This window comes from Henckelia pumila, chromosome 3, assembly GCF_033568475.1.
Source record: "Henckelia pumila isolate YLH828 chromosome 3, ASM3356847v2, whole genome shotgun sequence".
NCBI lineage: Eukaryota > Viridiplantae > Streptophyta > Magnoliopsida > Lamiales > Gesneriaceae > Henckelia > Henckelia pumila.
In genome coordinates, this window is record NC_133122.1 from 20,406,242 (window position 1) to 20,476,429 (window position 70,188).

At 33.1% G+C, this 70,188-nt stretch overlaps 10 protein-coding genes and 1 non-coding gene across 15 annotated transcripts in view; 6 read left to right on the plus strand and 5 right to left on the minus strand.

The window, feature by feature from the left end:
- Window positions 1–9,451: 9,451 nt before the first annotated feature.
- LOC140891353 (metallothionein-like protein type 2) lies at window positions 9,452–10,343 on the plus strand. Its single transcript, XM_073299810.1, has 3 exons — window positions 9,452–9,592; window positions 9,720–9,806; window positions 9,904–10,343. The coding sequence occupies exons 1-3, from the start codon at window positions 9,528–9,530 to the stop codon at window positions 9,986–9,988; spliced, it is 237 nt and encodes a 78-aa protein (XP_073155911.1). The 5' UTR covers window positions 9,452–9,527; the 3' UTR covers window positions 9,989–10,343.
- Window positions 10,344–15,311: 4,968 nt separating this feature from the next.
- Window positions 15,312–20,863, plus strand: LOC140887911 (transcription factor MYB3R-3-like). 2 transcript variants are annotated; one of them, XM_073295511.1, is made up of 8 exons: window positions 15,312–15,422; window positions 16,136–16,346; window positions 17,023–17,074; window positions 17,226–17,283; window positions 17,777–17,871; window positions 18,082–18,185; window positions 18,677–18,805; window positions 19,607–20,863. In XM_073295511.1, the coding sequence occupies exons 2-8, from the start codon at window positions 16,201–16,203 to the stop codon at window positions 20,628–20,630; spliced, it is 1,608 nt and encodes a 535-aa protein (XP_073151612.1). In that variant the 5' UTR covers window positions 15,312–15,422; window positions 16,136–16,200; the 3' UTR covers window positions 20,631–20,863. The 2 variants fall into 2 exon arrangements, with proteins under 2 accessions (XP_073151612.1, XP_073151611.1); XM_073295510.1 differs by having other exon boundaries at window positions 15,317–15,431.
- An 870-nt stretch (window positions 20,864–21,733) lies between these two features.
- On the minus strand, window positions 21,734–22,934 carry LOC140892986 (transcription factor AS1-like). 3 transcript variants are annotated; one of them, XM_073302048.1, is made up of 2 exons: window positions 22,842–22,934; window positions 21,734–22,546 (listed from the first exon to the last, which is right to left on the minus strand). In XM_073302048.1, the coding sequence occupies exon 2, from the start codon at window positions 22,467–22,469 to the stop codon at window positions 21,897–21,899; it is 573 nt and encodes a 190-aa protein (XP_073158149.1). In that variant the 5' UTR covers window positions 22,470–22,546; window positions 22,842–22,934; the 3' UTR covers window positions 21,734–21,896. The 3 variants fall into 3 exon arrangements, with proteins under 3 accessions (XP_073158149.1, XP_073158150.1, XP_073158151.1); XM_073302049.1 differs by having other exon boundaries at window positions 22,837–22,910; XM_073302050.1 differs by lacking the exon at window positions 22,842–22,934 and adding an exon at window positions 22,746–22,826.
- Window positions 22,935–30,797: 7,863 nt separating this feature from the next.
- Window positions 30,798–34,159, plus strand: LOC140890556 (receptor-like cytoplasmic kinase 176). Its single transcript, XM_073298430.1, has 6 exons — window positions 30,798–31,367; window positions 31,872–32,200; window positions 32,622–32,757; window positions 32,909–33,051; window positions 33,190–33,313; window positions 33,428–34,159. The coding sequence occupies exons 1-6, from the start codon at window positions 31,310–31,312 to the stop codon at window positions 33,871–33,873; spliced, it is 1,236 nt and encodes a 411-aa protein (XP_073154531.1). The 5' UTR covers window positions 30,798–31,309; the 3' UTR covers window positions 33,874–34,159.
- A 790-nt stretch (window positions 34,160–34,949) lies between these two features.
- Window positions 34,950–35,022, plus strand: TRNAK-UUU (transfer RNA lysine (anticodon UUU)). The gene has a single exon. It is a non-coding gene; the product is annotated as a tRNA-Lys (tRNA).
- Window positions 35,023–37,762: 2,740 nt separating this feature from the next.
- Window positions 37,763–38,849, minus strand: LOC140888212 (probable WRKY transcription factor 49). Its single transcript, XM_073295904.1, has 3 exons — window positions 38,575–38,849; window positions 38,286–38,432; window positions 37,763–38,078 (listed from the first exon to the last, which is right to left on the minus strand). The coding sequence occupies exons 1-3, from the start codon at window positions 38,847–38,849 to the stop codon at window positions 37,763–37,765; spliced, it is 738 nt and encodes a 245-aa protein (XP_073152005.1).
- A 9,297-nt stretch (window positions 38,850–48,146) lies between these two features.
- Window positions 48,147–50,547, plus strand: LOC140886560 (laccase-17-like). The gene is made up of 6 exons (XM_073293200.1): window positions 48,147–48,251; window positions 48,361–48,512; window positions 48,649–48,893; window positions 48,981–49,109; window positions 49,182–50,138; window positions 50,292–50,547. Exons 1-6 carry the CDS (start codon window positions 48,147–48,149, stop codon window positions 50,420–50,422), a joined length of 1,719 nt encoding a protein of 572 aa, XP_073149301.1. The 3' UTR covers window positions 50,423–50,547.
- A 1,612-nt stretch (window positions 50,548–52,159) lies between these two features.
- LOC140890592 (probable protein S-acyltransferase 16) lies at window positions 52,160–56,265 on the minus strand. Of its 2 annotated transcripts, none has more exons than XM_073298496.1 (7): window positions 55,830–56,265; window positions 53,412–53,504; window positions 53,228–53,329; window positions 53,032–53,109; window positions 52,859–52,957; window positions 52,732–52,774; window positions 52,160–52,587 (listed from the first exon to the last, which is right to left on the minus strand). In XM_073298496.1, the coding sequence occupies exons 1-7, from the start codon at window positions 56,100–56,102 to the stop codon at window positions 52,505–52,507; spliced, it is 771 nt and encodes a 256-aa protein (XP_073154597.1). In that variant the 5' UTR covers window positions 56,103–56,265; the 3' UTR covers window positions 52,160–52,504. The 2 variants fall into 2 exon arrangements, with proteins under 2 accessions (XP_073154597.1, XP_073154596.1); XM_073298495.1 differs by having other exon boundaries at window positions 52,679–52,774.
- Window positions 56,266–58,828: 2,563 nt separating this feature from the next.
- Window positions 58,829–61,347, minus strand: LOC140886946 (laccase-17-like). Its single transcript, XM_073293898.1, has 6 exons — window positions 61,110–61,347; window positions 60,732–60,883; window positions 60,387–60,631; window positions 60,095–60,223; window positions 59,049–59,999; window positions 58,829–58,965 (listed from the first exon to the last, which is right to left on the minus strand). Exons 1-6 carry the CDS (start codon window positions 61,221–61,223, stop codon window positions 58,835–58,837), a joined length of 1,722 nt encoding a protein of 573 aa, XP_073149999.1. The 5' UTR covers window positions 61,224–61,347; the 3' UTR covers window positions 58,829–58,834.
- A 1,863-nt stretch (window positions 61,348–63,210) lies between these two features.
- LOC140893111 (uncharacterized) lies at window positions 63,211–64,396 on the minus strand. Its single transcript, XM_073302177.1, has 2 exons — window positions 64,029–64,396; window positions 63,211–63,534 (listed from the first exon to the last, which is right to left on the minus strand). Exons 1-2 carry the CDS (start codon window positions 64,265–64,267, stop codon window positions 63,396–63,398), a joined length of 378 nt encoding a protein of 125 aa, XP_073158278.1. The 5' UTR covers window positions 64,268–64,396; the 3' UTR covers window positions 63,211–63,395.
- Window positions 64,397–69,504: 5,108 nt separating this feature from the next.
- Window positions 69,505–70,188, plus strand: part of LOC140888214 (uncharacterized) — a 1,101-nt gene continuing 417 nt past the window's right edge. Inside the window, exon 1 of the mRNA XM_073295905.1 lies at window positions 69,505–70,188. This exon is cut by the window's right edge and continues 417 nt beyond it. Coding sequence (XP_073152006.1) covers window positions 69,505–70,188 — 684 coding nt within the window.

The following is a 70,188-nucleotide window of genomic DNA, read 5'->3' on the forward strand; positions in this document are numbered from 1 at the left end:
CCTTATGGGAGGAGCATGTCAGACACCTTGGTACAAGGTAAAGACACCACCAATCTATTTCTATGATACAGGAGCTGATATCCTGTTGGAAAATAACTTCTTACAAATGTTTAAGAAGTACACACAAGACAATGAGTCAAGAAGGCTTATGTTCACTACAATTTGTGATCATAAAATTATCGTTCAAAGACTCAAGGTTGCTTTTTATCGACAATTGCCGATAATATTTCGCAGCCAGCGTGGTGATAAAGGACAACTTTTTCACCCAAAAATAAAAGATCCAAGAAGGTTTGGAGAAACCATGTTGAAAATAACAACAGAACAAGAACTCCAAATAGAGGATATGGAGCTTCTCAAGGTAACTCTACATCACAGAGATATAGAGTTAGAAAATAAGGTATCCCTTGAAGATGTCAAAAAGAGGCTCAAAGAAAGTTATAACGAACATCCTTTGGCATGGTGAGATAGAAATCAACTCAAAGTCAGTCTTACTCTAAAGGAAGGCAAAGAGTATGAATTCGTCAGATATAAGCCTATCCCGATGAACTTAACAGATCAAAGGGATATGAGAATGATTATCAAGGAACATTTGGACCTTGGTCTAATCAAAGAAGGAGTTTCACCATATAGCAGCCCAGGATTTCTGGTCAGAAATCATGGTGAAATAAAAAGAGGAAAACCCAGGTTAGTTATTAATTACCAAGGTATTAATAAAATCCTGGAGTTTGATGGGTACTTCATACCCAGTAGAGAACATCTAATTATCTCTGTACGAAATGCTAGAGTGCTCTCAAAATTTAATTGTAAGTCTGGATTCTACCAGATAAGAATGGAAGAAGGAAGTAAGAAATTCACAGCCTTCTCTACTCCACAAGGACACTATATTTGGGAAGTTATGCCTATGGGATTGGCTAATGCACCCCATATATTTCAAAGAAAGATGGATAACCTTTTTAAGGATTATTTCAACTTTATGTTTGTTTATATTGATGATATTCTTATAACATCAAAAAAAATCGACGAACACGTTAAACATTTAGAGATTTTCTCTAAAATTTGCAAACAAGAGGGATTGGTCTTATCTGAAAAAAAAAAACAGTCATAGCAACAAGAAAAATTGAATTCCTTGGTATTGAGATTGATGAATCCGTAATAATTCTACAACCCCATATTGTGAAAAAGGTAAAGAATTTTCCAGATAAACTCAAAGACGTAAAACAACTCCAGAGTTTTTTTGGAGTAGTTAATTTTGCAGGGATGTTCATTAACAACCTAGCAATGTACAGAAAGGTGTTCAGTCCTTTGTTAAAAAAAGATGCTAAGTTTATATGGACCGATGACCATACTAAAGGGGTAAACCAATTAAAGGAGATATGTAAGAATCTCCCAAAAATGGCTATACCCGTAGATGAAGATGATCTGGTGTTATTCACGGATGCCAGTGACAAATGGTGGGCAGCAGTCCTTACCAAGATCACCCCAGATGGAGAAATACCATGCAGATACTGTAGCAGTCTTTTTTCAGAATCAGAGGTCATCAGATGGCATATCAACGAGAAGGAATTTTATGCAGTTAAAAGCGCTTTCGAAAAATGGCCATTATTTTTACTTGCTAAAAAAATCACACTCAAGGTTGATAACACCCAGGTAAAAGCTTTTCTAAGAAATAAGATTGAATCTAAACCTGAGAAAGCTAGGTTATTAAGATGGCAAACATTATGTCAAAATTATATTTTTGATATTGTTATTATTAAATCTCATGAAAATATTCTTGCAGATTTCTTAACAAGAGATGGAAGGCAGTGACCTGGATTCCATCATGAAAATGCAGAGGCATCTCAGGGAACACCTTGGGTTGCTTCAAACCGAGTTCAACCAGTTAGCCATTAATGCTGAAATGGCCGGCAGGTTACAACAAGCTGATCGGATCAAAGTATCTAATCGAATTACAGGATGTATGCAGGCTCAAACACAACTTTGGGCTGCTATTCAAGGGCCAATTGTGAAGGCTATAGAGAAACCATTGGTTTCTCATAAACAGATATGCTAAAATCACTGGTTTTACAAAAACAAGAAATACAACCACCGGTTGTGAAACAAGATGTTGAGGGATGTAAAACTCAAGAAACAAGTGTGAATCTATCATCAGCCTTTGATGATTTAGATGAAGCAACAATTGATGAGGATAACTCATCAAGTCAACCCTCTGCCTCTGGGGTAAAAGAGGAAGAAATCAATCTTAGGCCCAACACAGACAAGGGCAAATCTAAGATCGATACTAACCCAGCTATTATTTCTCCATTTCAGGTTTATCAACAGAGGTGGGAGAAATTAAGTACAAGAAGTGAAATTAACCCTAACAATTGCAGGGTTGATGTAGCAGGGATATATCCAAGGGTTTGGTTAAAAAACAATGTCAATCCTAAGGATTTAAAGCTCTGGTATGAATTTGGGGCTTTGGCCTCAGTTTATACAACGTCACCAAGTTTTCCGGAGATATCACAGTTATCAAAATGGATTCAGGAAGCAGTCCAAGAAACATGGGCAAATAACGACCATTTGTCCAGAGGAGATGTGCTTGAATTATATTTCTTTAGTGCAGCTCCAGAACCAACCGGGAAAAAATCACACGAGCCCTTTCATTTCATCAAGCTGAGTAGACCTGACATGAATAATCAAAAATTCATCAAGGATCCCCTATATGAAGAAATACCATTAGTGTCCACTTTTGGAGAAGATGAAATTTCAACCAGAAGGACATGGGGTATTTGGGTTTATTTCACCGAGATGGACAAGGTCAAGTTTTCGTTCAAATTTTATCAGAATTATGTGAACGGATCATTCCTGTTAAACACAATGACAAGAAAAACTACGGCTTTTGCGGAAGAACTCTTCGAAAAGAAGAGAAACTTTTTGTGGAACAACAAGCTGCCGGGGAGTAAAGAGACTCGCCGAAAATTTTGTAACATGGCTCATATCGAAAGATGATCAGAAAACATCTGCCCAGAGTGTCCAAACCAGAAGGAGCCAGAATTCGGAAAAAACTTCAGACCCCGAACGGATCGAAAATAATTTTCCAAGACAAGCAAAGGTGGACAGGGACCACCAAAGATGCGTTTTTTCAGGAGACCACTGCAAAAGCAGAAGATGCCCCAACAACAATAAAAAAGGCATGTGAGGAAGATAGAGCCAAAAGAAAAAGGACAGCATGTGACTCCTCCACCAAAAAATGCCATCAATAATGGCATAACAGGACAAGGTGGATAACGGGTGACTCATCCACTAACTAAAGATGTCATTAATAATGCATAAAAGGACAAGACAAAATAGCTGTAAGATTCCCTGAAGTTTCTCGGTGAAACGAGTGGAACCTCAGCTATAAATACAAGCGTTCAAGGAAGCTGAAGATATCGAGCATTTCCTTCAGTTTTCTTACAAATAAATTGTTGTAATATTTTTCTTTCTATTGTAATAAGTTTCTGTTTATGTATTTCAAGAACAAAGCTACTATGAGTAGCTAAACAAGTTGTCTTCTCCTCTTCAAAGGAGTTGATTTATGTAATAATATTATGTCTGAATAATTTTTCTAAAGTCTCTTGTTCTTTCATGCTCATATTTTATAATTAAATTCATATACCATACGCCTTAAGGTAGAAAATAAATTAAGGCTGTGTTGGGTGTCGTTGAAGGAGCTTGTGCAGAAACCATTTGTTGCGACTGCGTGGTTGGAGTGTGAGGAGCACTTCGTAAAACTCGGCAGGTATGACCCGACGACACTATGGTCAAAGAGGTATTTGAATTTAATTCATCTTACGGAAGCATGTTGGACCCTAATCCAGAGTATATCGGCTGGAAACCTTGCGTAACCGATAGTTCTGTTTGGCCTGAACGGGTTCGATAGGTAAAACAATGTCACGTACAAAGGATTAAATGCTAAACACTTTGTTAAGACAAATTTGGGGACCACTAGGGAGTTGAAACAAAAAAATTTGAGTGTAGGGAGTTAAGAGAAAGAAATGTTTGGGTTTGGAGATTTTAAAATAATTTGCCCATATATATATATATAATATAAATAATTAAATTTCCCCAATAATTGGTTGCCTTGATGATGAAAAATTAGTTGAGGGTCCAAATGCAACATAAATTAATATGTTTAATGCTAAACACTAATGATACAATTACGAGGTGTATGTTGCCGATCACGGAAAAGTAGGTGTTCTAAGAAATGATGTTACGGATTTGGTCCATCTGAGTTGTATAATTGTAATGTAAATAATATTTTTGACATACAAATTAATCAATACTTTTATATGGGTGGAGTCAAAAATACATCTACAAAATTGATTAATAAGACAATAACATATGAATTTTTGTGATTAAGAAATTACTCTATTAAATCATTTTATTTAGGATTGGGTTTTCGGTATACCGTATAAAAAATATTGACATGAAAAAAAATTTATATCGGTACCGATATCGAAATTCTGAAATGTTGGTATGGAAAAAATCCATATTGGTACCGTATAGATACTGAAAAAAAAAATCAATATACCAAAAAAATGTTTATATTTCGACAAAATGTTCGATACGGTATCCCGAAAAATCGGTATTTTAGTTCGGTATCCCAGTCCTAATTTTATTAACTTATATCTTTCACCTCATAATATTTAAATTTTTTGAAGAGTTCCTCAAATATTCGATAGTGTTGTTAAGAAATTTGGTGCAATTTATCTTCACGATTTCTCGATTTATATCCTCCCTATTCGAGTCACACGAATTGTAGACCGCCCGTAAATAGTTAAGCCACAGGTTAATATCCCCACATTTTAGTCGTTTCATCACTAGGCGTGTGTTAGAACCTAATAGGGGGAGAATTTAGGTTCTATTGGCAACTTAGCAATTTAAAGCGATTATGCAAATACGCAAGCGGAAGACTTAAAACAATTAATAATAAGTGCGGTAAATAAATGCGTAATGTAAATAAGGCAGTAAAAAGAATAAGATATGTTTATGGAAGTTCGACGATAAATCGTCTACGTCTCCCCTTCTTGGTTAAGATCGATTAACCAAAGATCCACTAGCACTTCAACGTCTTGGCCTTGATGGCTCCAAGGATAGCCGTACAACTCAACACGATCACCGCGCCGATACAACTCGAACACTTGGCCTTAAGGGCTCCAAGGATAGCCACAACACGATTGCAACACACTCGGCTTCACACACAAGTATTTACAATAATCGAACAACCAACTCACGAATGAACTTATACAAACAAGCCTCGATTTTGAATATATAACACACAAATATTTCTTGAACTATTGAAGGAGAGGATCTTGCTTGCAAAGAGAGATGAGAGTGAATTGGTGAGTTGAAATGGCTTCAAATGACATGTATTTATAGTTGCCAATCCGAACATGTTCGGAGCCTCCGAACAGGTCTTCGGGTCGTCCGAAGTGTGTCTGATGCAAAGTTCAAATTCTGCGGCTGATGAACAGTTCGGGTGGTCCGAAGTCATCTTCGGGTCGTCCGAACGGCTGCATTTAATTCATTTTGGCAAATTTTTTCCGACAAAATTTTCAGTGGCCGTAAAGTAGTTCGGGTCCTCCGAACCTATCTTCGGGTCGTCCGAATAGTACATTTCGTGGCCTCCGAGATTGCCTCCGAGCAATTTTAAAATCCAGGAAAATTTTTGGGCCGTCCGAACTGTCTTCGGACCATTCGAAGTAGTCTTTCGTGCCCTCCGAGCCTGTCCTCCGATCTTTATTTAATTCTAGAAAATCTTCGGGTCGTCCGAACCCTTCTTCGGATCGTTCGAACCTGGGCAATTTCGAACCTTGAAAATTTTATTTCCAATTTTCGATTATAGGACCTTGCTTCCAATATTTGTTCATACTCAAAAGTAATATTATCTGCCAATTTCTCACTTTAAACTGTTAGTAACGATTAACCGAGTTTTTTAATCATCAAAACAATTTAATTATGAGAATTGTTAATGCATTAAAAACATTAATCTCATAACACGAGATTTGTATGCGTTTAAAGCGTAACAGCGTGTGAGTGGTGTTGAGATATATCCCACAATTCTCCTTCCTTGAGTTAGCTTTAGGGGTTGGAGTTAGATCCAAGTACAAATCTTAACACGTATTTATAAGAAATATATATTAAATTAAATCAGTTGGATGGTAATAATTATTTTTCAAAAAAAACGATCGAAACATGATGTTTGAAACGTTGAATACATGATTTAAAATATTTGAGTTGTTTTGTTGTTACTAGCTATAAACAAATTTTTTTTTGGTTAAACAACCAATTTTCGATCCTACAATTAGTGATACAAAACCAATATCAGGTGTTTGATTCTCATTAACTTCAAGTTTAGAAGTTAGAAAAAATATCCGGGAGAGATTGTTAAGAAATAATAATTACTCTTGTTGGGAGAACGATCGAAACATTAGGCTTGAATTAATGTATGATTTTAAAGACTTAAATTGACAACTCGTCTATGCTCCTGTGAGTTCAAATTCATAATCTAAATACACTCATTATGTTTGGTCTTATCTTATCTTACATTATATATGCATACATACATGCATGCATACGGATTGTAATTTATTTTATAAAAATGAATTTGAAATTAACTTATATCAAAAGTTGCGCAAGGAGGAAATTTGTCCAAGATAATATATTGAACTCTCATAAACTCTGTTTTACCAATGTGAGACATAAACTTATCTTAATAGTTCTCAATGTTGGCTGTTTTTTCGTTCATATCAATAACAGTATCACTCCATATCTAATATAATATCATTCAAAATTTATCTCTTAAAATTTTCTATACAATTCAAGTCATTCAGTCTACATGAAACCTTTCTAAATTCCTACATTCATCACTACCAAATAAATACTCTAATGGAGCTAGAATTTTTTTAATTTTATTTTTTCAAGGAATAAGCATGCTTTATTACAATATATATGCACTTTATATAAGTGGAGCTAAACTAAAAAATGGATAGATAGGAGAAAAGAGATTCTTATACACGGCGAATGGAGGAGGTTCATTTATACCCCATTCGGGCCACCCCAATATGATCAACAAACAGTGTTGTTGGTTTTTATTTCTCAAAACAATTTTGTTTTTATAAAGTAGCATAAATATTAATTATCATATATTTAAATTTATTTTTCAAATATATATGTGTGTGTGTGTGCGCGTGTTTAGGACCTTAATGCTAAAAAATGTTTTAGTCCAACTATGACTAACATATACCAAATAAAACTTTAGATCACATTACAAAATAATAAAAAATATATTTTTTGTAAAAAATTATGAAAAAAATAATACTAAACATTGCTGCGCAATGGGGGACGTTTTGGTCGCATTTTGTTGAATTTATTTTGTTAATTAAATAATTCATTTTTATTTTTTAAAATGTTAATTTGTCTTTTGCAGGAAGGAGTGGTCATTTTAAATGGTCAAATGGAAAGACAAAGATTGCTAGTAGGTCCAAGAAACCAACACTCCATGTGCATAGAAGACAGGCGCGATCCCATACTTGGCATAGGAATAAAATACTTTAACATGACAACAATCTTTTACCAGAAGTTATAACGGATGGTAATGATGCAATTTAAAATTTTTAAACCGCACATTAATTCAAGCGTTATGGTTCGACCACTCTATCAGTAGGGATAATTATTGCATCCAACAATCTCTCTTTCAATAATTGCACTCATTGCATTCAATGAGAATCATCGAACCCATGACCTTGGCTCTGATACCAATTGTAGGACCGAACATTTGTCACTTTACCAAAAACTATAGCTAGTGGTAATAGTTCAACTCAAATCTTTTAAACTGCACAGCAGCCCAAGAACCATGATTCGACCGCTCTACCAGCAGAGACAATTATTGCACCACAACACTTTTCCTAAATATCCTTGTATATTTTCTAAATTTTCATCATGTCCTCCACCCGTTAAATATTAAATATTTTTTAAACATATTTTCCAAAAAAACTATTGATTTTTCTAAATTACAATAGATAAAATTATAAAAAAAATTAAAACTATTTTCTATATATATATAATTATGTACATTACTTTCATAGTGTTATATATTTTTTTGGTCATTATGCCCCCCATGAATGCCCTTTTTTGAAAATTAAAGTTCAGTAAATGGATTCCATCCGTTAAAATCTTATTTCTCATATTTAAATTTAGAGCTCGTTTGATTTGAGAAGGTGAGAGGGTAAAAATATTTTTTTAAAAAAAACTTTTCTTAAAAATAGTGTTTTGTTACAAGTTATTTTAAGAAAACACTTAAAAAAATGTTTTTACAGAAGCTAGAGTTTCTAGTTTTTTGGATTTTTACTTCTAACTATATTTAAAATTTTAAATAAAAGCACTTTTTTCAATTAATTGGGAAATTAATTGGGCAAATACGCTTCTTCTAATTTTGAGCGATAAGAGTTTTAGAAAACATGCTGATTTTACAGAGATTTTCACGCTCTTTCCTATAATTTAATTGGTGAACATGACCCTTTCAAAAAAAAAAAAATTTGGTGAACATGACTTAAATTAAGTACTATGTTACTCCATTGATGTTGATATAGATATTTGGATCCATTCAATTATGGATGTAAAATGTTAAAGTCAATAATATTACAAAATCCTTTTATTTTCAGGCCGTTTTAAGTTCTATAAATATAAATTAATTGTGGACATTAAAATTCGCACATACTTGTCGATCAGGAAATTGTCATTTTCCAAACTACTAATTTTTTCTTCAACTCTACTATTAACGAGTTGATGATCACTTGTGATATGAGTTGATTAGATCTATATTTTTATAATAAAAAATAACACTTTTATCATAAAAATCGATACATTCTCATAGATAAGATCGAATAAAAATCTATCACACAAAAATGTTCCATGAAACTATATCATATAAGTTCTTTAAGTATTAAATTACTATCTTGTGGGTTTATTCTTTTATCAATATTATTTATGTTCAGTTTAGATTTAATCATTTTTTCTTCAAAATTAGAGTCGGTTTACATACAAATAAAATAATGTTTTGTCTACCACATGATAATATATTGTATATTAATAATATAAAATTTACGACAAATCGTGGTATTCGTGTACGGTTCTATGCATACATGATATATATGAGAATTACTTTATAATAATAAAAAAATATGCGATATTTTTCTTTTGGATTTAATCGAACGGAGGACGTGCAGTTTCCGCATTTCACGAAATAGAAGCCGTAGGATGATGCTTCGACGATCGTGGAGACGTATTTGGGGCAGGGTAAAACAACAGTACACGTGGTGTAATACACCACCACAGATGCCTGCGTCTCTCCAAGATCGTGCCACGTGTATGGCTGATATCCACTCAATTGCACTATAAATCAAGGGCATTGGTCCTCACTTGTTTCTCGTCCAGCGCTTAGTAATCTCTCAATCATTCAGAATACGTGAGATCTTAGGGTTCTTATCAAAATCCATCTGAAGAAAATGTCTTGCTGCGGAGGAAACTGCGGATGCGGCCCTAACTGCAAGTGCGGCAATGGCTGCGGAGGGTGAGTGATTCTAATCCATTTCATCTCTTTTTTCCCCCTTTTCCGGTGTTTTGATTCTTTGAATCTTCGTTGCATGTCTACGATTTTTGCGTTTTTTTTTCTGACGAACTACCCGAAATCGATGCAGTTGCAAGATGTACCCTGACTTGAGCCACTCGGAGGCTACCGCCGCCACCACCGAAACCCTCGTCCTCGGTGTTGCCCCTCAGAAGACGTACGGATCTATTTGATTTCATCGTTTTATTATTGCTTCTCTGAGAAAATAGGCTAATTGATTCTTTTTATTTTTTTTATTTTTTTTTGTGATTCAGTTATTTTGAGGGATCAGAGGCTGCTGCAGAGAACGGTTGCAAGTGCGGCGCCAACTGCACCTGCGATCCATGCACTTGCAAATGAATCGGATCCGATGATAGGCTCTGAAGCAGAGATGAAAAGGAAGAAGGAAATTAGTACTGATTAAATTATGTGGTAATTTCGAGTCTAATTAAAAAAAAGTGTTCTCCGAAGGGCCAAATCTGTGTGTTGAATCAGAATCATCATCCGCTGATGATTATGATTTGATTTGTGTCTCTTTTTCCTATAATAATAAGGGAGCTTGTGTCTTGTTCTTGTGTATTTATTTAGTGAAAAGTTGTATGCATAGACGTCCGTGTAATCTCTGCCCGCCGCTTGATGGAGCCTGTCGTATTATTGTAGAGGAAAGTTGGGTTTTTGGGTTGAATTAATGGAAACTCCTTTCTTCTCTGTATAATATTTCTGCACCCTGCCTCCTTTGTTTGATTTCATTTCTATATTATTACGTAAATTTTTGTGTTCTTGTGATTCAACGCACAATCGACCATTTTTAAAGAGCAAGCTTTTTACATTAACAAAAAAAATTTTGTGGTCGGTTTAGAAATCTATTTCACAGAGTTCAATTTTGAGACGGTTTTATAGAATTTTTTTTTATTGGTGTAGGTAGTTTTTTAAATATGTTAAATTAAATGCATCAATTAAAATTGATTTAACATAAAATGTTACACCATTTGAATTTTTCTCCAATTTGGTCTTGCTAGTGATAGATGATAGGGCACCAGAGACCATGTGAGATCATTTGAGAGTGAATTTTATTCTACTGAATTCTTATATTAATATTGTTTATACATAAAATTCATATAATAAATTTTATGATTCAATTTTATAAGACAGAATTTTGAGTCAATAAAAATATATAATTTTTTTTGTATCAATAGTGTTATATTTTGTTGCATATATGAAGCGTCCATTTTCATGGATATAGATATGTCATTAATCTAAGATGTAAATTTAAGTTGGTTTAATTGCAACTCACTAAAGATCTCTCGTCACTTTTTATTTTTTTTCGAATATAGGTTTCTTTTCATCTGATGAGTTGAGAAATTGTCAATCGATATAAATCAATTTGACGAAGCTAGTCCATTTTTACATCTATAAATAATAGACCCCTTGTAATTTTCTTGTGAAGCACACTCGAAGTACCGTTTTCTGGAGACAAAATAATACTAATAATGATTCGAAAAAATATATATTCTAATAATACCCTTTGTTTCGTCATGCGCGAGCGGTATGCAGTTGTTTGGGGCAGAGCTTGAATTATTGGGGGCAGTGGAGAAAGTGAGATAAGATTAATATAAGATGATTAATATAAGATGCTAGTTCAATGGTACCAACACTTTAAGAATCTATGTACTTATTCTGGAGGTACATGGTTCAAGTGTTAGGGAGGGCATAAAACCCACTGTCAGGAGTGGGAAGATCATGAGGTGCGATGCCCGTCAAACCATGCGGTCCGAGCCCATGCTATAGGCTGGAGAGGGATGCGGTGGAAGGACGTGAGTAGATGCTACTACCCTGCGGGTGACGTGGCGGCTCATGATTGGTTAAAATCAATAGACCTCACGTGAGATCCATTAATTTTGACCAATCATGGGGTTACACGTCATCCGCAGGATAGTGCCCTGCGGGCGGCATGTACTAAACCATAATGACGATGGATCAATCTATCACATCGGAATGGTCGATGTTATCTATGGGGTAACTATACTCCAAGGACAATTTACCCCAAGAACAATTAAATGGACTCGAGTCGGACTTGAAGATACAAAAAAAAAAAAATTTAGTTGAATTCGAGTCCAAATTATTTTAATAATTAGTGAAACGCTCGTGGACTTTAATATTTTATTAATCATAGTAAGTAGGTATATATTACGTAAAAATCTTGACATTTTAAGTATTTATTTTGTACAATAGTTCAAACTATTTGTCAATGTTCAAATCTTTCGAGTCAAACTTGGTTCATTTACGCTCTCATCCATCCAAATTAAAGGGTGTCAATTTGGGTGGATAGGATGTGTGTGGGTCGTGTTAACACAAATATCATCTAAAAATTTTTCAAACCGAACCTGAGTAATGCCTCAAAATGATCAATCTAACTAACTCGATCAACCCAAAACAATTCAATTTTATTTTTTGTTTTTTAAAAAAATAATTAAAAATTTTAAAAAAACACACAATAATAATAGCAACATTTAATTTAAACACATAATAACAAAATTTAATTTTATGTATAATTTAAATTTGAAAATCTAGTTGTAAAAATTTAAAGTATATTTACGATAAAAAAATAAATAATTATTTTAAAAAATCAAAATTTTACAAAATAAACGATCATGGAACCTGCTGCTGTTTAGAGGTGTCAAAATGGGCTAGCCCGTTGGGTTGGCCCGTCCCGCCATACAAAATAGGTGGGTTGGATTGACAATTTCTCAACCTGCCTAAAATTGGGCCGGCCCGCCTAATGGTGGGTTGTGAAGGGTTGCGGATTAGCCCGCCAGAACCAGCCAAATTACACGTAGGCCCGCTGGTTGACCCACCCCGCCACCTAAAATAGATGGGTTGGGTTGGTGTTCTCCCAACCCGCCTAAAAGGTGGGCCGTCCCGCCCCGCCTAATGGTAGGTTGCGACGGGTTGTGGGCCGCCCCGCTGGCCCGTTTTGACACCTCTACGGCTGTTATCATTCGGTATACATAGGTAAATTATCCGGTTAATGCAATAGTATTTGAACTATGTTAGTTAGTGCAATGAGCAAATCATGCGGGGTAAGGTCGCTAAAAAATGTTACCTATCATCATTAGTTAAATACCCATCTATCATACTAACTCGAACGCCTCATAAAAACTACAATACTTTTGATTGGATCGTTATGTCAGTCCAACCTCCAACCAACAAAATGTCACTAAAACAAAAGGCTTAAGTTATGTAGACATTTTCATATTCTGAGAGCTAAAACTTATTTGTTTATCGAAAATAAATAAATAAATAAATTGATTGCTTAATTTGCTTCTGTTGTCTAACGTTTTACCAACACGTACAATTTTATTTTATTTTTTTTTAAAATTTGGATAGGGGAATACCTTTTCAAGGAAGCTAACAATACTCCATTCTGAAATACGTCCCTCTCATTGGGCCTAAGAAGCGATCATCCCAAGCTCATAATCCACAAGACTACAACAATCTCTGAAAATACATTTATTATTTTTTTTAAAAATGAACCAAAATAAGTAGGAATGTAAATGAGTCGAACAGTTCGCGAGCTGTTCGGGTCTCGGCTCGTTAAAAGCTCGTTCGAGCTCGTTTAATGAGGCTCGTTAAGGCAAACGAACCAAGCTCGAGCTTTACAATATTCGACTCGTTAGCTCGTGAACATGCTCGTTAACAGACTCGTTAGCTCGTGAACAGACTCGTTAACAAGCTCGTAAATCATCTCTTAGACGAAAAAATAATAGTATTGATATTTAATTTATAAATTTACACTTTACTTATGAAAATATTAAAAAATCTATAACAATTAATTTATTAGAATAAAATTACAAATTTTAATAATAATATTATATTTTTTTCAAATATATAATTTAGTTTTTAATTAACTTAATGAATATTTAAATTTATAGTTTAAATATATTAAGCTCGTTTAGGCTCGATAAAAGCTCGAATAAGCTCGTGAGCCATGAATATATTCGTTAAATAAGCTCGGGCTCGGCTCGGTTATAAATGAACCGAACTTGAACATTCAAAAACTCGGCTCGGCTCGTTTACATCCCTAAAATCAAGTTTTCGTCTCTTCTCTTATCCTAGCCCCAGATGGCAGCCACCCTATGCTGGAATTCTCAAGATTAATGTGGACGCGGCTGTCAAAGACACTGGCGATTATTTCAGCATCGACTTGGTGGGTAGAGACCATGAAGGAGTTGTGGTATTCGTCATGGGCAGATGCTTCTCCGGATGTTAGTTACTTCATTGCTCCATATAAACTCTCTCAGACACTATCTCGTTATTCTTGTTTAAGTGAGGCTTAACCAATCTTGCTACTCAATGTACTCATAAGAATCTACTTTTTTAATAACTAATTATTAATTAATTTGGTCAAGCCGATAATAAAATTACATTAGTACCCATAATCTATTTTTCAAATCTTCAATCTTATTTTTATCTATATTTTCAAATTCAATCATATTTTTATTTATATTTTAAAATATTTAGATAATTAATTATTCCTAATAAAATAAATATGTAAAAATAATCGATTTGAAAATAACAAAAATTATTATTTTTAAATTCAAATTTATAAGCACGCAACATGTAGATATATATGTAGAACTTTTGTAAAGTGAGATAGAAGAAAAAGTGATAAATAATTAAAATAAATTTTTTCTTTTAAATTTACGCAAAACCTACTTCACAGCTCATAGGTCAATTTTATATGAGACATATATCCTATTCGATCTAACCCCTAAAATATATTATTTTTTAGGACAAAAATTACTTTTCATGGCAAATATGTGCATGATTGAGTTGTATGTGCAGATAGTATTGCCAATTTATAAAATAAAATTTAAAAGTGGGATGTTATTAACATTTTATAGAGTATAAATAATATTTTCTCTATACATGAGAAGATTTCATACAATTTGTATTCTATTACTTGGTTAGAAAAACATATTAGTTTTAATTTTATAATAGCATCAAATAATTTAAATCTATTTTGTGAAGCGTTTATTTGTTCATATTAAAAGTCTATGTGAAAATAATAAAAAAGTTCATATATTTAATAATGATGTCGTTTACTCTTTATTTTTAGTTTAACAAAAATAAACTACAATTAAAATTGATCAATTACTTGTTGGCAATTTCGGAGCAAAATATTAAATATTTGACACTATATAAACGTATGACTATGACCTCCAAAATTTTTGCCATAAATCCTCTCTTATCATTGTTTAAATTTTAATCTTGGAAACTAAATATTATATTCCTGGTTCTAATAATCTCGGCCGTCCGAATACGGCCCTAACCAATCCGACGGACTATAGTCAGCCACCGAAACAACAAACCACATTGATCGGTTACGACGCTAGATTCACTCCACAAAATCTCAGCCATCTTTTTCCAATCCAACGGTCAGTATTTACCCGGGAAGATTTACCCCCCATCAAAACATTCGGCACTTAACCAATGGCTGAGCTGCTTATGTGCCGTTTGAGGTTCAAACTTTTGCACCTAACGGGCCACGCAGAACCGTCAATCCCCGTCACAGTAATCTTCTCACATTCTCGCAGCGGAATGACTGCAGCCTAACGGCGCCGTTATCGACCCCTAATAAGTATTCGTTACATACAAAAGATCTACAAATATTTACTCGTCCTCTCTCTCACATTCAACGGGCAGGTATTTTTGCAGCTCGGGAATCTCTCTCTCTCAAGAGATTTTTCTGTTTTCTTAGGGTTTCGCGATTGAAGAAGATTATTATTTCTCGGTTCGTAAGGTTATTTATAATTTTTTAAAGGTTTTTGAGTTTTAATTTACATGAATTATTTTCTAGTTTCATTGAACTTGATGAATTAGGTTAATTGTGCTATTTATTCTTGTTCCTAGCTAGCTCTGATCAAGCGATGCATAGTGAGGTTTTGTTTTTCTGTGATTTGATGATTTTGGCTTTTGTTTTATGCTTTAGGTTTTTGGGAGATTATTTCGTGGTTTTTGGGATCCGAACTTGTCTTATTGTTTTGTTGTTTCCGAAATTATTTTTTAAGAAAAGTTTGGAGAATCTGTTTGTTGTTGATTATTTAATCAACTCGGTAATTCAAATATTAGATTGGTGAATCAGGGAAGTTTGATATATGATTGTTAAGCTGTGTTGGTGTTTTCTTAGTTCCAATTTCTATTTGCCTACTCTTTTGTTAATTTTTAGATGAGTGGTTTGCGGAATTTTATGTTGTGACTGCGTGCAAAATTAGAAATCGTCAGCTTGTGAAAATTGATCATTTATCAAACTGGTATATTTGATGAAAATGGCTTTTGATTCATAAGCTTTGTTTTGGTGTTACTGTAAGATTCTTGAATTTAATTTCTATGAATTTGCTACCAATTTCTTTTGAGTTTCTCTGTTTGATAAAATTGTGTATTTATCTGTTTAAGGAGCCCTGATTCATCAATGTACCATTACAATGACATTTTGTTTTTATATAGGTTTTGTTAGATTGGTGAAGCTTGAACTAGTTTGGATTTTGAAAGGTTATGAGTTTGAAGGACAAATGACAGAGGTGAAACCAGACGATTTGTTCGTTGAGAACAAGCAATCTACAGCTGCTTCAACCTCTTCTGTTTCTGAGAATGGTAGCAGCGCTGCTTCTATGCCTCCCGGCATCAGAAGTCCCATTAATGCTTCACCAGCTCATCGGTAATTTTTTTTTATGTCTTCTCATATTATGTTTTTCTGAGCAACATATTAGTTTTGTGGCTTGTTGCTGACTATGCAAATTACATTTGCCAGAAAAGTTTTTTTTCTTCTTTGAACTAAAGCTTTAGGATGTGCTTCACTCCAGGGATGATTTGCTTTACTATTCAACAGAGGGTTATACTTCTTGTTGGATAGATTCAATTGGCGGCTTTGGTCGACCAGTTGTTCAATTCTTTCACCATTGTTGTTCCACTTAGCCTTATCCCAGTGTAGTGGGGTTTTAGTGATAGGTTATGTTGGAACTTGAAGATCCTATTTAGTCAAATACCTAACAAACTCCTATCTTCTTTTCATTATATACATTCACCCATGCAACGTGCAATAACATAGTATAAGTTTTATAGAACGTTTCTGGGGAAATGAAATTTGCAACAATGAGATGCTATAATTGCCTAAGATGATAAAGCTATGTTACTCATTCATTTCTCCTTAATACCTACCAGCATTTGGGTCAGCGTGAAATTTGAAAATCGATTTAACAGCCTGATCTTATGTATTTTAGCAGTAGTTTTGCTTTTAAAGGTTATTGTTGTGTATATGTTGTTTCAATTTATTAAAAAACAGAAAGTCATAGATTAATGATCTGAAATTTAAGTGACATGACTTTGGTTCACAGACGAACTACTGGGCCAATTAGAAGAGCAAAGGGAGGTTGGACTCCGGAGGAGGTAATGCTTTTTTTATCAATCGGAGCTAAACAATATACAGATTTCAGAAGTTTACAGAATGATGTATCTGCTTGGTCAATTACTTTGAGACCCATTGATTCAAAATTTATGTGCTTAATATTTTAGGAGTGCCTCAATTATTTTTTTTTAGGATGATACACTAAAGAAAGCTGTCACGGCATTCAAAGGGAAGTCATGGAAAAAGATAGGTATAATTTTCTGTCTGATTTATGCATGATGCTATTTGCATTTTGTGTTCATATTCCTTACTTTCATTTGGAACATTTTTTTATTTAATTACGTTGTGGTGATGTTTTAGTATTATGGTTCACTGAAATTATATGAGTTAACCATATAACATTTGTTCATCAGAAGTAAACAGTAGACTTGAAATCTCCATTCATGGAATCTTGAACCAAAGGCTAATGCTTATTAATCTGTAGTTCAGAGATGGTTGTTTTATCATGATGTTATAGAAATTTTTATGGAGCATAACGGAAGACATTATAAAAAGTGAGGCTAAAAATTTAGTTTGATTCGTGCACATTCTTTTGGAGTTCTTTAAGTTAAAAATATTATGGCTCTAGTTTAACAAGAGCAACCTTTCTTTGAGTGGTTTTCCTTTAACATTTACGTTCAAAATGTATAGTTCATAAAATTTCTACTCATGTAACTTGTAACTCTAACGTGATGTGTATGTAGCTGAGTTTTTTCCACATAGATCAGAAGTGCAGTGCTTGCATCGGTGGCAAAAAGTTCTTAATCCTGAACTTGTCAAAGGCCCCTGGACTCAAGAGGTTGGTAGTTGAAGCCCTCCCACTCCTATCGGTGTCCGTTTCATTTTCAAATAATCTGTTATGGCCATTGAGCGTGGAGAAAATTGGGAAATATACCTGGTCAAACATTTTATTTAAAAAAAAAATACCTCCCCAAGTTTGTCATTTTTAAAAATAAATGTTGACCGAGATTATATGCGTGATTCTGCAACTGTGCTCTGCTACTTTCAGGAGGATGATACAATTTCGGAATTGGTGGCTAAATATGGACCTACAAAATGGTCGGTTATAGCAAAATCGTTGCCCGGTCGAATTGGAAAGCAATGCCGCGAGAGGTAACATTTTTAATGACTCATGCTCTTGATATGTTTTGGTATATAGTGTTGTTCATCCAAAGTTCTGCATGTGCATGTAAGTTTGTATAGATTCCTTGTAAATGTTAGATGTTTCTGTTACCAGTGCTCACGTTTGCCTTATAACTATGAAAGCAACTTGCATGTGCCGGCAGTGTCCTGTTTTTTTTCAGTCTGTCCAGTTAAAAAACTGATGATAAGTCAAGAGTATAGTGACTCAAAGCTTTGAAACTCTCTTGTTTAGAATTCAATGTAATATTCAACGGGCATCAAGTTAAGAATTTTGAGAAGTTGGGATATTTAATATTTGTAAGCTGTATACATTTTTTCGTTCATGCATTACCTATTAGTTTGTGAAGCAATTTCTGGAGTTCTTTGTTTAGTTATACGCGTTGGAGTTAAAATATTCTAATTCCATTGCATAAATTTGCATAAATTTGCATAAATTGAATCTCATTCCTGGGAAACTTCAGGTGGCACAATCATTTGAATCCAAACATTAAGAAGGACATCTGGACTATGGAGGAAGAACTTACATTGCTTAATGCCCACCGGGTTCATGGGAATAAATGGGCTGAATTGGCCAAACTTCTGCCTGGAAGGTATCGATATTACACTGCTATAGCCTATATCTATTTGTGTGGGGTAAAAGTGGCTTCATAGTTCATACTTTCATATGAGGTGACTCTTTGCTAGATGTACCGCGTATTAAGAAGAATGGCTCATCCTATATTTGTCTTTCAACATCTTTTCTGGTCGCTAATATTACCAATTTCACTACTTTCATTTTTTATTCCATCTTCCAGCAATAGATTCAAACCCCCATGAAAACTGAATTCATTTCAGATATATTAAAATATAGATATGCTGCTGGAGAGATTTAATGAAAGAATTGCAATGCAATTTTGATTAGGTCCTTGTTTCATACTCACCTTGTTTGCGCCCAGGTAGAGATGTTGTTTAGTTATTCCAAACTTTTGCCTCGTATTTGGGAGCTTTATTTTTTTAATTTCTTGCATGTACTTGCTTCAGTCGACAATTTTCATCACAGTGCTGTGCCATGTCCGTTGAACATGTATGATATGTCTCTTCTAGAACTATACTGGAAATCTAGTTTGAGTGTCATAAATTATATTTTTCTTGATTTTTTTTGCAAATGAGATTCTTGATTGCAAAAATAAAATAAAAAATCATACGACTGTACTTGACTAGTTAGGAAAAGACACGTTTCAGGTGGATTCATTTCTGTCTGTGTATCAAAGTTTGTTTTATGTTGGCCATGCCTTGTTATAAGAGGTAGGCTGCCGTTGTTTTGCACTAAAAGACTCAACCTTGCATGGTACTGTTTACTGCACGCATTGTATATTTTGCGTGAAACTTGTAACTGGCTGTAATCTGTGCAGAACTGATAATGCAATCAAGAATCACTGGAACAGCTCTCTGAAAAAGAAATTCGATTTCTATCAGGCTACCGGGAACCTTCCTACAGTTGCGAAACATATTAATCGAGATAGTGCCAGTGACATGAATAGAACTACTCTTAGTGGAGAACCGCCTACTGTTTCAAGTAGGGGGATGCATATATCTGTTTTAGAGTCTTCTGAAACCACTGATACACAGAAAGTTGAAGATGTAAAGGATGCAACAGATATCATGACGAAAAATCATGATTTTGCTTCCTCAACTCTTTATCTGCAAATTGAGTCTACCATATCTGAGAGCACTAATAGTGACACGATGCTATCAGAAGCAGCTAATATACAATCAAACAAGGAATCTAAGATTGAGAAGCAAGGAATATATGATGAGGCATGTGGCTACTATACATACAGCCCCGGATCACATTGGGACGTTCCTGTGCATGGAACACTACATTACGTGCCACCACAGTCGGACAGCCGTGCCCATTTAGATTTGAAAATTTCCAATAATCATTTAATTCAGTCTGAATCAGATGTTTTCCCCTCTACGCCTTCTAAAGCTTCACTTACTCCACCAAGTGTAGCAGGTGGAAGCAGGACTGAATTAACTCCTGAATCTATTCTGGAAATTGCTGCCAGAATGGCTGCGAGGAGCTTTCCAAATACTCCATCCATTCTGAGAAAGAGAAGGACTAGAACGCAGCATGGGGAAACAAGTTTGCCAAATGGCGAGAAAACTCATACGTCTGAGGAGGTGGGCTCACAAAACCTTAGTTTATGCTCGGATCATACATGCAAAGATGACACGAGCAAGTCCTTCAATTCATCTCCTCCGTATCGGTTAAATTCCACAAGGACTTCTGTTCTCACGTCTGTCGGGAAGCAGCTCAATTTTTCCCCTAACATGGAGCAAGACTGTCATCAAAATGATTCAAAATCAGTAGACCTGACAACCAGGCGAGTCCCTCCTGTAACAAAGTTCTACACACGTCAAAGACAAAGGTGATGTAATTGAATGCTTTTCTATTCGTGGCTGTAGCATAGACTCGAGCGAGGCCCTTGTTCTTATCCTTGAAAGCTGCACTTTCTATTAGCCCTCACTGCTGCTGTATTTCATTCTTCATAGCTGCTGATTTAGTGATATTCTTCTATTACTCGTTACTTCTCAGTTCTCACTTTGTACATTATATCGAATCATGATATTCCCATGTTTTGGCGATACTTTTGGAATACTAATTATTTAATTTGTTTCTCGGTTCGTTCTTGTCCTTCAGTTAAAAGAATCTCAGGTTTGTAAGTGATAAAAGATATGTGAATTGCTGCTGTTTTGATTGGGTATAACACACAGAGTATAATCAACATCCCTGTGGACCAAAGATTTAGAATGTTTCTGATGTTTATGTATATTTTTCTTGAAGAATGTACTTTACCAGGTTCAATTCCATATATAACGTCATACACGGTCTCGTTTGTTTAGTTGGGTTGATGAGATCGTATAATAAATAATATCCTGATTTATAAAATAGGACACGAAATAGTTAAAAAAATAATAACATACTTGGTAAGATTGGTTGTATCGAATCACTAATCATAAAGCAACTTTTAGTGATTACAATCTTCCAAGTTGAAACAATTTGCACATCAATTGCACAAAGACTGCACAGTTGTAGCACTTGACGTTTGGTGTGGGGGAGAATATAATAAAGTATTCGTGTTCTAATATAAAACTAATGAAACCATAAGAAAATATCAAACAAATGTGAGGAATTGTTTGAGGTCACTTGTTAGTGTACGATGAGTCGATGACAACGGAAAAATAAAAGGATTGATCATGCATATGCTCCCTCCAATAACCCACAATCGACAGTATTTGATATAATATAATTACACGCAGTGGCACGATTAATATTCAAATTTTTTTCCGTAAACAAAAATATGTCATAGTCCACTATACTTCCAAAAAAAAAACTTTTATGCCTTTTAGTTTTGTACACGAACACCAAAGTAAATGCATTGACATCTCCACAGTCGTTGCACGGCATTAGCACTCCATTTTTGACAGAAAATGAGACGACCAAAACTTGCATAAATTAACTCACTAATAATAAACTATCCATGCATTGTTTCTCCAACAAAACAAATATGAAACAAATGACATTAATCGACAGAATCTGAATCTGCAAGATATGATCTTTTGACATGAAACTTACTCCTTAAAGGATAGAGATTAGTATCATGTTAAATTCATTCCAAAAACAGAGTGGCTCTAACTCTAAGTTCCCATCTGTTTGAGAAATGTAGTTAGCCTCGAGTGCTTGGCAGCCCACTGGTCGGCGAGTTTCTGCTCTTTCGCCTCTGCTTCCCTTCTCAATCCTGCTAATTGTTCTCTATATTCGGCTTCGATTCGATCCAAACTAGCCCTTTGCTCTTCCCTGAGAGCTCTGACTTTTGCTTCTATGGCCTCCATTTTCTCCTTCCTTCTGCTAGCCTTCTCCGATTCCAACTGAAGTTGGACCCTTTTCAGTCTCCATTCGGCTTCTTTCTTATGAGCAACCCAAGATTGCTTCCCCTGTTCCAAGTCTTTGCAGCATTCGGCGAGTTCAGAAAGTAGTGGATTCTGATCTCCAGCCAGAGGATTGAACCCATGACACGCCAAAGTACCCATCATTGATCCATTAACTGGTATTGACATTGTAGTATCAGGCTGATGAGACCACGGAGAAAGGCTTAAACTCACAGATGGCGGTGTCGAGCTTAGACTAGCCAGCCATGGAGGAAGCACTTGGGGTGTTGGAGGGGGAGGCTGGTCAGTATATTGGAGAAATCTGCCGTTTGAAGTTGTCATTTTTCAGATTCTTGAGTTGTGGAAATGAAGTTTAATTTCTACAGTCAATTCTATGCAAGATTCTCCTTCTCCGTGAACTGAAACAAAAAAAAAAAAAAAAAAGAAGAAGAAAAAGTGAAAAATTTAGACACACACAACCCTCTCTATTCAAGATTTTCACACTTTTCTTGAATCTCTTGTGCTTTTATCTAAAGGAGAAGTACTCAAGAAAACGCAGGCACATAGCTATCAAAAGTGTGACAAATGGATCAAACACAAAACTTAATGCTTACGTACCATTGCAATTATGTTCAAGAATCAAGAAACCAGCAAGTTTTATTTATCCAAATCCCATTTCCTATTTTCTCATATTTGTTAACATATATACGTTACCTGTAAATCTGAAATGGCTACCCCTTTATAACTTTATAGCTTCAGCAAAGAAAGGTGATGAAGAAAAGACTCTGTGACTGTGAGCGAGCTCAGAATTGATGGATACAAGTACGTACAACTGTTTAATATATAAGATTATTATTTGGTTATTTATTTATTTTGAAAATTGCTGTTAGTTTTATTTTATGATTTCTAAATAAACATAACGTGACAAATCTAGTAAAGCTAATTTACGGAAAGTATTATGTTCTGTACGTGTTTGGATTCAGTTAATTGGTTTTATCATTTGCTGGTTTAATTTCCCATTTTTGTAAAAACTGAAAACATTCAGGTGACAGTCTATAATAATATTTCGATATTTTTTTTTTAAGAATTATATTCTCAATACTGGATGTCTCCACATATTTATTAGTAATACATGCACACAAAAAGATAGTTTATGTTATATATATAAAAAAAAGTATTTTTTTGAAATTGTAAAAATAAAGTTGAAAAATAGTATTTATAACTTATAAGTACTACATAATAAATTTAATGAAATATAAAAGAAATACATTTTTGTGCATCCATTAAAATAACCAATGGTTATTTTAAGGGCAATTTGCTAAAAAATCCCCAAATACAAACATGTTTTGCTTTGGGGTTTCTAGTCATAAAATGTGGTACAAAACAATACAAGATGTGGTACAAAACCATAAAATATGTGGTTCAAATTAACAAAAAATGTGGTACAAAAAAGTGGCTAAAAAGTGCAGAGCAAAACATGATTGCATTGGGGATTTTTGAGCAATTTGCACTTATTTTAAAGGATTCATACGTTATCATATACTATAGTCTATCATATATATAAAAAAATTTTAGCAAGGTTCGAATGAATTAACTATCTATTTTTCTCTTTTAAGGAAAGGAACTATCTTTAGAAAATGATCATTAATACAAAATAATTTCTCAATTTTTTTTTGAAAAAATAAAATAAAATTTCATTTTTTAATATAATATGATATACAAATGATAAATAGTAAAAGGGGTACGTGATGGCATTAAATGGTGAATTTGTGGGGAAGCCTGTAGTCCGGGTTTCACGGTACAAGGAGACGAATTTGATAAAGACAACTCCCTTACTCAGTATTATCAGTGATACGTTACATCTGTTTTCTCATTAAATGTAAATTTTATTTTTTTAAAACTTTAATTTATTTACATGTGGTTATTTTTTTTAGTGTAAAAATTAAAGAAAATTAGTGCTTATGTTCTTAACTTCTTTAGCTGGGTTTCTTTGTTCTTTTCTTCTTTTTTTTTTTTTAAGAGGTTTAGTTCTTTAGATTTCGAATTACATGTAAAACATATTTTTATTTGACTATCTAGAGAATAATATACTATAAAAAATCAAGATTTTTGCATTCAATTCTCATGTATTTATTATATTTAACATTTTTCTCTCTTATCAAGTGTAAAAACTCATAAAAATTATTTAAGAAATTGTATTAGTTCATTGTAACTTTTTCATGAAAAAATAAAGCATAAATTTGCATGTTGTAATTTGATTTTACATAGTTTGATTGGTAATAACTCACAATAATACAAAGATTGCAACACGGTTGCATGTTCAAAAAATTGCATTAGAAAAAATAAATTATATAATATATATTATTATATAAAAGTTGAGGACACTATAATAACCATCTTGAGGTCTAAGGACATCAAAATTAGTTATTTCATAATTACATTTTCCTATCAATTACGCACTAAATCTCTTTCACTCTTTCATGTTTTACTTTAAAAATATATATATAAATATAAAAAAACTTATCTTTCATACACACAAAACGTGTGCATTTTTTGCTAGTCATTATAAAAATTTAAAGACTTTGACGCTTATTTAATTTTCATAAGATAAAATACATATTTCCGGCATTTTCATGTAGAGTTTGATGTAAAACACTCATATATTTTTTATCATAGATAAATTATATTATATTTTATGCTAATTGATAGATATATACACAGCATGCCTCGTCAAAAGTCATTTATTACTATTATTGTCATAATAAATGAAGGTTTGTCATGTAATGTAGGCATGTTTGGTAATAGAAGTGGTTGATGTGGACATATCATTTAAATTAGTTTTTTTAACCACTCATCACTTTCTCAATTCCAAAAAAATTACTCTCTCCCTTCTTTCCCATGTCCCATGTAAAATATTAGTATGATTACTTTATTTTTTTTAATCAATATATATCCTTATTAAATATATTAAATACTTCGAATAATTTTTTATTCTATTAAAAACATTCACCAACTAATAGTAAATTTTTTCAAAAAAAAAAAAAACTAAAATTTTCATTTTGAGAAACTTTTTAATCTACATGATGAAAACACACATAAGTCACAAACTTAAATATATATAAGACCAAGACACTAGAATAAGTCGACAAGTATGATTAGCACTTGGTCAAGGGTTAGGTATTCTATTCTCCATATAGGAGTTTTTTTGGACTGTTTTATTTCATAGGAGTTGTCTGATATAATTTATCTGACTATCGTAATTTACAAACAATTACGTTAATTCGAAAATTTATCTAATATATACCAAAATAAAATAAAATAATCGACGAGTATGGTACAAAACGAGTCAGACTGGCAATATCCTATAGGGATCTGTGTGGAGGGATTGAGGTCGGGTTAATAAATCGGATCCTCTATTTGAACCTGAATTTCTGACCCCTCACCCAAACTGGTCCGGTTATTAGGAAACATAGCCAGTCCTTCCTATTTTCATTTGGATTTTTCAGTGTTCACACTTTCGGCATCTCGAAAAAATTATATTTTAACAAATTAAATCGTAACGTTTTTTTTTTGGAATTTGGGCTTGGGCATACTTTTTCACAATCAAACTGCTTCCAGGCCCATGTAGTTAGTCGGCGTTGGGCTTAAGCTCGGGTCCGATCCATTATTAGTATCCTGCGACGCCAACTCTCCGGTAAGATCAACGACCAGGATTGACCCTCTTATCCTGTCGGCCGGAATCGACTTTTTCCTAGTTCGAATTTTGGCACGACCCATAGGAAAAATTAGTTTAATGGCAATTTGTTGGATGTCTAGTTTGAATTTATCTATTTGTTTGGCCTCATTCTACTAAACACATGTCCATTGGTGGATTTAGCAACTGTTTAGTTTAGTAAGCATTTTGTTGCAAAATTTTAGTTGTATTTGTAATTTAGTAACATATGTGAAAAAATCTATACATCATTTTTTAAATATATAATATAATATAGGGAAAATTGCATATATTACCCTTGAGAAATCTCGGGTTTGCTGATAATCCCCTATGAAAATTTTTTAAGCTAGTAACCCCTTAGATTCTAGATATGTAGCAAACAAACCTTTACAACTAAAAAATGACGAATATACCCCTACTTAAAAATGATTAAATTAATTTTTTTAATAATTTTATATTTAATTGAATAAAATAATCAAATTTTAGTTAAATAACTATGAAAATTATATATAGTTATTTTATATTAATATTTTCATTTTTTAAATAGGGGTATTTTCGTCATTTTTTCATTATTTTTAGCTGAAAATGGTGTGCATGATACATATCTAAAATCATAGGGGTTATGAACTTAAAAAACTTTCATATAAGATTATCAACAAACTCAAGATTTCACAAGGGTAATATATGCAATTTTTCCTAATAAATTAGCGAACAATAATATTTCGAAGATGATTAATTTATCTTTCCTTGTTCTTGTTAGTTGGCGTGGAATTTTTTGGAACCCTGAATTGTTTTTGCAGGCAGCCAAATTAATCATGTGTTGATCTTAGTCATCTAGGACCCCACCCACTAGCATATTTCTTTTTCACACGTTACTTTATTTTAAATTTAAATTAGAGATTTCAAATAATAATTAATCCATTGCTGTATTCGATATATTTCCGAAGTAGCTATATGATTTTTATGCAAATGATGGAATCATTTTGTTCAAGAGATTAATTATTCCAAATGGTTAACGTATTTTATTAAGCGTGAGGTATCTAGGGTGTTTATCGATCGATTTAGTTTTAATTTGTCCAAATTCGGTTTGATTTTCCGATTTCCGATTTATGAAAAATGTAATCCGAAGTCAAACCGTTTTACTCCAGTTCAGTTCGGTTATGTATTATAATGGACCGGTTTATACGGTTAGGTTTGTTCGATTTGATTAATACATAACACAATAAAATATAGAGTTGTTCATCGGCCGGTTCGATTTCGTTTTCGGTTTTTTATTTTATTTTTTTTATTTTTATTTTAGAAATATATAATCCGATATTCGAACTATTTTTATTCGATTCGGTTTGGTTTTCTACCTAAACGGTTCGATCATTTCGGTCGGTTATTTTGATTTTGATACGATTATTAAAATTAATAATATAAATATATTGTAAAATATAATATGTTATCTTTATACATGATTTATTAATAAAAATTTTAAAAATAAATTCTAAATGAATTACATAAACAAAAATCAAATAAAAATTACATTAAACAACCATCAATTAATCAACTATGAATTAGGAAAACAACAATGAATTACATAAACAATAATCAACTAAAAATTATTCAAAATAATTATTTATTCATTGAATATAATCTCATAACATATATAATATAAATAAAATTACTATTTAATGAAATTTCGGTTTTTTCGATCGGTTCGGTTTTGACATATATAATCCAAAATCGAATTAAATAAACTTCGGTTTTAAGATTTATATTCGAATTACAAAATACGATTTTCGATTCGGTTCGGTGTTTGACTTTTTCGGTTTGAATTTACGATTTTTTTCGATTTTATCCGAAATTTGAAAGCCCTTAGAGATATCTATATATAAACTGTGTTTATGATGTGATGCTGATTTTTTCCTAATTTTTTCTTTTTAGACCTATGCACCCTCTCTCAAAATCCATTTCTTATCTACTTCTCCCACCCTTTTTTTCTCATCCATTCTTTTATCCTTTCACTTCTTATCAATTTCTGATTAAAACTGATTTTCAATCACAAAAAATAAATTTTTGATAGATTTGAAAAAAAATTAAAACCAAAATCTACAACACAAAAAAAGACAAGGATAAATCAAGTATTTTAAAATTTAAAAAATTATTAAATAAATAATATATTTGTTAGGAAATAAAATATCTAAGTTTCGGTATTTAACAAAACAATTGTTCTCATCAACAACAGTAGCAGAAGCCGCGAAACAAAAACAGAAGCAGAAGCAGAAGCAGTAGCAGTAGCAGAAGAGCTTAACAAGGAATAACAAACAATAAATAGAGAGCAGCAAAAAATAAGAAAGAAAATCAGTAAACAAACAAATCAAACAGAGCAGCAGAAGCAGAAGCGCTTAAAAGTAAAAAAGCAGAAGCAGAAGAAGAATTACAACAGACCGAACCAGGTAAATCTATTACCTAAAGGTCTCTGAGTACACCGAGTAGACTCAGATTTGTGCAGTCACAATGTACCTTCTTACAGTGAACTAAAGGACAAGAAAACGACTATAACAGATGTATTTGAATCAAAGATGACTGTTATCTTGTACATATAAATAGAGACCACAACATACAGAAAAATTGACCGGCTTATAAGAACTCACACCACTTACAACTCAGCAACGAGCAACTGAACACTTTCAGTTGTTACATGCATACAAGAAGAGTTCGACGCTTACATAAAAGATCATATACAGAAGCCGAAGAACACTAGCACACACATCAAGATATATCAAATCTCTTAGGATCACTTTGTGTTACGTGTTGAGTTGTGCAAACTCTGTAAACTAATCAGTTGAGTGAACTGACCAAAACACTCTTGTAAGATAAGTCGAGAACTGATTTGTTGAGTCTAGAAGTCTCAGTTGTAGGCAGTAGAGTAAGTCCTAGCTGAGATGGAGTGTTGCAAGGGTTGTAATACTCAAAGTTTTCTAGTAGTACCTTCTGACAGAACCAGAAGAAGGGGTGACGTAGGAGCAGTTGAGTCTCTGAACATCCAAAAACAATCTACTGTGTTATTTATTTCTTTTTACATTCACAAACCAGTAGAACCAACTGATGCATACTAATCTCCTAGTTGACCTCTTTCCACACAAGTATAGTTGTTGGTCGACTTCTGAGATCCAAGATAAATGAGAGTTCAGTTGCTCACACTACTGAACTCATTAAGCAGCAAAGAGCTACTGCCTCTAAAAAATCAGCATCAGAACAGTAGTGACTCACTACTTGTCTACCCAGTAGCAGTAGCAATTCGATCCTCACAATATTATATTTATATATCATGATTCACACATGTCACGAGTGTGCTCAGTAGCTAGTGTATATAAACACACACACATATAATCAAATTAAATATATATGATCTTTCTATCTCAATGTAATGACTTAAGAATGATAATTTTTGTTCGTGTAAAATTCATCCATGTGATTCTTAAGTGGTGATCGAGTTGATGAAGTAGGATAAGATCAATATTTTTTTCAAACGAGCATGTCGTAGATAGTTTTTGCATCGCTTACTTGACTAACATAATTTGTATGATAGTATGAAGGTTTATATAGTGCACGACAAAAAATAGCAACGACTAACAATGTATTGTTGCTGAATTATATTCATTGAATTTTTTTTACAAAATGATAGGGACCTCATATTGTTTAGAAAGATCCAGGAAATCAATTGAAATAATACGAAGTTTTGTTTTTTTGGATAGAACATAGACTCACCCGTAAAAGTCGCGCCAAAATACTTGTAGAAAACTTCATTATTTATAGCATCAAACGATCAACATCAAAGTTAAAAAAAAAAAAGCAAAGGCGTAATAAAAATGATAGGCACATATTCAGTCATACTTCTATCAAATTAATTAATTAAACCGACATACAATAATTAATATCTATGTACAAGTTAATAAATGCGTATTTATCGCTATGCAAAGTGCAAACATTTGCGCCGTCAATTTCCTAGGATTTCCATAAATTCCGTGTGTCGCTATAATAATAATAATAACAACAAATAATAATAATAATAATAAATATTATATTATTATTATTACTACATGATGATTATGATTATTTATTCTTTTTTTTTTTTTGAAATTTTTATGATTATTTATTCTGTTGTCCTAAACTAGTGCGAAATTTTAAAATGAAACGTGTATTCTAAACTAAAAATTTATTTTTTGCACATATACGTACAGTATAATAATTTCAATTATATAAAAGTTTTTCGTTAAATAATGGAAATTAAGGATGAATTGTACGTATAGCAAAAATATAACATGAAAATAGATGAAAATATTCGATTCCATACTTCTACAAAATAATTGCAACCAATAAACATGCTACGGAGATAGAGTCGTAAACGACTCAAAACGGTTCATGAACTTTTCGAGCTAGTTCGATAAATATTTTATCAATATTCGAAGTTATCGAATTCGAATATATTCGAATTTTTTTCAAACCAAACTCGAATGAAAATTATGTTGTTCGATAGTTCAAAAAAACCATTCACGATATTTTTAGTATTTTATTAATATAATATAATTATATATCTTTAAACCTTTATTATTTGACTTTAATGTTCTGTTAAAAGAATCTCCATAATCACTTATTTTTAGAGTTACAAACACTACCTTTTGTTAAAAAAATATCCATAATCACTTATTTTTAAAAGTTGCAAACACTATCTTAATATAACCTTTTTAATTTTTTACTAATACTAAGAATATATATATTTTTTAAACAAAGCTCCATAAATTAATGTGTTTATAATTCCAAGGTATTCTTGCTCAAGCTTATCCCTAGTCCACGTGAAGCACACAGCAAATAACAAATAAATTAATTATTAACCATAAATTCCATTAATAATGAGAAAAAAATAGAGAAATATTCCGACCCACCTCAAATTTGGAGTCCATTGAAAAGACAAGAAGCAGGTCAATCTGGAATACCACAGAGGTCTAAAAAGGCTTCTTTGCATGTGATCCTCTTGCCAGGAAGGAGGCCTTTGGTTGATTTTAAATTTTCGAAAGCACTCAAAATCCCACGTAGGAGAACCATTTAATCAGCTATACTTCATCTTCCTGTGCTGTTTCTCCACGAAAGATCTCATCTTTTTGTTCCATTTTGTAATCAACTATAAATCTGTTTTAAACTTTGAAGAGAGAGGATTGGTCATTGGTGAGCTTGGCGGCTAGCACCTACACCTACCTTTTAGATAGAGAAAACAAGGAAATCGAAGGGATTCTGATTAGATCCAGGCTGCCACTTTTGTTTGCTTCACTTAATTTGAGCATGTAATAAAACATATGAAATCTTGTACTGGATTTGGGATTTGAGGCTTCTTTTTTTGTGACCTGTTTCTTTGAACTGCCACGAGAATTTGGGCAATTGTTATTTTTGTTCTTTTTGCCTTTTTGGAGAGTTATTTGGAATTTTGATGGGGGTTTGCTGGAGCAACCAGATAAAGGCTGAGAGCCCTTTTCACACTGGTACAGGTATAGTTCGAATCATCTTCTCCTGTTTTTAGTTTCTTGATTTATTGAAGGAAAATAATCGTTTGTTTCACCTGAGAAAATGAGGCCGTAGTTTGAAATTCTTTTTATTTTTCTTGAAAAACTGATGATGTTTTCTTTATTTTTTATTTTTTATTTTGACGAATATGAGGATTCTCGCCTCCGCTAGATATTGTGGATTTGTTTGTTAGTATTTCGTGAATTAAATAGATTTTGCTGTTTTAATTTTTGTAACTTTATCATCTTGTATTCCATACATATGTTTCTCTCATTCAGAATTTGTGTCTGTTTTGCTGATCCATAGTTGCTAGTTCAGTAATTGTTGGTCGAAGACAGGTCTACCACTAATTTGAAATTAACTATGACAAGTCTCCCTTGTTTTTGGGAATTTATTTGACAAATTTCTATTGTCCTGTTGAAAACTGGTTGGTAAATTGAAGTTTCATTAGTTATCCTTAATTTCTACCTCTCTTGGAATATATGAAGGTGTGAATTCATCGAAAATGGCCAGTGGAGATGGGACAGAGTTGAGTAATTCAAGTAGCAAAGCTTCATCTGCATCAGTACCTCCGACTCCTCGAAGTGAGGGTGAGATATTGCAATCTTCAAACTTGAAAAGCTTCACATTCAATGATCTCAAGGCTGCCACAAGAAATTTTCGGCCCGACAGTGTATTAGGAGAAGGGGGTTTTGGTTCGGTTTTCAAGGGATGGATCGATGAGCAGTCCCTTGCTGCAACGAGGGCCGGCTCTGGTATTGGGATAGCTGTTAAGAGGCTGAACCAAGAAGGGTGGCAGGGACACAAGGAATGGCTGGTATGTAACGATTGTCTCCTGTTATTGTTACGAATCTTCTAAAAAAACTAACTTGTAGTAGTATAAATGTATCCAGGAAAAGCACAACACATGAACTACATGTGACTCGGCTGTAAAAAGCTATATTCACAGCATAATGCTGAGAGTGCTAAAACTCTTATTCACCATTCTCATTTCTGATTAGAGTTTTCACTAATAGCCTCTTTATGCAAAAATTCATTAGGTTGATAATGTGCAATCTTACGAATAAATAAATCATAGCAAAGACATATTGTAATCTTAATAGCATTAAATTTGATTCCAGAATAAGTTTGTCGATTTAAAGGATTAACCGTTTGTAATCGTTAACGCGGATGGTGTAATGAACTCCCACAATTTTTTTTTAATACATTTTATTGATGTTGTTCTTTTGGATTAACAGGCAGAAATCAACTATCTTGGGCAGCTCCGCCATCCTAATCTTGTAAAATTAATCGGTTATTGTTTAGAGGACGAACAGAGGCTTTTGGTGTATGAGTTCATGCCAAAGGGTAGCATGGAGAATCACTTATTCAGGAGTGAGTTTCACATATTCTGACAGTATTCTGACAGGATTTTGCTCATATAATCTTTGCACATTTCGTTTGTTGTGATTGGAAAATAATGTTTGTTTGTGAAAATATTGTCAAATTGAAAATCTACTGATAGAATGTTATCATCTCAAATTAGGAGGTTCTTATTTCCAACCACTTTCCTGGAGCTTAAGAATGAAAATTGCACTTGGTGCTGCAAGAGGACTCGCCTTTCTTCATGGTGCTGAGACGAAAGTGATATATAGGGACTTCAAAACTTCTAATATCCTGCTTGATTCAGTATGCATTTTCAATTTTTGTGTCTATTATATAATTTTGAATGGCCAGTTCAATGTTTGAATAATGCAAAGTATATTCTTGAGACAACAAATTGCTTAATGCGTTGTGCTCCTTGTTTTTCCCTTCCATAATTTGTAGAACTACAATGCAAAACTTTCTGACTTTGGGTTGGCGAGAGACGGCCCAACTGGAGATAAGAGTCATGTATCTACACGAGTGATGGGAACTTATGGATATGCTGCTCCAGAGTATCTTTCCACAGGTATGGATGGCATGCCAACTCAGAGGCTCTACTCGTTTCATTAATCTAGGAACATTTTTTCGTAAACTTTTTCGATACCTTTTCTCTGAATTAGCCAATTTCTTTGTTATTAAGGTCATTTAACTGCAAAGAGCGACGTATACAGCTTTGGTGTGGTACTATTAGAAATTTTATCTGGTAAGAAAGCCATAGACAAGAATCGTCCGTCAGGGGAACACAATTTAGTTGAGTGGGCGAAACCTTACCTCACCAACAAGCGTAGGATATTTCATGTCATGGACACCCGTCTTGAAGGGCAATATTCTTTGGGACATGCCATGAAGGCAGCTAATCTCGCACTCCAGTGCCTGAGCATGGAGGCAAGATCGAGGCCGAATATGGACAATGTGGTAACCGTGTTAGAGCAACTGCAGGACTCGAAGGGCACTTCAAAAAACGGGCAAAGGGAAAACCGGAGCAATAAACCAAGCCAACCGAATGTTGAACATAAGTCTGGTAGGACCAACGCTGAAGGAAAACGTTCACCAATGGCTTATCCGAGACCGTCTCTTTACACATAAAGCTTCTTCAGCTTAAAGGTGATATTAGCAAGAACTTGTACGTGATATGTATCCATTTATGTGAAGCTTTGTATAGTTTTGTTTTCATGGTTATGCTTCTTTTTGTACTCGGACAAGATTTATGAGCACCCAGCTTTTCCTGTTCGAGGATTTTGATGCAGACTAGGAAATGTTCTAGAATCAACTTTGTTTTGGCGATTGTGTAACTCCTATCATGTTTTGATTATTGAAAAATATTACATCAATTTCAGCTATGTAAAGTTGAACGTTTGTTATTTTAACAAAAGTTATAGCAGATGGTTATGATGTAATTCTAATCTTTTAAAACATGCAACAACTCAAACGTCTTAGACTTAATCGTTCTTCTAACAGAGCCAATTATTGTACATCAAAATTCTTCAATATTCAAAAAGTTGATTAAGTTGACCGAAACTTGATATTAAAACAAGTACTGGCTGCATTTTTCTTGCTCATTTAACAAATAAAAAGAAACGTAATTTATTGGACCTTTTCAAGGATTAAGATGTTACAACATACATATGATGAGAAATGCCTAATCATATAATATATATCATGTAAAGGGCCAATTAAAATAACAGATATTGTCGCCGAACGTAGCACGGATCGACTTTTTACAAGATTTTTTTGTGTTAAAAACAAATGTTTGTGGGAGTAGGAAGGTGGATACAAAGTTGTTATGGGGTGATATGTTACTACCTTTTGACACTCTTTTTAACATTATTGCATAGATGAAAGAAGACAAGTCAGCGTAATTTGACTTTATGAATACAAAAGAGTAAGAGCAAATATAATTGGAATCAAGAAATTAATGGCACCACCCCAATAGTGAAGTGGGGTTAGTTATGAATTAATAAATCTTCCACTTATACCCGCAATCATGCTTGCTGCTTAATCTACAACCTTATAGTTTTAAAAATAATCGAAAGGACGAAAGGGATACTTTTCAGTCTTAAATTTCGTCGCAGTTATTAATTGCAAATGAACTTTTTGGCAACTTGCTTTTGGTTCTTTACTTATTAGGCGTTAAATTATATTTTTCGAGAACATAGAAACAAGCCGTCTTAGCTCAGCTGGTAGAGCGCGTGGCTTTTAACCACGTGGTCGTGGGTTCGATTCCCACAGACGGCGTTGAATTATAGTTTTTATTATTTTATGATTATTATTTATTATATTATATGATTTGCGTTGAATTATAGTTTTTATTATTTTATGATTATTATTTATTATATTATATGATTTAAAAAGCGGCGTTATTTCGATTCCCAGATACGCCGTCTCTTATTATTATTTATTTATTGAAATCTATTTTTATTTTATTTTAAAAATATAAAACTTAAATTTATAAATAAGCCCTTTTTATTTTTCCCCTAACTTCCTCAATGGTTGTGAACAAGACCTTTTTTTTTTTTTTTTTGACAAATTGAATAAGACCTTTTCAAATTCATATTTATCACAATTTCTCGTCAAGTAATAATTGAGTGCATGCCCACAAATGTAAATAATTCATTTTCTTAATTGTTTTTATTATCCATCTAGAGTTTGAAAAAAAAAAAATTATACTTCATCTGTCTCACTCATTTTATTTTTCATCCATTCCAAATATATAATTTAGATTCCGTATTTAATGTTATCTCTTCTATTTTTATTTTTATTTTTTACCAAATTACACATATTAAATTAAAACCATCAACTAATTGCACAATTATTTTATTCTATTAAAAAAATTCATTAAACAAGGTAAAATTGAATTTTTTTTCCTAATATTTACTTTCAAAAATACACTCTTAATCTATGTGAAAACACTTAAACACACACTTCTCTGTATCAACGAGACGAATGTGTAGTATCTTAAAAAAATTGAGTCCAATTTTTTGAATTGATTTTATTTTTTTAAAAAAAAGTTTTGATGTTTGGATAAAAATTGAAAAATATTATAATTTTTATTTTTTTTAATAGTAGTAGAAACAGAATCTAAAAAACCATAAATTCTAGTTTCTAAAAACACCTTTTAAAGTTATTTTAAAACAGTTTCGTAACCTAATAGTAATGTTTCGTTTAGACAAATACTTATAAAATATTTTTATACAAAAAGTTCTTAAAAAATATTTTCAAAGTTGTTTTAAGAACAAATAAGTGTTTGAACTAGGGGTGGTTCGGTACGATATACCGCATACCGTACCAAAAATTTTGATACCGATACTGTATCAAAAATTTCGGTATACCGACACATAAACCCATATCGATACCGTACCGAATACCAAAATTCGATACGGTATCGGTATGATACCGTGTATACCGAATTTTTTACACTATTTTTTTAAAAAAATATTGGTATACACGGTATCATACCGATACCGTGTATATCGATTTTTTTTTCGGTATACCGAAATACCAAAAATTCAAAAATCTTATACCGATACCGATACCGAAAATTTCGGTACGGTAAATTTAAGGTATACCAAAATTTTCGATATTTTCGATTTTTTTTCGGTACGGTAAAGGCGGTATGACGGCATTTCGGTATTTTTTGCCAACCCTGGTTTGAACACCACATTATACAAACGTTTGAAGAAAAAAATGTTTTGATTTCCATCATTTGCTTTCATTTCTAAATATTAAACAAATGCTTCTTTTAAAAAAAAAAAAAAAAACTATACATCGATAACAGTTTTTTTCAAAAACGTTTTACAAAAATCACATCCAAACATGTATTATTTAAGCTTTTTTAAAACTTATAAAACACTAAAAATATTTTAAAAATATGTATTTAAACGAAACCTAATTTTAATTTTTTAAAGTATACTTTTAGTCCATGGAATCTTTTAATTTTCTAACCAAACATACTCTTATTATACAGGATGATGCATGATGCATAATCTAAATATGATAAATCAACATACTTGAACTAATTATATTGGACAAAATAAAGATGATTAATCCATCTATGTTCTTATCATTCACACTAAGCGGTGTCTTAATGTTCAATCTTCCTTTGTGCTATTCCAACACTAATCTAGACTTAATTTGAATGATATTTCCATTATACTTCCATATAAGAAATATATATGATCGATCATCATTGGCTAATTAACCGTAAAAATTGTGAATAGAATAAAAAAATTGCAAAAAAAGAAAAGAAAAAAGGGGAAAATATTGTTTCCATGCATGTCAAATATATCATGGAAGTTTAATTAATCAGTTAATTTCTTTTCCTAAATTTTCTTGATGTTGTAGACCCATGCAAATTGATCGGCAACTTTAACACGCCCTTATGTCTATAATTGCATATTGATCATAATTTCGCCAATGAGGTTTTGGTCTAGTGGTCAAGACTGAGGCCCTGATACCACGAGGTCTCAGGTTCGATTTCCGCTGATTGCGGGTAGATTTTTTAATTTATTTAGGTAAATTTAGCTAATTTCTTAGCTCGAGACGCAATATGATATAATTTCGATATTCGATGCAATTTGTACTAAAAAAAAAACACGCTTCTATATCTGTAAACCGAAAAATGGAGAAATATACACTCACAATTTCGTATCCAAAGCGCACCCATGCATGCAAATTGATAGGACATTAAGCAAGATCTACGTGATAAAATATAATCAACGAAAATGATATAACCGGATCTGAATACATAACACCCATAGTACTACCTACTATTACCATAGTTTGTAAAGCCCTATACAACATTCGCATTAAATATTTTTCACACATGCAAAAAGACAACAAATAAACATACTATCCTCCATATAATCCGGTCGCGTAGATTTTTTTGCCAGATCTTCTCCCTATATTAATCCAGACGAGATTTTTTTTCGTGTGAGAGAGAACGAGACGGGTTTTGGGAGATTTTGACAGTTGTAGATCAGGGATTCATAATAAAAAACGGCACAATGTCTTCAAGCAGGCCTTGTCGGCCTATCAATCCTTCTTCAGCTTCAAACTCCTTAAACGGGTCAAATGTCGTGCCTGGGCCGGCAATTTCGGCCCCTTCTTCATGGGCCCTAGTTTGGGCTTCAGATATGGGACTTTGGCGCTTCTTTGTGGTTGGGAAGGAAAATGGGTAATCTAGGTGGACGTGGAGGCCTTCATAGGTGACGATAAGGGTATCCGGGTCATCCATGGCCCTCTCCACCCTCTTTTTCGCATTGCATCTCGCTTTCGCACACCTGTAATAGCTTCTGCATGTAATTTTATTTATGTTAATTACACACCGTAGGAAGAGACAGACGTGATCGAGAGGATATAAAGATGTTGAATCTCATCGTTCGCACCAACTGTGCAACATATGGATATCGTTACCAATCTTACCCTTATATATATGTACTCAAATTTTTGAATTTTTTAAAATAATTTTTATCAAATAAATCCTAAAAAATGTACCCCACCTGGGATTGGGGGTATTCTTGATGGATTTCTGGCCATATTTCCTCCATTTATACCCATCATCAGTGATTGCATTTACATGATTCTTGATTCTCAAACTATACTTCTTTTTGCCATATTTATTATAACCACCCTTGCTTATAGTACCACTGATCATCAGTTCCGATATTCTGCGGACAAATCGAACAAATTAATTGAACTTAATTAATTGCTCGATCAAATATATATATGCATTCGTATAAATATAACAAAATTATATATTAAATAAAAAAAAACAACCAGCTAGCGAACCTGCATGCTTGTGATCTATCTTCACGTTGAGAGGTATGGATTCCATAGTTGATGTCGGATAAAGAAGTCTCCACATCTTCAATCGTAGGGCCTGAATACGACGTTGACACGAGATGAGGATCCATTGAAGGGAAGAAGTGGCTCGTTTCCAGTACTCCATGATCGTCTTTATTACTAGACATGAAAAAGAGTGGCGACTCATTGTCCAGAAGTTCATTTACCAGCAGCTCATCGTCTTTGAACCCTTCTTCTGTTAGTTTCATCACTTCATCCATTTCGAGTGAGCTTAATTACCAAGTAGTACTGTAAATATAGAAACTATGGCTTTTGCATTTGCAAGATTTGGATTATATATAACATGAGTTTTTTTTATTTGGTCTCTCTGTAGGGCTGCATTAATAGCACTGGAAATATTGAATAAATTTAGCTTGGGTGAGAAACAACGGTAGTGTTTGGGAAAGCTTATTAAAAGCACTTTTCGGTTTTTTCGTTAACAAAAATTTAAAATTTTGTGAAATTTTGTTATCAACAAGCTGTGTAGTGCTTCCTATAGAAGCTCTCCCAAACACTACCAACATTTCTGGCCTACTAAATTTTCTTATTTTATGTTTTGATCTGTTATGTTTTCAAAATTTGGTTTTTGGTTGGTTGTTAATTAGTTTTATTTTTGCATAATGTAGATGCGGAACCAGAAAATATCGATGTGATATAAATTAGAAAGTGCTGATATTGAAAATTTTCTAACATGTCTGGTGTCATGTTACCAATTGAATTAGAATGATCGAAGATTTAAAATCGATATATCGAAATCAAAAATATTTGAAAACTTAATTGACTGAAAACATAGAATTTGACAATTTAATTGACAAAAAATTGACTTCCCCCTATCTTTAGGGTGTCAGGTGTATTTAATTTTGTTTTATAATGTGAAACTATGTGAAATAGAGTGGGGATTAACTATTTTTGTTCGTGTTACAACAATTAGCTAGATTGACTTCATTCATTAATTTTGCAAAGTCTAGTATCACCCACTGACTAACTGCATGCATGACTTTATTGTTTTCTTCTCAGGAACGTACTGAAAAGTCAAGATAGAAATTCTTTACGACCAAATAATATATATTATTACTTATTGGTCAAGGAACTTTTCCAAAAAAAAAAAAAAAATAGTACACTGAAATTGGTTGTACTAGTAAACAAAGCATGCATACATTAATTGTACATGTGCCTAACACTATCAAAAATTTTAAGTCGCATATATAAAAATATATTTTGTTTTTCATCATGGACTTAGTGAATTATATTTAATTACACTCCTTGTAATATGTGCAAATTGAACACCCGAGAGTAACTTTGATACGAATTATTGGTAACTGTACAACTCAAATGTTATAAATTGTACATCAATTCAACATGCACGTTTCGATTAGCAGTATGGAATTATATTTAATATATAAACAAATTCATACAGATATATATCTGAAATTCAGAACTACAAATGGCTGATTCATGCATGAATTTGTGGTCACTTCCAATGTAGGGCATACTTGTTTTGTTTTCATGTTAGGTTGACTTATTGCATGAGTCCGAAGTTGATTAAATCCAGCACTTAATGAATACGGTTGGCCGACGCCTACTAATAAATTACGCCATCTGAGAATTGACCAAGGAAAAACAGTCAACACCAAAAAGAGTCAAACGCCAAATGGCTCGAAGATTTAATTAATATAGAAGTTTATGTGGCATCGCACGAGACGAGACCAAAACCAATTACCAGTAGGCTTTTTCATAGAGACTTTTAATTATGGATTATTATTTATATTTGTACTCGGGTTACATTTAACTTTTATACATGTTTCATCACATCCCATATTTGTACTTATATAGGTACCCATAAGATAGGCCTTTGCTCTGTTTGCATATGCCAACATAATTATGTGAACAATGCTTTCAAAAGACCTTTTTTAAGCCTCTATTTATTTTCATTAAAATTAACTTTATGAAAAAATCTAATTTTTTTTTTAGATTTCATTTTAATTTTTCAATTAACAAATATATTTATAACAAAAATCGACTTCAGATGCAAGCAACGCGTGCTGATATATAGCTAGGGGCTTAGTATATATGACAGATGCAAATTGAAGCTCGAATTCGACAACAATTATCTAGCTCAAAAAGGGTTAAGTAGATGTCACACACATAGCAGTGTCCTGTAGGTGGCGTAACGGATTTGATTGGTTAAAATCAGTGGAGCCCATATGAGACCCATTGATTTTGACCAATCATGGGGTTACACGTCGCCCGCAGGGTACTACCCTACGGGCGGCATGAACAAAACCCCAAAAAGATCGATCGAGTCAAAAATTGATAATTTGATTAATACCGAATATGGCTCGTGATACGATCGCTTGTATATTATATACATGATGATAATGACTTTTGGGCTTTTGGCCTATTTGTACTGTTTTTTATGATCACACTACAACCAACGTATATAATACGCAATTAATTTGGTGATTGGAATAATTACAAACAATTAATTTATACCGGTATGTTGGCTTACGATTTTTCAAAGAAAAAATAGATTGTTTTACGAATATTATAACTAAACTAAGTTAATTAATTATAGGGAAAATTGCTTTTTTGGTCCTGTATGTTTGTCACTTTGCGATTTTGGTCCTTTATATTTTCAGATTGCAGTTTTAGTCCGCTATCTTTATTTTTTTGGCAATTTTAGTCCTTTTTTCGATGTGGCGCTGACGTGGCACCAATTCAATGCTGATGTGGAGCTGACGTGTACAGTGCCACGTCAGCATTTTCGAAGAAAAAGGACCGAAATTGCCAAAAATCGAAACATACAGGACTAAAACTGAAATGTGAAAACATAAAGGACCAAAATCGCAAAGTGACAAACATACAGGACTAAATTTGCAATTTTCCCTTAATTATAAGGAAATAGTTTTTTTGATCCACTAATAAGGAAAAATTATTCATTCAAGAATAAGATATATAGAGTTTAAACGAAAATACTTGCATTATTATAATATGCTGGAAATAATACAAAATGTTCCAACAAATATTTCGTTAACAGAAATTTCGAGCTACTTAGCATGCATGCTCTAGATAAGAATAGACTCAACATTATCAATGTTAAATTTTTCTAAAAATAAAAATGTTGGATGCACATCGGTGTAACAAATTACCAAGTATTATATATACTAGCAACCGAGCACGCATGTTATGTGTGAAACATAATATGTTTGCACATATATATATTTTTTGAAAATTTCAATTTATTTACCATACTGGGTAAAAATAAATATGATATAAGATTTAGTAAGATAATTCTTTATATAAAATATGATAAATTAAGCATCTCTACAAAATTAAATATGTTTAGGAGTTAATGTATGAAAGGGTAGGTTTGAAATTAAGAAAAAAATCTTCACCAAAAAAGCAGTTACTATTCATTTCTCTTGCTTTATTAATAGTAATAACGGAGGATGCACACGCGTTGCGTGTGTAAAGTAATATGACTAACATATTTAAAGCAAATGATAACATGAACACAGATTCTACAATTAATGTAATATTTATTATTCTTATTATTGATTCATAACAAAGATTATGCCCTTGCACCATAAAATATCTATATATATAAGCATCCATTATGAAACTCCGTGTGTTTATGATAATATATTAATTTTATCTTTAAAGAAATACAATTAAAATTACGACACAATGAGTTAAAACTGAAAGTAAACTAAATTCTATTTATTTCCATGAGAATTAAATTTTATCTTTTTCTCAAGTTGATCATTTGATGCTGAAAAAATTAACAAAAAAAAAGTAAAAGTGATTTTTGTCTTAGAAGACAACTCACATGAACAATCCCGATCCAACAATGGGAAAAAAAAAATCAAATGCTAGGGGAAAAAACACTATGTAATCTTAGCGTGTACATTCTACATGTCATATTTTGATCAAAAAACCAATAGACTCAATATTTTCGATAAGAAAAAAATTACCGCATAATTAAACATACATTTAAATATAAAAATCAGTGAGACATGTTTTATGAGACTTCGGTTGAACCATATAATTTCAAATATATGCTGTCATATAACCTCGATGAGATTGTCCTTCTGTTGCAGCTTTTATCAATGTCTCAAATTGCAAATACAACAAATTTTCTTAAATATAGTAAATAATCAGTTATGCCAAAAATTAAAGGTGGCAGTCTTATATTTGGTGTCAATATGAGAATTGTTGTTTCACTTCTGTTTTTTTTTATCTTGTAATCTTTTATTATTTATAATATTTATCTTTCTTAGACTTTTATTGTTGTATATATAAGCACCCGTATATTCATTCTTTGAGATATATGAAAATATTATTTTTTCATTAGCTTCTGCAACATAGAGAAGTAAAATCAAGAGCAAGACTAGAATAATAGTGATAAATATTTTAGTGACAATAATAAAATAATGAAGAAATAAACAATTGATATATAATTTACATATGTGTAGCTAGAAAATCACACAACAACAATTAATGTTAAGAATTTCATTCATCTATGAATGAAAATGATGATTAAAAGTTATTCAAGCTCTCATTATTAACAAACTGATAGAGTTAATATTATCAAGATGCTTAACATAAAAATATGAATTAAAAGAGTTAGTTTACCTCTAAATGTTCATGACCACATAATTGAGAAAAAAAATTGATAGAAAAGGGAATTCTTAATTCAAAATGATCCAAATGGAAATGATAATGCAGTATGTCTTGAAAAACTCTTTTTAATGAAAACGCGATCTATTATTTTAAAAGGTCCGATGTTTAAAGCTCGACTCATCAGACCCCCAAAATCTGAAGTACAACTCTGAAAAAGCGAAGGTCATGTAATTTATGGTACTAAATTAAACAATCTCAAGCCCGTACGTACTATGTTTGTTAAAATAATTAAACGATCTTGGAGCAAGCTAGTATCGTAGTTTTCAACATAATAATTAATAACGTCGGTTTCTTTCTTTCTGAAATTGTTAGAAAAACAGGAATTTATAAAGGATGTTAAATCCTATCAAGCATTAATTATGTCAACCATATTCATTCTCTTGATAGATTATACTTTCGTCACATTCAATCTCATTATTTATAATGTATCTTTATAGAGTAGGCATTGCCTCAAGTTTCTTTTACGCGTTGTATATATGTTGTTTTGTTAGGGAAGATGTCGTTTATTATTATTAATTAAAATGATGATATTAACTTATGAAAGCCACATGGTCTAAGTCGTCGTAGGATGATTCCAAACAAAAATGGAATGGAAAGTTTGAAGCTGCCAATTTTGACCCAAATCGTAGTCTTGCACGAAGCCAGAACAATTAGGTGTTGACTGCCTCAACCCGAAATTCACTTGGTTCAGACTTGAACCGATCGACCCAAAGTCGTTCCAATTATGCTTGGCTGATATGCGTTGCTTCGGCATAAAATATATATTATTTGAAATTAAATATTATTTTATAAACTTGAATTTAGTTATAATTTTTGTTTAAATATTAGGATAATATGATACTGGTTAGGATAATGAGGATAATGAAACAAAATATGGAAAGTTTTTGAATAAGAAATTTACTTTTTGGACCTCCATTATTAAACATTAGAAGAATGATAAAGGATAAATTTAAAAATATATTAAAATGATCAAATATAGTTTTTCTATGAGATTTATGTATTATAATATAGTAAAGAATAGTAAAGATATATATAAAAAAAATTCTGTTTTGAAATCTTTCTTTGTTCTTTTATGTTCAAAAAATTCATAAATTTTGGTACATATTATTTCGTTTTATATTAATTTCATATATTTACAAAAAAAGAAAAAGAAAAAAGAAGGATGGCCGAGCGAGCCAAAAAGACATATCAGGAGCCTGTTTTTGTAAGTTCTTCAATATATAATTATATATCTTATAATAAATATATGCAAGTGCTTGTCACTTTTACTTTTCATAAAATATCATCCTCAAGCTACTATAATCTTAATTAAGAGATTTTTTTATTAAAAAAAACAAGAAATTATAGTTCAATTTATTTTTCAGGGTTGGGAAATTTATCTCAAAATAGCCAAGACAAACTCAAGACTTATCCTCAAACCGTACGGAAATGGAATTTTTAGCACCCCAAACTACCCCACCTGATACGAATTATTCTATGTTACGCCTGAAATACTTCTCCTCCCATGAATCATGATGTGGTCAAATTAACAACCATTGAATCATCAACACACATCTCAATTTTCATACAAAACATAAGAATCTCACGCGATCTAATGAATATTAAAATATGAGAAGAAACACTTTCAGTGTAGCATAGACTAACCCATCTTATAATACCTATTGATAGAAATCAAATAATAATTTGACACGTGTGAGAGATTCTCACGAGTCAATTTCGTAAAAAAAACCCTTATTTGAATCACTCGTGAATTTTTTTTTTAAAACTTTTTATACCAAAAATATAACTTTCTATTCTAAATATGAACATGGTTAATTCATCTCACTGATACTAAAATATCTCACAAGTTACCTATTCATAAGTAAGAAGTGTTGTTACCTTACCTACCACTACCAGCTCATAGAACAATGAATGAAATGAGAATGAGGGTGAGAATAATTTTATTTTGTTACCAAAAAAAACGATTCAAATGTAAAGAGGGGTTCCCTCCCAAAATCCGGCGCCGCCCTATTTGAACCGAGGCGGTGGGCCAGCCCCAGCACCTCCGCAAAACAAGTCGGTGCCACCCCATTCTTAACTGTCACCTTAACTGTTCATCCTCCCCCACAATTATTATATACCCACACCCACACCCCCCTAATATATATGACACTGAATTCTATATAAAACGAACCTGGTAACTGTTCCATATTCCCCCCCTTGTAATTTATTAGTCTTTCTTCATTAAAAAATCTTGCATTATTTTTTGTAAACTTATTGATTGATTGATTGAAGGAGGAAGAATTACGTACACCACAGTGAATATTATTATTGTTGCGAGTGTTGGATTAATAATGGAGGTGGAGCAAGGCTGCACGACCCCCAAGAACCACGAGTGTCGAATACCGGCGGCGCTGGTGTGTCCTCCGCCGCCGAGGAAGAAGAAGAAGAAGAAGAGCGAGCGGCCCACGAAGCCACAGCCGCCCAAGAATGGGTACTTCCAGTCGCCGGAGCTCGAAATGTTCTTCGGAAGCGCCGCTGCCAGGGGAGAAGCTTGGGCTTAATTAGCTAGCTAGTTTGCATGCCTGGCAGCTTCATTTGTTTTCTTTTTCTTCTGATTTTTTAGTTGTAATTTCCTAGTTTTAATTAAGGATGTCGTAGGTTTTAATTTGTACGTAAATATTCCTAGTTTGTTTTTTCAGGTCAAATCTGAAGTTTCTTGAATTCGAAAGGCAACAAATCAAAGCTGTGTCTTGTTTTTGTTTTCTCAAATTATGTTTTTTATTTTTATTTTCTAATATAAAATTCATCTCATTTTAATTTTTATTTTGCAGAACACACACAAACATCACATATACTACATATATTATAGAATCACAACTTTAAAAAAAAAGGCTTTAATTAAACCAAATTTGTTTCGGATTCTGAATTCATCATTAATGTTCTTGAATTGAAGATGAAAAAGGAAGGAAAATTCTATCCTGATACTCTCCATGTAGTTGGAATCATTGTTTGCAAGATCCCACATATCGTACATAGGGAAGACATTTTTATCCCATTTAAGATAGAATTTCCTAAAAAGAACTTTTAACACAAAACAATATGGCTCTCTATTATTGTTCTCCAATAGTTTGAACTTCGAAATTGATGTCCGTTATTATTAATAATAATAAATTAATATGAGGAACATATGATTAATTAGGAGGTTTGATGAATTTTATGAACGTGGGACATGTAAAAATTGAAGCTACATTAGCGGAACGTGCATGCTTGCACTTCAATTAAAAACTCATATACAACTTCAATTTTTGTTTAACATGTGATGCATTGTAATTTGTGACTAATTGAATAAGTAATGTGTTGGATCAATTACATATATTGAGAAATTTTCAAATGCCCAATTAATGATGTTCAATTAGTCCCCGACCACTAAAACCTGGTACCGTGCTTTAGTGAATGAAAAATAAAAAAAAACAACTAAAACTCGATACCGAGTTTTAGTGATCGAGAACGAGGTGGATTAATATTGTCGGACAGGTGAAAAATCCTATATATATATATATATATAATTCTAACAAATGACAATGTTACAATTATCCATATATAGTTTTTTATTACCAAGATACACTTGAATTGTAATAATAATTTTATTTATTAAAACTCTATCCAATAATTATATTGTCCGGATTAGTAAATATCGAGAAGGACATGCGTTTTCGAATAATATATAAATTTTTTTGAAAGAAAAAACTCGTAGCATTCAAAACTCCAGTATAAATATTTTTCCCTCTTAATTTTCGGGCACACCACGTTGTGTGTTTAACAAGGATTCCAATCATGTTCGTGTCAGTATTGGAGAATCGAATCGTAGGGGGGAGACTTTGAACTCTCTAGGTGGGTTATGAAATAATAAATAAATGAAAAAGTTCTTCGTATTATTTTATAATATGAATATTTTAAATTGAATTATGGAAATTACACGGCAATATTAGTATATTCTTTTTACTTCACGTATGACATGGTTCACTCCATATAAAATGTTACGTCCCCTAATCTCCAACAAAACAAAAGAGACAAAAGTTAGAATCTTTGTCCCAGGAAAGCGATGGAGTTGCAGGCACTTTTAGTACTATGGACGTAACAAATTTCATCGGATGATTTGAAAGATACATTCCTTCTTATTTTATATATATTATTATTGTCAGTCATTATGATCAAGTAGGAAAATTTACTCGTCAAGTTTCTTAAATAGGAAGTAAGATTAGTTGGAAAAGTGGGCCATTTAAAAATTAACTACAAACTAACCAAGCTCTCATTCTCTAGAAAGATCAAATTTATCGTCCCCAAATGGGAGAATTATCCTATAATATTGAGTTGCTATCTAGCTAGCTAACTATAATCAAATAGTGATTATCACATGGATTACGAAACTTGAGTTTAAAGAAAAATCACACAACTTCATCGTTGTCTTAAATTTTGAAGACGGACGATCCTCGATTCTTAACGTCGGTTCGCGATACAAATTAAGTAAGATGTATAGTCTCATCACGATGGAGTTTTTGTTTGGCGTTGTAGCAATTCTCAAGGGGTTTACTTACTATTTAATCTTCAAGTAGCTAGTAATAATCATATGTTAGTGGTGTTATTTCATTTTCATGGTATAGGTAGAACATGGAAATGTTGGGAAATTAGACAATTCACCCTAAAAAACAGAGGACCCCGTGCATACATGGTGAATGATTTAACAGGGAAATGAAGTCCCATTAACATTCGTTGCCTCATAATCTCCTTATTTATAGCCCCATAAGATAGAATCATTTCGAACACATGAAAAAAAATAAATAAATAAGCTAACGATGTTGTTTCGTGTCTCTTTTCCAGCGGCATTGCTTTTGGGGTTTCTTGTTTCTTCATTCTTGCCCCACCTGGCTCTTTCCAAGACCAGACACTACACCTTCAACGTACGTAGTGCATGTATATTCATGAGTTCATGCATTGAAATGACACCTTTTTTTACGAGGTTTATTTATGCTGTACGTAAACTAATCGTGGCTAGTAATATGGTGCTAGATTGTAACGCAAAATGTCACTCGGTTGTGCAAGACGAAGAGTATTGTCAGCGTTAATGGTACGCTTCCAGGGCCGCGAATTGTTGCGAGAGAAGGCGACCAGGTCTTGGTTAAGGTCGTCAATAACGTTGCTAACAACATCACTATTCACTGGTAAGGGAAATGTTTGTATGCCCCGTTGTCCTAGCTATATGAAACTCGAATTTTTAGATAAGTTATGCAAGCACTGTACTATATAGTACCAGAATTTGAGTTACTTGACTTCGCTTCACAACTCTGATATATGCAGGCATGGAGTACGCCAACTCAGAAGCGGATGGGCTGATGGACCGGCATATGTGACACAATGCCCGATTCAAACGGGCAAGAACTACACGTATAACTTCACTATTACAGGGCAAAGAGGGACTCTACTCTGGCACGCTCATATTTCATGGCTACGAGCAACGGTTTATGGGGCGATAATCATCCTCCCCAGACGCAACGACTCCTATCCCTTCAGGAAGCCATACAAGGAAGTTCCCATCATATTTGGTAAGTATGGAAAGGTACCGTTTCTGAGTCATATTTCAAATTTCCTGAGTGATTTTCTTGATACAGTTCCATTTTTGTGGTTCCCAGGGGAATGGTGGAATGCAGACCCCGAGGCTGTCATTAATCAGGCTCTTCAGACAGGGGCTGGACCAAATGTATCAGATGCATACACAATCAATGGCTTTCCAGGGCCCCTATATAATTGTTCTGCGAATGGTGAAACCAGTAACCTTTACAATATTTCAAGAACATATATACATATGTTAACTTTTCATGTTATGTTTTCAGATACATATAGATTGAAGGTGAAGCCAGGAAAAACTTACATGCTTCGACTAATCAACGCTGCCATGAACGACGAGCTTTTTTTCAGCATCGCCAACCATACTCTAACCATAGTTGAAGCAGATGCAGTATATGTCAAACCATTTGTAACCAATGTGGTATTCATAGCTCCAGGCCAAACGACCAATGTTTTACTTAAAACCAAGCCTTACTACCCAAATGCCACATTCGTCATGGCCGCCAGACCATACTTTACGGGGCAAGGCACATTTGATAACTCAACCGTCACTGGTTTTCTCCAGTACGAGCATCCATTAGAAGAATCTGTAAACAAGACAAATGTGAGTATCATGCCTACTCTGCCACCGTTAACCGCCACCGGTTTTGTTACCAATTTCACCAAGAAATTCAGAAGCTTAAATAATCCGAAATATACAGCCAAAGTTCCACAAACAGTTGGCAGACGATTCTACTTCACCGTGGGACTTGGTTCTAGCCCATGCCCCAAAAATACAACTTGTCAAGGACCCAACGGCACGAAGTTTGCAGCTTCGGTCAATAATATCTCGTTTGCCCTCCCCAGAACAGCTCTGTTACAAGCCTACTACTTCAAATCCAATGGGATATATTCCACTGATTTCCCGGCCAATCCACCGAACCCATTTAACTACACAGGGACCCCTCCGAACAACACATTTGTCAGCAATGGAACTCACCTAGTTGTGCTGCCATTCAATACTAGCGTGGAGCTAGTTTTGCAGGACACGAGCATTTTAGGAGCCGAGAATCATCCACTTCACCTGCACGGCTACAATTTCTTTGTCGTCGGTCAAGGGTTCGGAAATTATGATCCAAACAACGACCCTGCAAAGTTTAACTTGGTGGATCCAGTTGAAAGGAATACTATAGGTGTTCCAGCAGGTGGATGGGTAGCCATTCGGTTCTTAGCAGACAATCCAGGTACATATTCTTTCATAACTATTACATTTAACAATAGTGTTTTCTTCAATGGTGGTAACCATGCAAGTCATATTTTCTTGAACACATAGCATCCCAAGCTTTACGTCTCGATCTCCTAATAGTTATCTCACACAATGTTTTGGTCATGAACAGGAGTGTGGTTCATGCATTGCCACTTTGATGTACACATGAGCTGGGGGTTGATGATGGCCTGGATCGTATTGGATGGACCGCTAGCGAGTCAACGGCTACCACCACCACCGTCGGATCTTCCTCAGTGTTGACAGATGATTCACTGAAGAACCCACAAATTCCTTTTTCTTTTACCTTCTAAATTTAAATTATGTGATCTTTTTTTTTTTTTTTTTTTTCATTTCTGCAAGTCTTGATACTGTGTGAGTGACTTGGAGAGCATGGTGCTGGTAATTCAACAAAGTTGTTGTATCCTTGGTTTTAAAGTTTTGTATAGGTCCTGCCCTTTTCTTGGGGCAGAATAAGATACTTGCGGGAGTGCCAAAATTTCCGGCGATCTCAAAGTTCTGAGTTTGCATAATTTGTCCAAAAAATAGAGAATTTCTCGTTTCAAAAGTCTAAACAATGGAACGAAAGGTTGAACAAATCAAGACACAAAGGATTGCACGTGCCATGCAAAATTGTTAAAAACGGGCTTCTAGATAATTTTTTGGTAGTGAACACCGATGTCATTATTCAAAATTCCATTCTGATTTTGCAAAAATAATAATGTTGTATCCATGGTGCACCAAATCACATCACTGAAATAATTCCATAGAACAAATGAACTCATTGAAAATTTACTGGGTTTTATTAATCATAATATTTAGTTTAACTTTACCAAAATCAATGTTGTAAATAAAATTGGGTGACCACCTAATGCCTCGGCTGTTTAGATGCAGTTTTGGTGGTGCCTACGCAGTTTAATTTTTTTTACTACTTTTTTATACATAACTTGAACGTGAGTCAACGCGAACAGTGATCAAAGCCAATCATTCTTCAAAGTTAATGGTATAAATAAACAGAGATGGAAAGATATTTATAATATGTTTGAGTGAACTTTAAAAAAACATTTCTAAACTATTCCTTTACAAAATTTTGAATTTTGGTGAAATTTTGTGAAATAAAAGCTGAGAAATATTCTTAGGGCATCTCCAACCTTCCTCTATAATGGAGGATTTCTCCATTATAGAGGAGAGTTTGCTCTCCAACCCTTCTCTAAAAGCACTCTCCATTTTGGAAAGTTTATAGAAGATCATTGTTCATATAAAGGATTATATGGAGGATGACATTAATTACGGAAATGCCATCCTCCAAAATTATAAATAAGTCTTGCATGTAATTTGTTTATTATTTTGTTGCATTTTATTTTTTAAATTTTTTGTAATTAGTTTAGTGTTTCATTTATTTAATTATGATAAATTTATTTGAAGTTTTTTATATTTTTTTCATAAATTAATTATTTTAATATTTATAAAAAAAACACTAAATGAAAATAATGAACAAAATAATGATAAAAAAACACAACATATTTTAGTACAAACATTTATTAAAAACACAATTTATTACAAACATTTATTGTCGACTTAATTTAGTTTAGAAAACATGCGATTTTTTTTAGACGGAAAAAATATAAAATATTAAAAAACATACCACCATAATTTATTACAAACATTTTGTGCTTAATAATATAATAAATAATTATTAATAAATTATACGTTTTTTAGTTGAATCAACTAATCGAAATAATTTAGTTGAAATCTATATTATATAATTATTAAATTATATATGTGTGTTGTAAAAGAAAAAAAATATTAAAAAGGAGTATTTGGTAATATATAGAGGATATGGGTTGGAAAAGGTTTTGAAAAATAAAGATCACAAATCTCTATTTCAGAGGATAGAGGATGAAAAATAGAGAATATGGATTGGAAGAAGCTTTCCCAAATACTACTTAGAAAATTAAGTGATAACCCAAATTAGGGACAGAAGGCTACGAATATCTTGTACAACACTCCTAAAAACTTTAATAATCAATCAACAACATATAATGGTACATCGCTTTGAAAATCTTTGAGTAGTACAACAAGATCCTAATTTACAACTTTACCAATCCCCCTACCATTGTGACCCAAATGAGGGTCCTATCTCTTTTTTGTTTGTACACCAAACATGTTAGTACATTTCTACATACAAATTGTTCAACAGAGGAAACTCTCTACTTCGGAAGCTCAGGAGAAAAGTGGTAAAAAGAAAAAGAAAAACTCGATCGGTACCTCTGACTCTTGTTAGCCGTGTATATGGTCAACCGAATAAAACACGTTTATGGTGAAGTTGATGTTCCGATGAGATTATCATATCTCGTTGGAAAGCGAAGGCCGGAACCAAGATGTCCTGACACGGGACAAAACCAGCAAAGGATGTTCGAACCAAGAATCTGTAACAAATGAAACAGCCAAATCAATTACATGAGAATTTGAAGATCGGTTTATTAATGTCGAAAAAAATGGAAATGATATTTTACAGACCATTGTTAAATTCTCATAAACACCGATATCATAAGGATGCAAATAGATTTCACCTCCTTTCTCTGCAAGCCACATAGCTCTCACCCCTTCATGGTACTGTTCCATGGAAATTGAAACAATGCACATACTATGATATTTTTCCGACAATATATACTAGGGAGAAGAGTCGAGTCCACAAACCTCGATTGTTGTCTTGTTGTGTGTAACAAGATAAATATGCCAGCCAAGAAAAAACCCCAGAGCCAAACTTAAAGGAACTAATAATAACCCTGAAATCACCTGAACTTTAAATCACATACAGTGAGCCAAACCACCAAAGGCCATAGAGACAAAAATGAATGAGTAGACATTACATATAATATTCTGAGAGAATCTTCAGAATTTTCAGAATCTCTCCGAGAGTCAGCACTCAAGCTACCAATTAGAAGTACCTGGGGTAACACAGGGCGACCAATGAACAGAGAAGAACAAATGAAAAATAACAAGGGCATTATCAGGTAGTATTCAACAACAAACATGAGAAAGGGATGATAATACAAATTTACATACCAGGGAATAAATGCATGCGCTAACAGCATAACAAACAAAGACGAAGAAGATCTTATAGTTTGCATGGCCCACACAGTTGTTGATCCAAATGCAATGGTGATCCTTACATCGAGAGGTAGCAATTTTTAACACAATATCCAAGATATTCAAGAAATTGTACAACAATGTTGTGAACTATGCATACCATTCGTAGAACACATCGATTACATAAACGGCAATGATGGGCACGAGGTGGCTTATAGTGGGAACACTTTTGGCAGTACCTTAAGTCACCACCCTGCAAAAATAACAAAGCTCAATATGCAGCTCACAGCAAATAACATTCATATTAAAACTTCTCTTTCCATGGTCCTCTCCCAATAACCAAACATGAAAAATAGTAAAACATAAAAACAAATTGCCCAAGAATCACTTATGGTTTGCTTGGCTTTCGTATTGGTTTTTTGGGAAGAATTCTTGAAAAGCCTTTTGGATAAATTGGATGTTTGTTATCTTTACTAATTCATCAAATCGCATCAATTGCCATTTTATATAAAAATATTTGAAATTTTATTTATGATGATACAACGTATAACCAAATAAATGATATTTCTGTGAATGTTGTAAAATGCTCAATTAAAAGTAATTATTACGTAGGAAGAAATGTAAAGGAGAGAACATATTTCAGTCAAACCGAATGGAAGTGAAGAATAGCAATTTTTTGTTCTGGGAAAGTAAAATTGTTACGGGGAAACACAAACAAACAAGGCCAGACATTTTTTTAGTGGTTTGAGAGGTTTTCACGTTTATAGAGAAATGAGTACTTCGATAAATGAGACCACAGTAAATAGGCAATCAAATGGCACATGATAAAGAGGCGTAAACCGCATAATATTAGTAAGATTCCAGAAGACAAATTCAATGGTATTTTGCTAAAGACATCAAAGGGGTGACTCACTTTCATTACCTTAAGCATCAAACAAAAATCAACAACTATAGATAAGGACGTGCGTTACACATTGAGTGATCATAGAAACAACAAACTCGATTTATGAATCAGCATCTGCATTATACATTCCAACAAGAGAAAAAAAGTTAATTAAGGTGACAAGCAGAAAAAGGCATCACACATGAGCCACTAATAATTTACCCGGTTTCCATGTATTAGGACACATGCAAAGTTATTTAACAGACTAAGGGAACATCTAATACCGACAATAGTATTTTGTTAGGGGCTTGACGCAGTATTGCTTCAAGATTTGATGCAAGTCTGTTGTTTACTGTACCATAGTCAAAATCAAAAGCTTATAAGCATATACAGAACTGATTCTAATGCTACAGACATGAACACAATGTCCAAACAAAAACAAACATCTAACACAGTGGTTTTGCTACTGGACAACGCTTTTAAAAATTTGTCCTCTCCAATTTCCCATTCGATGGTTACTAGACACATGAGGTATACTAAGGCTTATAGGTGTTGAAGAGCATAGACACAAGGCATGAAGGCGCACTTTACTGAAATGGGCATCTACAACATGATAAGCTTGATTCTATGCGTTTGTTTTGTTTGTGTGATTGGAGAACATGGTGGCTGGTTATTTGAATGATAAAAAAGTGTGATATGATGAGATAAGTTGAAATAGAAGATAATTATTCGATTATTTTGTTGACTGTAAATTTCTAGAGTGATAATCTAAACATACATTATCATTAATCAACAAATTTACCCACATTATTTTCAAAATAATACCCTCGCATATCATTCTTCTTCACCTTCCCCAATTTTCCTCCCTTTTTCATCTTTTCCAACCACCACAGAACAGCACATTTTCTTTCTCCAAGTTGTACGTCATTTTCCAACTCCATGACTTACCTTGATGCTTTGACCCCTATCTCTACCCATTTTCATCTCGTGTATTTTCCAACCATATTCTCCCTCATCCTTACAACTTCTCATCTGAATCACCAATCCAATCAATCACCAAGGTTACTCGATAAAATTTTCCAATTTTAAATCTCAGAGTAAAAGAAGTTTGCTACATACAACCTTCAAAATCAGGTGGCCACTTGTGTTTTCTCAATCAGATCTGTGATTCTATTGCGGTAATTTTGGGAAAAACAAGGACCATGGACCCCCTTAGTTTATCTTTTATCGTGAATATCTGCAAAATTGTGTATTTTGGGATAATTATGATGCTGGATAACTATGATCCAATATTTTCGGAACAAGGGGTGCCAGAAACTGGCGAAGATGTTTGGTACAGGACCAAAACTCGATCGTCTAGTACACTTATTCAAAAAACTTCATTGAGTGCAGTGTAAAGGCAAATTCTTGGAACTTAGAACGGTAGTAAAATTTCATACCCCAAATTGCACTATTAACCCACAATCAACTTCTCAAAAGCTTGAACGTAATTTCCAAAAATGAATTTAATTAAAAAAAATTAAAAAAAGAAACCCAAGAATAGAATCACAAGAATGACATAGCCACTAAATCATTCAACATCGAAAAGACATTATCAAGAATGGTAAGTCACAGATTCAAGAAGTGCCTAAAAGAATCCATCCATAAATTTCCAAAAATTAAAAGAACAATGAAAACAAAAAGCAGAAGCAAAACCTTGCGCTTGATCTCGTGGATCTGGTTGTCAGAGTCCTCAACATCGGGCACGAAAGTGCCCGGTACCCGACCCGGATCAGTACAAATTGCCCGGCGGTAACAGAATATACACGTGACAGCCAAGAACGTGTAAACGGCAGCGTTTAGCATTCCGGGCGAAGACCCTAGCCCAAACCACTGATCAATGTATACGAATACCGTCGATAAATAGATGTAAGCTATGGCGGCTGTCACGACGATGACGTGGAACGAAAATTTAGAGCGGCGCATCATTCCAGTACCAGAATATATTTCACAAATCTTGCGAAGAAGTGGCGTGTGGGGCGGAGGCACCGGCGTAATTACGGATTACGGCGGCGACTCCAGCGGCGGCGTTCTCGAGTTTTCTTTTATTTTAGCAGAGTTTAAGCGGGCCGGTGGCTTGGCCAATGGAAGTGAGTTTGGGAAGGGTGTGATTTATTAGTTATATTACCAAGACTTCTAAGTTAACGTAGGAGTAACTTTGTTTTCCTTGTTTCCAAAAAAATAAAATAAAAAAAATTGTATTTCTCTTATGTCGAAAAAAAAAATTGTTTTAGCTTTCTTGTCCATGTTAAATACTAATATATGATTTTTGAATATTCGACCGTAGTATGAAACATTAAAAATATGATACTAATATATGATATTGAAATATCAATTGTTTAGATCTGGTACTAATATATTATTGTTGAGTATCCAAATATTTGTTACAAGTATTGGGGCTAATTGCATTCACACCCCCTGTGAAAAGTCTAAAAGACATAAAACCCCTGTGTAAAATTAATAGCATGTTAGACCTTATGTTTTAAAAAAATTAGCATAAAAACCCCTATGAAAGGGTATAAATGTGCCCGAGTTTATATAACATAGGGGTGAAATGTGCTACATTTTAAAAAACTTAGGGATGCATTAGCCTATTAATATTTTTTAGAAGATTTTATGTCTTTTAGACTTTTCACAAGGGGTGTGAATGCAATTAGTTCCAAGTATTGATATAAATAAAGTTGCACAAATTTGACAGCCAAAGTTTTATTTTTTGTACTATATTTAAATCAGTCAGTGCCCAAGATAATTGTGAAATGTTTTCTGATATTGATAACAAAATGAATGTTGACCTGATAAGTTAATGTTTGTCCTAACATATATTGGAGTGATGCCGAAGTTTGATCACTGGGTGAAGTATAAACTTTTCTAATTAGGAGGATACTTTATTTGAGTTTTGAATTCGAAACTTCGTCTCAATTTTAAAATATTAGTATAAATTAATAATCTAGATAGTCGAATAATCTTTTAAATGACATATGATCAGTAGATGGAGCAATTATTAGTTGATTTGGAATAATAAAAAAAAAGAGTTGGAAAGGGACTTATGATCAATATGCATGAGAAATCAGTCGGGACAATGGGTTGGGGAGTAGATGTTAACTCCCTAATGTTACTAAACCTGGTAAACTTGCTAATCAAGATTTATTATCACACTCGGCTCACCAACATTTTGTTGCCTGCAGGTTTATTTATTTATTTATTTTTATGCATTGGATTTCTTGTTTTATTATTAAAGTCGAGTGAACTTAACAAATATCATTTATATTTGGAGCCAAGAAAAGTATTTTTTTTAAATGGTGAATTTATGAAATAAAGTTGCGCTGAGGCTATATATATATATATATAGCTACATCGAGATAAGTCTATAATATTTGATGTACTATAAAATAACTGAAATCAAGATTATTATGTTTTTTATTCCATTTTTTAAAGTAAATCTTTTTTAAAAAACAGAGAAATTACATAAATCTACTTTTTAAAAACTAAAAAAAAAAAGTCATTTGATAAAATTTTCGAGCAAAGAAATTAATCTATCTTTGTTTTGAAAAAAAAAATTTATCGAGCAAAGAAATTAAATAAATCTATCTTTGTTTTGGAAAAAAAAAAATTTATCGAGCAAAAAAATTAAATAAATCTATCTTTGTTTTGAAAAAAAAAAAAACCGCAGTCAGCGAGAATCAAACCTAAATAAATTAAGAAACCTACCAGGTTTCCTAATTTATTTACATAAATCTACTTTTTAAAAACAAAAAAAAACAGTCATTTAAAAAAATTTTCGAGCAAAGAAATTAAATAAATCTATCTTTGTTTTGAAAAAAAAAAATTTATCGAGCAAAGAAATTAAATAAATCTATCTTTGTTTTGAAAAAAAAAAATTATCGAGCAAAAAAATTAAATAAATCTATCTTTGTTTTGAAAAAAAAAAAAATCGCAGTCAGCGAGAATCAAACCCAGGTTTCCTAATTTATTTACATAATTCTACTTTTTAAAAACTAAAAAAAACAGTCATTTGATAAAATTTTCGAGCAAAGAAATTAAATAAATCTATCTTTGTTTTGAAAAAAAAAAATTTATCGAGCAAAAAAATTAAATAAATCTATCTTTGTTTTGAAAAAAAAAAAAACCGCAGTCAGCGAGAATCAAACCTAAATAACCAGGTTTTCTAATTTATTTACATAAATCTACTTTTTAAAAACTAAAAAAAACAGTCATTTGATAAAATTTTCGAGCAAAAACATTAAATAAATCTATCTTTGTTTTGAAAAAAAAAAAATTTATCGAGCAAAAAAATTAAATAAATCTAATCTATCTTTGTTTTAAAAAAAAAAAAAAACCCACAGTCACGGGGAATTAAACCTATATAAATTAAGAAACCTAGCCGCACAATCGAACTGAGACCACATCTCAAAGCCGAAGCCTTAACCATTAGGCTAGGGCATCATCGGCGTTTAATTTGTTCATACAATAAATAATAGTACTCTGCTGGAAAGAATAAAAAAGAACTAGAAGAAGATAATTTATTGAACTCAATTAACATTACAAAAGTGGATCATACAAGAAACCATATATTTGCACAATTAAATGAAACAATAAATTCTATACGCAGAAAAAAAAAAGGAACAAACTCCAAAAAAAAAAAAATCAAATGGGAATGGAAATCAGCATTTGGGAAGATCAAGTGGAGGAGGAAGAAGCTTTTGATTTGGAAGCTTTCCATCTAATACCAGCCATGCCATCTTCAATCCCCAGCTCGTGTGTACTTCCAGATGACAATGCATGAACCACACACCTAATCATATTACAAAAAAGTGGTTAACATCGTAAATTTCTACGTACCTAAAACTTTGTAAATTAAAATTGTGTGTTAATTACCTGGATTATCAGCCAAGAATCGAATGGCCACCCATCCTCCGGCGGGAACTCCGACCGTGTTTCTCTCAACCGGGTCAACAAGATTGAAACTTTTCGGGTCATTTTTCGGGTCGTAATTCCCGAATCCTTGACCCACAACAAAGAAGTTGAATCCATGGAGATGCAGAGGATGGCTCTCTGCTGCGAGAATGCTGGTATCCTGCATTACCAACTCCACGCTCGTGTTGTACTTCAGAACCATCAGTTTCGTCCCATTGCTCACCATGGTGTTGTTGGGAGGATTCCCGGTGTAGTTGAACCAATGTAACGGGCTGAAAGGGAAATCCGGGCTGTAAACGCCGCTCGATTGGCCCGTAAAATGGGCCTGGAGGAGAGCGGTCGTTGGCTGTATGAAGGATATGTTGCTCACTGATGCCGCGAGTCTTGTTCCATTCGGGCCCTGGCAGGTCTGGTTTCGATCACACTGGCTTGTGCCTAATCCTACTGTGAAAAAGAAGTGTTGGTCGATCTTTTGCGGGACTTTGGCTGGGAACTGGGGCGTGGCTAAACTTCGGAGCCTTTTCGAGAATTTTGTGGCGAAAGATGTGTCGTTTAGAGGGGGCAGAACTGGTTTGTACAGGGGAAGTGTCTTCATTTGCCCGTCGGATTCGTATTCGAGAATTCCAGCAACGGTGGAGTTGTCAAATGTTCCGGGGCCTGTAACATATGGCCTAGCAGTCATTAGAAAGGTGGCCCCTGGAAACTTCGGTTTTGTTCTTAAAAGAACGTTTGTGGTCTGTCCAGGGGCGATGAGAATGGTGTTCGTTTTGAACGGTTTTACGTATACTGCATCAGCATCCACAACTGTGAGGCTGTGGTTGGCAATACTGAAGAAAAGTTCGTCGTTCAGTGCAGCATTGATCATACGGAGGAGGTACGTTTTCCCGGGCTCAACCCTCAACTTGAACGTGTCTGTTCGAATTAGGACCAAACATGTGACCCAAATGTAGCGTATAACCACAATTCTTGGAATAAAAATGGAACTTCTTGTCGCAATTAGTCCTTACCTTTGGCAGAGCAGTTGTACAACGGCCCCGGAAGCCCATTGATCGTATAGGCATCAGAGACGTTTGGAGCGCCACCGGTTTGTAAAGCTTGACTGATAATGGCCTCAGTATCAGCATTAAACCATTCTCCTGCAGGTCAAACAATAAACAAGATAAGGGGTCACGCACCGAGCCTACCAGCGTGGAACAAGCGCATATCCATGTATAGTACACTGATGATGAACTGGTAACAAGCCAAAATCACTGCTAAAGAAGCAGAAAAATGTCTGATGAATTCATTTTTTATAGTTACCAAATATGATAGGCACTTCCTTGTATGGTTTTTCAAAAGGGTAAGGCACATTATGCTTTGGTAGGATGATCAAAGGCCCGTATAGAGTCGATCTTAGCCACGAAATATGGGCATGCCACCAAAGGGTTCCACGTTGGCCGACTATGGTGAAGTTGTAAATATAGCTCTGCCCAGTTTGAATAGGGCATTGTGTTACATACGCAGGCCCATCCGCCCATCCGCTACGTAGCTGCCTGATCCCATGCCTGTCGTGTTAACGAAAATATCTTAATTAGTTCAAACTAGAAGATTATCATATAACTCATAAGGATATATTGGTGAGTTAAGACTAATGCTATGCTATACCAGTGGATGGATATGTTATTTGGGACATGGTTAGTGACTTTGATTAGGAGACGATCACCCTCCCTGGCCACGATTCGAGGCCCTGGAAACTGCCCGTTCACTGTAACCATGCTCTTCGTATGGCACAACCGTGTGACGTTTATCATTGTGATCTGTATATGATTCAAGAAAATGTGAGGATCATAAATACCGAGTACATCCACACGTTCTTATGTTTTCAAATTTTTATGATCTATAAAATTGTGTAAGTTTATAGGAAAACTTTAAGAATTTCAAGCGGCGGGATCATCCCTGCAAGGAAGCCCCCTAGCTCCTGGCTCAGCCATTGCATGTATGTAACATGTAAAAATCGCGAATAAATTGAGGTTAGGAACATACGTTAAACTCGTAGTTTCTGGTGATGGCTTGTGCATGTTGAGAAAACAAGAACAATGTTATGAATCCCACCAAGAATTGGATAGAAACGAGAAGTTTAATTTCAGGGGCACCCATTTTTAGTGTATTTTCTGAGATTTTGGTACGAGGTTTATAAGGAATTAATAATGGGGAACGGGATTTTGATTTGTTTGGGTGGTACTGTTGGAACAAAGCCACTGCCAATATATAGATCAGTGTATTGGGATATATGGGGCGCTTGGTTGATTAGGTGATGCCAATTGGATAAATTTATAGACGTGAAAAAATGTACCAAATATCGGGGGAAATGTTGGTTTTTTTTTATAAAAAAATAAAATAAAATAATAAAATTTGAGAGGTTATGGTTGGAAAACAACATTAGAGTGGTGTCCAAGACAATCTTGTTCTGTTTTGAATCCTTCCAATCTCTGTCTTTGCAGCTTCAAACGTATATGTATGCATAAATTTACACTATAGCCCTTATTTTATTTTCATTTGAGAAAATACAAACCATTTTAATTCATCTACTTTCTCTATTTTGGTGTCCATGACTCCATACATAGTAAAATATACGACCAAGAGCTATTGATGATAATGATGCAACTATAATCTTTAAAATTAAACTCAAACACTATGTGTCGACCGTTATATTAAAAAGATTCGAATATACGAGGGTGTGTCCATTTTCAAGTGTCCGAGAATTATGGTTTGTTGAATCAAATAACCATCAGTTCCAAAGCTTGGAAGCATATATGGATATGCTTGATGAGAAAGCATGCAAAAAAGAAGCCATGAAGAATTTGATTTGAAGTTAAATGTATAACAAAAACATATATATATTTCATGGACGGCACGTTAAGGTGGTGGAGAAGATCAATTTGGTGGTTATGGAGTTGTCACTCTTTAGGTATCCAAATTTTGAAGTAAAATATGTTAAAACAACGTAGGAGGAGTAGGACAGTTTTCATGTTCTTTTCATTGTTTTGCAGAATTCGAAATTACGGCTTATATGGTCTATCGAAATGAAATTTCAATTTTGATTACCCCCCCCCCCCTACCCCCCACCAAAAAAAATTTTCCACTTAAATTTTAATTTATATTTTTAAATTTTCAATTGAGTCCGAATATAGAAACCGATACAATTTATATCAAAAGATAAAATAATATTATGACGAACGTAATTCGAAATTCTATATATCTAGATCGGACAACATTATATTTATATCACTTTCAAAAAAAATACTTTGTATAATTGCATGAAAAAAAGTGTTCAATTTTATTTGTATAATGTTAATTTGCCAAAAAGAGGTACTTTGAAAATGAAAAAATTCACCATAACTTTGATTTATCTCTATTATATTATACCGACAGTTTGGATCAAAACTAAACGTTGGGGTATTTCGAAATAAATATTTTTTTAAAAAAAATTATAAACAAATAAATATATTTTTTTTAAAAAAGAACAAAACTAAACGTTGGGGTATTTCGAAAATATTGAAATTAAACATAAATGAAATGAAAAGGAAAAACAAAACAAAACAAAACAAAAACTCAAAAGCCATACCAACGGTCTATTTTTGCTAATGTGATCTATGCTGCCCGGAGGGCAATCCAACACATCACCATGATGTGATGTGAAAATGGTCCGGAGCTATTGGACTGCCCGGTCAGCATAGAATGGCCTTGTTAACACATGCTTGTAGTTTGTAGAACCTATTTTTTAATTAAAAAAATGGTAAACAAACAAATATATTTTTTAAAATAAAAAGAACACAACTAAACGTATGAACATAAAAAAATAATGGAAAAAATAGTGAAAAGAAAAAGGGGGAGAAAAAACAAACACAAAAACTCAAAAGCCATATATATCATTAATATGAGAGGTTCGATTCTACCCATGGATATTGGTGACACTCACTAATTGGTTCAAATCATATGGACCCCTCATGATTAATGCTTCCACCTAGCCCATTGGGGTAATACCCATGCGCTAGGGTCGAATTTTCCCATTAATATCAACGAAATCGTTCTCCATCCGACCATCCCTCCCTCTTAAAACACACAATGACACAATTAGTGTAGATATAAGATGACGATTATTTTTATTTTAAAATTTCAAAAATTAACGATAAAAAGAAACATATCGATACAATGTACAAACTGATAAAACTCGCATCACAATGATTCAAAAGAGAACGGTATTGTACAACAAATGTAATTAAAGATGGAAGAAATTATTTGGTAATCAGAAACATATATAATATATATCTATTTGTCGATCTGGTTGAGCTTGCCTAGACCCTTGCAGTTGGGACATACAATTTGAGCTTCATCTTTTCTTGCTGCATTTGCATTCAGGGTCGACCCCGATTTCCTCACAAATCCTGCTCCATCACATACCGGGCACCTAGATATATATATCATGCAATATTTGTTTATTTTATGCTACATCGAATGAATTTTACGTATAATATAATAGAATTTTACGTATAATATAATATAAGATGATCAAACTATATATTCCTATCACGGACATGGCAGACTGAATGATTTGAAATACAATGTATACTAAAATTAATCCAGACATTACGAGAAATTAAGCTGTTTTTCTCATAAACAAAAGGGAAGTGACACTAAATTTTTTTTAGTTATTTTACATATACATATTCGATTACACGTATCGTTATATTTTACCATTCAAATTAGAAGTTTATCTCGCCGCGTCTTCGTATCGTGACCGAACACAATGTACACGTAACAAATGCACGCGTGGATACTAAAAATTAAAATAAGTGACATAATATAATATAATATATTATAAATTAAAACTAGCTATAAGCCTATAGCTAGCACAGATCGATAATAATGTGATGGAATGAGAGTGGAGTTTCCTTTACGTACAGGTCTTTGCGGGTGAAGAGAATAGGGAAAGCGGTTCCGATCAATGCGACGGCGGCGGCGCCGGCGAACAGATATACGGTACTGTTGGATGCAACGTCACCGGCGGCGGCGACCACCGTGAGGGGCTTTGATCTCTTTGAAGTACGGATCCTTGGCGGAGAAAGCTTTGGAGGCAAGAATGCGAGAGGCGGCGCGTATTGGTTGATGGAAGCAGCAGAGAAGAGGGCGATGGAAGCCATTTGCGATGCGAGTGATTAATTAATTTAGTGAAAGAGTAGTTTGTTTATGCTGCAAGAAAGAAAAGAAAGTGGATAAGGATGGATAAACGAGTGCTGAGGAGGAATCCTTTGTGGGTTTTGGATAACATGGTGAGATGAGATTCACTTTCGATGACATGTCATTTCCATTCTTCTTGAATCTTCTTCTGTTTATGTATTTATTTATGTAGAGCGGCGTTAAATTATATTCCTTCTATTTCATATATATTGTTTTCTTTAAATTTTCGCACAGATTAAGAAAAATGCATTGAAAAAATAAATTTTATATAAACTTTCTATTTTATCCCTATTTAATGTATTAAAAAATGATTGCACAATTTTCAAGGTGTAGTTAATAGGGGTATATTAGTAAAAAAATGTAAAAAAATATTACTAAATATGATATATGAATATATATTTGAGACAAACAAAAAAGGAAACGTTGACAATATAATTGAGAAGGAGGGAGTATCATTTTTGTTTCAAAAAATATATATTATATCATTTATTTTCAATTTTCAAAATTTTTATTTTTACCTGATGTATATATATTTTATTTGTTTTCAATATTCAATATTTTTGGCAAACCAAACTCAGCAATCTCTTCCCCTTGGCCAAAGATCATCTGCTGCTCGTTGGGTGGCCTCTACCTCAGGGCAACCGAGATTACATGTGGACGCGGGGTTTGATAACCGTAGGGGTTGCTATTCGATTGTTAGATATTGGGAAGGATTGTTACGGGTTAGTCTATGTTATATTGGGAATGTTTCTCTCCCCATGATGTGGACAACCATTGGATTATCAACACATATTTCAATTTTCATAAAAATATAGGAATCCCACGTGATCTAATGGTATTGAAGATTGTTATTATAGCAGCTTCTTTCTATCGAATTCGAAATCCGAGTTCAGTTTTTGGAGGTGAGCTCTGGGCTATCCGGTGTGGCATGGAACTTGTGTTGCGCTGTTCTCTTAAAAAAGATTTGGGTTTTCTCGGACTCTTTGGAGGCAATTACGACGATTAATTATAATTCAGAATATTTAAGTTTAGATGGAGTGCTCATCAAGGCCATTAAAGATTTGTTGTCGGAGGACGGTTTTTTTGGGGTTCAAACATACGAACCGGCAATCTAACAGTGCATAAGCTAACCCAATTTGTTTTTTCTAGTCCTAATCCTTGCACTTGGTGCTTTGTTGATCAGATCTCCCTTGTAACTTTGGATTCAGTTGTTTGATGTAGTTTTTTCGTTCATAAAAACAAAATTCAATATTTTTATTATCATACATACATATTTTACTATACTATTATTAATTTTTTTGAGAAATATTTTTACTATATTACTATTATAACATAGACCCACCCTCCAATTAACTTTAACTTTCAATTTATTTGTCAAGCTTGGTTTGAAATTATTATTAACTTTATTTTTAATAAAATCAAAATTATTAAGCAAATTATTCATTTTATATTTCTTCCTCTTTTTAACCATTAGACATTTTATTATTTATCAAAATGACTCACTTTGTTTCATTTGATATTTTTTTTATTTCCGAAAATGTCACTCAATTTATAAAATTGATACAACTATTGCGTTTTTGTGACTACTTATTTAGGAAAACGTTATATTTTTTTTATTTGTAAAATTTTACAATTTATTTATATATATTTTTTGTTTTCCTTTAAAAAACAAATTATGAACACGCAATGTGTAATAAAATACTATATATATATATATATATATATATATATATATATTCTTTTATTACTCTATTACTCTATATTAATATACAAGTTTGAATTGTGAATTTCCTTCAATACCCTCATTATTTCATTAATTATTTGGTTTTAATTGTAAATTTATAATTTTGTCCTCATTATTTCATTTAATAATTAATATTTTTTTCATTTTCAATGTTTATTAAGTCTTGCATTTATTTTATACATTAGTCAATTTATTTATTCAAGGTAGATTAATTTTTAATATTTAATTCATATATTTTTTTGTGTCCATTTATTTATCCAAGATAAATTAATTGTTAATATTTAATTCATGTCCTAAATATATATTTTGACATTTTTGATAATGAATTTACAATTTTGTCATCATTATTTCATTTAATAATTAATATTTTTGTCATTTCCAATAGTTTTAAGGTTTTTTATGTCATTTTATAGATTAGTCAATTTATTTATTCAAGTTAGATTAATTGTTAATATTTAATTCATATCATTTTGTATGTTCATTTATTTATTCAATGTAAATTAATTTTAATATTTAATTATTTTTCTAAATCTATGTTGTTACACTAATGGAAACAAAAAGAAATTATTGAAAGCTACCTTAATTTTTGTTCTATAAATTTAAAAAAAATTAATTTTTTGGACTTATTTCAATTTTATCGTCATAGTTACGTTTTTAATTTACTATACTTTTTTAACGTAATATTTTTTTATTATTAAAATTTTAAAAAAAATAAAAAAAATTAAATCAAACCATTAAATTTCACCATCATGTTCAAGACAAGTGAAATCATATCAAAAGTCGAGATTCTATTTTATTTATGTAGAAAATGTACTCGCATCCTTTATTCAATCAATCATTAATTTTTTTTTTTTAGATTTGATCATCTAAATAGATTTTCTGATATTTTAGTCTTTAGGAATAGATATTATAAAATATATGGTGATGACTAATTGTGTAATATTTTTGAAATTAGGGACTACAAATGTAATCAACAACATCAATATTTTCTTGTCCAACGTAAAAAAATAACTCATTTTGTCCAACTAATTTAGGCTTGTGTGTATTTTCACATATATATTAAGAAAATATTTTGAAAAATAATTTTTCATTTTTCCCTTATTACGTAAAATTTTAATAAAATAAAATAATTATAAATTTATTAATTTAATAGGGATAGATCGGTAAAAAAGAGTGGTACAAAGAATGAGAGTATTGAAGAAATAACAATTCAAAATTTTTTAAGATCTTTCATTATTTTATACATTAATCAATTTATTTATTCAAGGTAGATTAATTTTTAATATTTAATTCATATAATTTTTTGTGTCCATTTATTTATCAAAGGTAAATTAATTGTAAATATTTAATTCATGCCATAAATATATATTTTGACATTTTTGATAATAAATTTACAATTTTTCCCTCATTATTTCATTTAATAATTAATATTTTTGTCATTTCCAAGGGTTTTAAAGTTTTTCATGTCATTTTATAGATTAGTCAATTTATTTATTCAAGTTAGATTAATTGTTAATATTTAATTCTGTAACGCCCCAAAATTATCTTAATCGAGATTAAAGGAGATTATTATTGATATTCAGAGTTTAGGAATTTTAGGGATTGAATTGATATTTGATCAGGGATTGATTTGCAAATTTTGAAAAATTCAGGGACCAAAGTGCAAAAATGGGATTTTATATATTAACTTGGCCTTTTAATCGGTTGAATAGTCTTTTTCATTCCTTCTCTCCTTCTCATCCACGTCGTTCCCTCCATTGAAGACCCAAGCGCCTCTTTCAAGCTTTTAGATTTCCGATTTCGTGCGATCCGTCCGATAAAAATTCAATCTGAAGGCATATTTGCGATCACGACTGCGAGAGCTCTGTTGTACCGTAAGTTTTTCTTCGATCATCTATACTTCAATTTTTGGATGTCGTTAAAATTTGATTATTTTCGGATATGTTGTTCTTGAGCTAGCATAGATCTCTTATTCGAAGTCGGATCGAAAAAAGAACGACGTTCGGAATTGTTATGATTTTTGGGAGCTAAATTCAAAAATGGGATTTTAGATGTTGTTGGGTTTTGAATTGTTTTGATGGATTGTTGATGTTAAAAGAGGAATTGGATTGATATGTAGAGTTGTTGATTTTCGGTTGGCCTTTTTATAGTCGTTATGCCGCCGTTTTGAGATTTAGGGAGTTGTTGGGAAAATGGTTTGAATCGTTATTGAATTGAATGTATTGATTGATATTGGGTTCTTTTGTATCTCCGTACATATTTGGTTGAAGACTGTTGAGTTCAGAGTTAGTAGGATTCGAATCATAGAAGAATTGATCGAGAAACGCTTGTCCAGATTGGGAGCAACATCGAATCGAGGAAAAGGTAGAAGTCTACATTGAAACGAAAAGGAGCGAATACTCAAGTTCAGATTGATTCTCGAGTCTCTAAATCACATACTTGTATAATTACTTGTTTTGTTTAAGAACTTGAATTTGTTGATTGATTGCATGCTCTTATTTAACATAATAGGACTTGTAATTATTGGTTCATGCTTTAATGCATTTCGATTTATTTATGCATTCATCTTGAGCCTAATACATTGATTTGAAAGGGCGGAGCTGCCTAAACTCGAATTTGACATTTTGGAGACTATAGTCGAGTGCGTGGGTTGATGAGGTCTCCCATAGTTCTGAATACTCCTTATAGTTGCTCCAAAGTCTAGAAGATCGAGATATACCTCATCCACCTCGATTGGGAGAGTCGGTGAGTTGTGGTGATATCTTGTTGTTGGGAAATTTAGTTTTGGTATTTACAAAAGAAAGCCAAACTACTTGAGCAACTACAAAAAAGGGCTAAACTGATATTCAGGAAATGATGATGTCACTATGACCAACAGATACAGTTTACGTCTCCATACTGAATCACTAAACTGAACCATCAACGACCGCGCTAAAAAGATACAAAGCAGTTGACCTCGCTAAACTGAATCCATCAGTTTACCCTTGCCAAACTGATTGCTTCAGGTGTCCACAACAGTTTACTACCGTGCTATTTCCGGATAAGATCATCCGTACTCTGACATCTCTGTAGAAGGTAGTGCCGCGATACTAAGGGAATGTCGGCTCCAGAAATCATTGATGATAGTGACAAATCCAACGAGAATAATTCAAATCTTATCAGAAGGACAATTCAAACTTATGACCGTTGGCAATCCAAAGGGTATAAATAGAGATCTTGATCAACATCAGAATAAGTGAAAACAATACGCACTGAAAACTCTGTCATTCTTACGAAGAACACGAAAAGCTCTTTTCGATCAAGAAACTCGAAGCACAAACGTTCAAAAGCATTATTCTGATCATTGAAGGGTCGATCTTTGTGCTAAGAACTTCGAGTTACATTTACTCTATTGTTATATCAGTCTAGGAAGAATTTGATGACTGGAAGAAAATTACTTCATTCAGCAAAATTCCTATGTTCTCAAAGGAAGAATTTGATGACTGGAAGATTCGTATGCAAGCACACCTATCAGCACTAGACGATGACATGTGGTTTGTCATCACTGATGGACCTCTTGCGATCACCAAAGTCAATACTGCTATAGCTCTTTCTGGAGATGGTCCACAGTACATTGAGAAACCAAGAATTGAATGGACTGCTGAAGACAAAAAGAAGGCAAATCTTGATAATGTGGCTAAAGATATCTTGTATAAAACTCTTGACAAGAATACCTTTAGCAAAATCAAGACATGCAAAACTGGAAAAGAAATTTGGGAGAAGTTGATTCAACTTTGTGAAGGAAATGAACAGACGAAGGAAAACAAACTTTCTGTAGCCACTAAAAAATTTGACAGCATCAAGATGAAACCAGGTGAATCAATGACAGAATTTGATGAGAGAGTAAGTAGCATTGTTATTGAGCTTAATGGATTGGGAAAAACATATCCCAACAGAGAAGTTATTCTCAAGGTAATTCTAGGCCTTCCTAAAGAATGTGATATAAAGACAATGGCCATGAGAGAATCGAAGGACTTGAAAAAATTAGAGCTGCATGACCTATTTGCAGATTTAAAAGCCTATGAATTCGAGTTGCAGACTCGAGAAGAAGATCAGTCTACCTCACAATTGACCAAGGCCTTGACTGCAGTAAAAATAGAG

Coding starts and splice junctions, on each gene's coding strand:
- LOC140891353 (XM_073299810.1), top strand. CDS start 9,528: ATGTCTTGCTGCGGAGGAAACTGCGGATGCGGCCCTAACTGCAAGTGC. Junction 9,593..9,719: donor TGCGGCAATGGCTGCGGAGG/GTGAGTGATTCT, acceptor AAATCGATGCAG/TTGCAAGATGTACCCTGACT. Junction 9,807..9,903: donor GGTGTTGCCCCTCAGAAGAC/GTACGGATCTAT, acceptor TTTGTGATTCAG/TTATTTTGAGGGATCAGAGG.
- LOC140887911 (XM_073295511.1), top strand. CDS start 16,201: ATGACAGAGGTGAAACCAGACGATTTGTTCGTTGAGAACAAGCAATCT. Junction 17,872..18,081: donor AAGGCCCCTGGACTCAAGAG/GTTGGTAGTTGA, acceptor TGCTACTTTCAG/GAGGATGATACAATTTCGGA. Junction 18,186..18,676: donor GGAAAGCAATGCCGCGAGAG/GTAACATTTTTA, acceptor GGGAAACTTCAG/GTGGCACAATCATTTGAATC.
- LOC140892986 (XM_073302048.1), bottom strand. CDS start 22,469: ATGACAACTTCAAACGGCAGATTTCTCCAATATACTGACCAGCCTCCC.
- LOC140890556 (XM_073298430.1), top strand. CDS start 31,310: ATGGGGGTTTGCTGGAGCAACCAGATAAAGGCTGAGAGCCCTTTTCAC. Junction 32,758..32,908: donor GGAGAATCACTTATTCAGGA/GTGAGTTTCACA, acceptor ATCTCAAATTAG/GAGGTTCTTATTTCCAACCA. Junction 33,052..33,189: donor CTAATATCCTGCTTGATTCA/GTATGCATTTTC, acceptor CATAATTTGTAG/AACTACAATGCAAAACTTTC.
- LOC140888212 (XM_073295904.1), bottom strand. CDS start 38,849: ATGGATGAAGTGATGAAACTAACAGAAGAAGGGTTCAAAGACGATGAG. Junction 38,433..38,574: donor GATAGATCACAAGCATGCAG/GTTCGCTAGCTG, acceptor ACTGATGATCAG/TGGTACTATAAGCAAGGGTG. Junction 38,079..38,285: donor AAGAATACCCCCAATCCCAG/GTGGGGTACATT, acceptor AATTACATGCAG/AAGCTATTACAGGTGTGCGA.
- LOC140886560 (XM_073293200.1), top strand. CDS start 48,147: ATGTTGTTTCGTGTCTCTTTTCCAGCGGCATTGCTTTTGGGGTTTCTT. Junction 48,894..48,980: donor GGAAGTTCCCATCATATTTG/GTAAGTATGGAA, acceptor TGTGGTTCCCAG/GGGAATGGTGGAATGCAGAC. Junction 50,139..50,291: donor GTTCTTAGCAGACAATCCAG/GTACATATTCTT, acceptor GGTCATGAACAG/GAGTGTGGTTCATGCATTGC.
- LOC140890592 (XM_073298495.1), bottom strand. CDS start 56,102: ATGATGCGCCGCTCTAAATTTTCGTTCCACGTCATCGTCGTGACAGCC. Junction 53,505..55,829: donor TCCACGAGATCAAGCGCAAG/GTTTTGCTTCTG, acceptor TTATTTTTGCAG/GGTGGTGACTTAAGGTACTG. Junction 52,775..52,858: donor ACAACAAGACAACAATCGAG/GTTTGTGGACTC, acceptor TCCATGGAACAG/TACCATGAAGGGGTGAGAGC.
- LOC140886946 (XM_073293898.1), bottom strand. CDS start 61,223: ATGGGTGCCCCTGAAATTAAACTTCTCGTTTCTATCCAATTCTTGGTG. Junction 60,000..60,094: donor GTACAACTGCTCTGCCAAAG/GTAAGGACTAAT, acceptor TAATTCGAACAG/ACACGTTCAAGTTGAGGGTT. Junction 58,966..59,048: donor ATTCTTGGCTGATAATCCAG/GTAATTAACACA, acceptor TAATATGATTAG/GTGTGTGGTTCATGCATTGT.
- LOC140893111 (XM_073302177.1), bottom strand. CDS start 64,267: ATGGCTTCCATCGCCCTCTTCTCTGCTGCTTCCATCAACCAATACGCG. Junction 63,535..64,028: donor CTCTTCACCCGCAAAGACCT/GTACGTAAAGGA, acceptor ATATATATCTAG/GTGCCCGGTATGTGATGGAG.